The sequence below is a fragment of the Arachis ipaensis genome, chromosome B9 (genome assembly GCF_059453495.1).
Source record: "Arachis ipaensis isolate K30076 ecotype BB chromosome B9, ASM5945349v1, whole genome shotgun sequence".
Taxonomy (NCBI): Eukaryota; Viridiplantae; Streptophyta; class Magnoliopsida; order Fabales; family Fabaceae; genus Arachis; species Arachis ipaensis.
The window spans coordinates 146,978,318-147,050,406 of NC_142444.1; the positions used below are offsets into that span (position 1 = coordinate 146,978,318).

The window sequence follows — 72,089 nt, forward strand, 5'->3', positions numbered from 1 at the left end:
ACCCACATCCAAAGCCCATTACGGGCTTCCCTCCTTCTGGCCACTTAGCGCGGCTTCCAGAACACCCAGCCCCGACAACGCCTGCAACTGTTCTGTCGAGCTGCTCCCCTCCAAAGATCCACATGCCACTTGTCACCGCAACATTCAACATCAGGGAATCTCTTTAAATCTGTATAACTTTACCTCTGTACGCTATAATTTTCCTTATTGAGATTATAAGAGAATAACGAAAAGTTAGTGAAAATAGTTGGCAATGAGTTACTTATAATAATGAGATTAGCCAGCTGTCATCTTGAAAGCCACATAAGTTAAAACAGGTTAACTAACAGATTAACTAGTAAATGATGAATGTAAGCTAACTAATGTAAGCTAACTAACTGAGTTAAAGCATGTAAGTAACTAGCAGTCATATTTAACTGACTAGCTTACTTTATCATGACTCCTACTACTCAATTTCTTTTTTGGTGCTTTAAATTTGTTAAGCTCATTTATTGACTTACTGTCATGACCCTTACTGTTCTGTAGTTATGACATTTATTTGAGAAATTATATCACGGCTACTGCTGCTGTTGCTACTCTCCTCTGTTGCCTTTTCATATTGTTTTGAGATCACCTTTTTCTTTGACTCTTTTTCATTCAGCCTGATAGAGGGAGACCTGTATTGCTTCAGGTCTTCTATCATTAGTTTTTTTCTGAATTCTGAAAAAGCAGTACTTGATAATGATTTTATCAACACATCAGTCAATTGCACAGTTTTAGATACATGACTAACTTGAACAATCTTTTTAGTGACATAGTCTTGGACAAAGTGAAGATCCGTTTTAAAATACTTTGACTTTAAATGCAAGATTAGATTTACTGCCAACAACACTGCACTGAGATTGTCACAATATATTAATAGAGATGTCGAGAGTGGAACTTGCAGTTCAACCATGAGATTTTTTATCCAGGTCAATTCAACAACTAGATCTGCCGTAGCTCTATACTCAACTTCAGTGCTAGACCTTGCAACAACACCTTACTTCTTTGAGCTCCAAGACACCAGATTTTTTTTCAAGGAAAACACATAAACCCCAGTTGATTTTCTATCATCTGGATCACCTCCCTAGACAGAATCAGTGTATGCTCCAATACTTTGGATACTTGTTTGGTGTAGGTGCAAACCGAAGCTTGCTGTGCCACTCACATATCGCAGCACTCTTTTTACCAATTTTCAGTGCTCATCCAGAGGTGTATGCATGAACTGTGACACCTTGTCTACAAAATATGCCAGTTCTAGGCGAGTGACAGTAAGATACTGTAGCAATAGGATTAGTCAGTTGTCATCTTAAGAGCCACACAAACTAAAACAGATTAACTAACAGATTAATTAGTCAATGCTAAATGTAAACTAACTAATGTAAGCTAACTAACTAAGTTAAAACCTAATGTAACTAACTCACAGTAATACTTAACTGACTAACTTACTCTATCATGTGAAATATCCACTTCCCTTAAGAAAGTCATTTACAGTTAATTTGATTTATTAAATATAACTCGTAGAGTAGATCAATAGGCATAGGCGAACATTAACATGTTTATTCATCTATCATTTTTTTTAGTAAATATGTGTAATAAAATAAGTGCGAAATAAATTAAAATGTCAATATTTGTAAATTTTTATATTATTTTTTTAAATTTAAATCTATTAAAAAGTTTTTTTAAGATTTTTTTTATTGATTTTATACTGAAATTTTTTTTTTTTGAAAGTCAATGATGAAACTCTAAAGTTTTATTAGGTCATAGAAGTTTGAATGTTATACTATAATATATCATTTTTTTTTTAATTTAAGTCGATAGAAATAGATACATAAGTTATTATATTTTTAATAAAATAAAAATTTATAAAGGTAATTTTAAAAAAATTAGACCGTTATTAGCTTCTTTATGTACAATATATGTTTTATTTGTATACTGTTATCGAGTAGATTGTCCAATGCAATGAGCTTTTCACCAAAACCTAATAAATAAGCAAGCACAGGGAAAGAACAATTAAGTTCTAGATCCCCACGCTTTACCCCTCTAATCTTTACTGAAGTTAAGCCTCTCCTCAACGTTTTCTCACTCAATAATTGGATATCACTAATGTCAAGGTTGAGACTTATTATTAATTTGGCTTAGCTTTAAATAAGTTGTTGGTTTTTATAAAGTCTTTTTTGGTCTTTGTAATATATTTTTTGGTGACTCGGTCTTTGTAATATATATATATATATATATATATTGGATTTTAGTATGATAAATTTAACAATGATTTGTTTTTATCATTAGTTTATTCTATTAAATAGCGACATGACGTGAAAAAGCAATTAGAAAAGTTTAAATTTTAATGAACTAAAATCAATTTCTTTCGATAACAATCAAAATAAAAAGAAAAAATAATATTATAGAGAAAAAGCCTTGTTAAAACCTCTAATTAAACTTATTTACTTGTAATATAGAAGTATATGCATTAGTAATTATCTTATTCACAAGTATCAACACAATTTTAATTAAAAATATGTTTTTTAATAATATTTTTTTAATATGATATCAAAATTATAGTATTTTTTTTTTCGCTCCTCAAAACTCTTTTATATATGAGAGTATTATTTATATTTTTGTTCTAATTTTCTTATTTGTACTTAAGTTTTTGTAATTCTGTTTGTAATATATTTTGTTGGTGTTCCATTCTGATAATTTTGTCTATATTTTATTTTAGTAATTTTGTCTGCGCTTTATTTTAATTTTCGATAAATTTATCTGTCTCATTCCAACAGTTTTATCTGTATTCTATTTCAGTAGTTTACTCTATTTTTGTCTGTATTTCGTTTTAGTATGTAGTTTGCTCTATTTCAATAATTCTATTTGTGTTTTATTTTGACAATTTCTTCAAATACATTTTTTTTAACTTAATTAAGCTTATTAAATAAATTACTTTTATTTTTATTTATCAAATATAGTGATTATAAGTAAAAAAAAGTGTCGTTAAAAAACCAACTTTAATAAAGTATTTTTAAAAGTTAAAATTTTACCAAATAATCTAGCCAAAAGATCGAAAGCCCACTACTCTTTGGCTTATTATATGGCCTATCGTCTATATACGTACATGTTTCACAAAGAAATGGTGCTGGGAAAAATATAATAGAGACCAAGGGGATATTCCAAATTTATGTATTGATTTGGCGACACCAAGAAGCAAAAGGTACCAAGGCCAATCCAACGCACTCTAAATTTGTTTGTCAAGCTATCCTTTTCATATCATATTATGAAATCACTTATTTAAAAAATTTAAATTAGATCGATAAAGACATTATATATCCAACAATATTAACCCTGTTTGTTACCGTGATAAATGGTGTATGTCAGTTTATGTGTGGGGGTGAAAGTGAAACATCTGCAAAATGGATACTCTAGAAGGCGATAACAAAAGTAATAAAGTTGACGACACTTGTAATAAGAAGATAACAAACTCATACATTATTCATACAAAAGAAAGTTGGTTCTACACGCACGCCCATGGCTTTAACATTACGAAATAAAACTTAGACCGTGGACAATACTTGTCCTATTATTTCCATATCTTACATGCATGAAAGGTAGATTTGTGATATAGAGACGATTATTCTTCCATATCATATCATGAAGCGTCCAAGTTTAAGGTAGTGGGGTGAAGTGTACAACAAGGTTGAGGTGAAGGACCAAGATTGAAGCTCATGAGATTGGTATTGTTGTCCCGAAGCAGCTGAGAATCCAACCCTACCCCATTCTGGAAGATAGTCCCTCAAGTCAACGTTATAAGATACCTGATAACTTTGACCATCAGGGTAGCTAGCAGTCACTTGTAGGTTTTTAGAGTTAGCATCATAGCTTACGAGAACATTTAGGGTTTGGCCATTTCTCCTCTCCCACTTGGTGGTTGCAGCGGATTTAATAGAGTTCACATCAATTCCGATGTGTTGGTAATTGGGGTCCCAACCATTGGAGTCTTGAGCATAGAAGGTGTCAAATTCAACGGCGAGAACTTGGTTGGCCGAAGGGTTCTGGGCAGTTGAAGGGTCAAAGAGCCCTAAGGTCCCTCCGGCCGAGTTGTTTGGAATTTCGCTATCTGGTGCCGCGATGAAGAAGGCTATGCCATCGGCACCATTGTCAATAGGCGAGTTGATAACGAAGCTGAACTGTGCTTGGAAGTTTGTGAGCCGGTTCGTGCTCTTCTCCCAGAGGCGCACCTGGGTCGAGTGCAAGACTCGACCCACAGTACTCTTTGCAGGGGTTCCGTTATCGTCTACCTTGGTCAGTTGGATTCCCTTGCTTGCTGAGAACGTTGCATCACCTTGCAAGATTAGGTTTCTTTCATCGTCTTGTTCAAAGTTGTTGTAGCTGAAGGAAAGGGAATCTAGTGAATGGGCTTTGTTTAGGAGCAAAAGGAAGATGGTTGCTATGGAAAGAAGAGGGAGGATTTTCTTGGAGATAGCCATGGTGATGATTAATTAGATGAGTGTGTAGGCTCACTCCTTTGGTTTGTGTTGTGTGAAGAATGGTTTGAGGCTTATGCCTATTTATACTTTCAAAATAGGACTGTTCCATTATTTTTCAAATTATCATTCATTTTTATATATCTTGAAATTAGTATTATGATTTTAACTATATTTATTAATAAAAATATATTATTAAATAGAAGAGAAAGAGAAAGAGAAAAAGGTATCCACCACACTAAGTTCCTGTTTTGTTATATTATATTCTTTTTAATAATAACAATATTATTTAAATTAATTTTATTTTAGTTTAACTAAATGATTCCAGAAATTTATTTTTAGTTTACTCCTCAAATCAAACATATTTAGATTCTCTTTAAGTTAATATCTATTAGTGTAACTTATTCGAAAGGTTAAATAATATTAGTTAACTTTACTATCACAGTTACATTAATAATATCTTTAAAAATAATACTTAGTTCTATTTTAAAAAAAAAAGTTCTCCTTATATATATTAGAGTAATATTATATAATCAATAAAATTACTTTTTTTGCTAACAATTAGTCAATTTTAAACTACTAAATTTTAGATCTTTTTCAATTTAAATTTTAATAATATAAAAATAAAATATTCATCTAAAATATTGATAAAAATTATTTGGTTTTTTTAATATTTTTCTACGTTATCTTCTTGTCCGCTATTTTAAATTTCCAATCTATACTTTTGTCTCAACCCCAAGTGTTATCCATATATCAATAGTATCATATTATATATGGCTCTAACTTCCAAGAGAAATAATTGTTAACCGGGGAAACAACTACACATGGAACGGCCAGGCATCGATCTGTGTTTTTTTTTTCCCATGACGTACATGAATTATGATTTATGAGTTAGAAACTAGAATATCTAAAATTTAGATGTTTTAAATTTTAAATTTTTATTTTAAAAGATAAAATAAAATCTACCATACAAGTAATTTGAAAATAAATATAGGAAAATTTGCATTGTATCACATATATAGGTGTTTTTTACGGTAAAATTAATGGTCTAACACACATATAAATACGTAGGCTAGGAGTTAGGATGCAGTTATAAACGAAAATTAATATATTATTATTTTTATATTTATTTTTTATTTAAAAATTCACATTTGTTAATACAATAATTTCTCCTAAATTAAAGTACAGATTTCCTATATATACGAATTATTTTAGCTTACAAGTTGATATAAATTAGGCTAAATTTAACAAAAATAATCCTCACAATAATTGCGTGTAAACACGCGCTTACTCAATCGTTTCAATAGCGCACTTAAATTATAAAAGACACTTCTTCTTCTTCGATCAAAATTCCAATCCTAAAGATTCAAACGACGCTCGAAATCTCTCAAGAAACTGTCAAAATCGTCGCGAAACTCAAGGAAACCTATAAAAAACTTCAAAATCTCCATAAAAATACAAAAACAAAAGAAAAAAGATTATTCAAGGTATTATTTTACTAATCGTCCAATTTTTTCACTTTTCTCTTTCTCATTTCGAACGCAAAATACTAGATAGTTGTATTTCTATTTATTAAGTAGATTCATTATGTATTCTTGATTTAAAATACATACTATTATTCTCGTCATACTATTCAATCAGTGATAACTGTTTTACATACTGTTTCGTGTCTAGTTTAACATATATTTTCATGTTTTTTGTGCATATTTGGAACTGAGTTTCTATAAATAGAAACTTTCATTATATTTTAAGTAAATTCGAATGTAACTGGTGATGTTGTTCTTGAATATTGTTCTTGTGCTTCTGGTGTCATTTTATGCATGTTTTGTTGACTTGAATATCATTTTGAACTCATATTATGTCATGTAATCTACAAAATAATAAAGGTATATATGGCTGATATTTCGGTATATATCAAGCGAATTCGACTGTAACTGGTGCTATTGTCCTATCCCTAGTGTAACTAGAAACAGAATATTGTCCTTGTACTTCTAGTGTAATTTTATTTGTGTTTGATTGATTTGAATATTATTTTTAACTCATATTATGTCATGTAATCTAAAAGATACTAGAGGTGTATATGGCCGATATTTCGGTTTATATGAAACAAATTCAACTATAATTGTTGCTGTTGTCCTATCCCTGGTGTAACTAGAAACAGAATATTGTTCTAGTGCTTCTGGTGTCATTTTATCCATGTTTGGTTGACTTGAATATCATTTTGAACTCATATTATGTCATGTAATCTAAAAAATAATAGAGGTGTATATGGCTGGTATATATTTCGGTGTATATCAAGCGAATTCAACTGTAACTGGTGATGTTGTTATCTATTAACCTTATTTTTTTATTCCTTACAATAAAAGTGACAAATAAGAATCATGCTGCACCAAAATATAATGTAAGCACATATATCTTATACCAACTCAATTGTTTTTTTGTATAAATATAGTTTATTTAAATGATTCTTGTTTCGTTTGTTTACAAAAAAAAACTCGTGATTTGAGATGCTCGACAAGACTCCTGAATGAAAAGTTACAAAACATGAGCAATGAAAAGAAGGCCATCATCCAGGAATTGTGATTTGATGGTTTGATGCACATCCCTCCAATAAATGTGCCGCATAAGCTCTTGAAAGAGTTGGCATATTCTTTTGATTTGATAAGAAACACATTGGACACCTAGTACGGTGTGTTGACCATCAACCAGGAAAATATAGAAGCGGCCCTCAGCTTGAATGCATCTTGTAACACCTTCACTATCAGAATGTCACGCTTCCGGCTGCTCTACTCTGATGGCAAGAAGTATTACGACGACTTCATATACTTAATAATAAAATAAGAGCCTTTGACTCGAAATCGTATCATTGTTCTTTTTTGAAAAACGGAAAAAAATACTTTTTAAATAAAACAAAACAAACATATACATATACAAAATTAATTTATTTTTCAAAATCAAACCGCTTCCAAAATCAATTCATTTTTCATATCTCAAATTATTTCCAAAGCTGATTCATTCACATTATTAAATTAACTCCAAAACCATGAAAAAAAACCATTTTTTCATACTATTCAACTAAATACTCTACAAACCAATTTCTCGTCAATAACTGCACACCACTCAAATAATCAGTAATTCAGTCCAACAAACAACCACGTCCATAAGGAAAATAAAATGACAGAAATATATTTTTCACTTCATTATCTATTTATAACAATTCTGTAATATAAAATAAGTTTTAAGAAAACTCCTACCTCGACAAGTCGAAACACAAACCTTTTTCCTCGGCCCTAAAACAAAGACAACCGCGACCTTAGCTCCACTCGCTTCCGCTACAACATAAGCAACCTTAATCGCAACATGTGGCCCCGAAGACTAAATCCTAAAACATTAACATCGCAAGAATCTTAACAACATACAATAGAACAACGACTAAAAGAGTTCAAAACTGAAACATGGAATAGCTTACCGTACTAAAGAGGAACGACTAAACCGAGTAGCCGCAACGACAACAACACTCCCTGTAACAATGGCTCAGAGCAAAGACGGTAGCAGTGGGATGGTGGCTCCGACGGCGGCGTACAATAGGAAAACTCGCAGTGACTGTATAACCTGACGCAGACAACCTCAGTAACAACTTACGGTAGAACCAACTTAACAGAAAAGAAGATCTGAGGCAAGATTAGAGCTTACCAAGCAGACCTGGGCTTCAGTGGCGGTTTTTGGTGGCAGCGGCGGCGGCGTGGAGCTCTGGCGATGCAGCAGCAAGCATAAATGGCGGCGAGCAGATCGGTGAGGGCGGCCATCCTTCCAGCAGCGGCGGCCATCCTTCCAGCAGTGGCGGCTGGACCCAGCGACGGTAACTGAAATGGCAGTGGATCTCGACGGCCGTAGAAGCTCGGCCACCCACCTCCAGGAGTGGCGACGGAGCAAGCGACGGTGGCTGGACGCGGTGATGGTGGCAGAACCGGCTCCCTCTCTCTCTTCGTGGTTCTATTGCTCGACAGCGGCTCGTGGGCGGTTCGGCGGTGACGGCTCGGTGGTGTGGTCTCCCTCCAAGGTCCGAGGACGACGCGAAGATGGCGTTGAGGCGTGGTGCAGCGGTGGCACGACTTCTCTGCTCCCTCAACTCCGCGTTCTTTCTCTTATTCCCAAATCTCCTCTCTTCTGTGTCAGTAGCAGCGGCAACGGTGGTAGTGACGCCCACCGCGCCACCTTCCCTTCTTCCCCCTCTCCTTGCTCTCCGCGGTCCCCTTCCCTCTTCCCCTTTTCTTTCTTTTTCTTCCTTTCTTTTCTTTCTTTCTTTCTTCAGTTGCTGTGTTATGTGTTGAGTGTGTGTTGTGTGTGTGTGACCGTGAGTGAGAGAGGGTGCGGCGTGTGTGTGTGTGTGTGTTAGTGTGGGTAAGGGTAGAAAATTAGGTTTAGATAAAATTAGGGTTATGTTAGATATTTTATTAAAACTTTAGGTGTAGTAGTGTAATTTTATAAAATAAATAAAAGATAGGATAATAATTAAAAATAAAATTAAATATAAAATATTCATCTTTAAAATACCTTTCAATTACAAATTTGTAAATTAGTTTCAATTAAATGCTAATTAAATAAAAACTGGAGATAGATAAATTAATTCTCCTTTATTTATAAAATAAAGTTAAAAATATAAATATTTAAAATTAAAGCATATAAAATATTCACTATTTTTCAATTATAAGAACTCTAAATAAAAAATAAGAGTTTACTCAACTTTTATATAAAAATCTCTAAAATATAGTCTTAATAAATATAATGCATCATAAATAATTAATTAATAACTTTTAAAAATTTAGGGGTCTTACATCCTACCCCACTTATAAAAATTTTTGTCCTCGAAAATTGACTTAATATACAAATTACTAAAATAGTTTTGAATACTTTAGAAAAGCAGAGGTCTTGGCAGATATATGTATATAATTTTCCCAAATATCAAATAATTTGTAAAACTTAGGTGTAAGGAAAAAGCGTGGTTTAAAGTAAAAGTGCCAAGATGGTTCAAAACAAGAATGTCACACGGGTTACTAACCAAAACTTGAAGCACAAGAAGGTACAAGTGTTCCAGTTAGGTTTTTGCAAAAACAAAGCGGTATCTAGATAGCAAAAGTTTGAAAACAGGTTGACATAAACAAACAGGATAACGTCTGCATACAGACCTCGTACCAACTTCAAAACTTCAACCTCCCAACTCCATCAGTCACTTCACAACCTCCTAACCCGTCACAAGCCTAATCATCCGTAACTTTTTTCAAGGAACAAAACTCTCACAACTTCTCATAATGTTGCACACTTACCACTTCACCTTCCATATTCTTAAACCACTTCTTAAAGAACCAACGCATCGCATTACTATCTAAAGGTTGCACGTGACATTAAATCAATCCCCGAGTTTAATCAGAAGGGTACTAAATCTTAGTAAAAGGACAAGCGACCAGGACAATATCCACAAGAATTTGAAAGAATTGTTGGGGTCACAAGTAATCGAGGATGTACAAGGAATGAAGAGGGTCGGAAAGAAAAATCAGTTTGACAACCTCAGGAACGACCCTCGAATCAGAGAAGACCGATAGGAACAACAAAAGAAAAATCAGTGTGGTAGTTTGAAACAAAGTCAAGCTGAGTTAAAGAAGTATAAAATCATAGAAGAAGATTAACTAGAGTCAGTGATGACGCTCACAAGGTTTAAAAATTTATGATTAAGAATACCTTCTAATACATTTGAATATAAAGAATGAAAAAATTAAGGAAGATCACCTCATGCTCTAGAAGAAAAGGTATACAACCCACATTTTGCAAAAGGATGACAGAAACATATATCAAAACTGCAATATGGCTAAAAGAAAAATTAAATTGTATTTCTCCGAATAGTTTCCAAGTAAAAGGCAGAATAGGTGAGGCTTGAAAAAATGAAATTCAATTGTGTTAAGGCCAAAATAATGTCTCACCATTCTCGAAAGACATGTAGGTACTAAATCAAATAAAGTTGTGCAATGGAATCGCGGCAAGGTTGGAAAGAGTCAAATTTTGTTGGAAAGGAAAGTCTGGGGTAAAATTTTAAACTACACAAACTTTCAAAGTTCATATTCAAACTCCATTTAGAAAAGAAATTTCGAGGTAAAGTTTTCTTATAGGTTAGTAAAGGAAATAAGTGATGCGTTGTAAACAAACAGGTTTCTGCTAAATAAGGAAGCTTTTTAAAACTTCATTTAAAATAGCGCATGCCAACTTTAAAACAACTTTGTCCAATTTAAAGAATAGCTATGGATGGAATTAAGCGAGAAAAATTGATTTAAAATTTCTTAAGAAGGGACTCCAAAATTTGTTTTTAAAAAAAATTCACATCAAAACTTCAAGAATACACTTGAAATTGCCATCACCTAGGGACATTCAAGCATATTAAGGTGTACCGAAAAAGAAATCAAGTTATATGAGAAAGAATCTTAAATCAAGGGAGTTCAAACAAGATCCACAAGGCATGAAACATCAAACAAGCTTTCAATCGATCTAAAAGAATACAAAACTCGTAAGGAAAGACAACTCAATCAATAGTGAACTTTTGAGAAAGAACCACTGACTAAACAAAGACAAATAAGAGGATAAACGGTGCACTTAATGGAAACGAATTTAAGTTGACTTGGATGAGTATGAGATTCACAAGAAAAGGAAAACTAAGACTAATGGTGACGTTCACAAAAGTTAGAGAGTAATTAAAAACAGAATCAAATATGACATTCACAAAAATGAAAAGCTTAAGAAGGGAATTGGTCCGTTCATAAGAAAAAAGACACGAGTCCAACATTTTCAAAAGAACAACAATTGTATAGACAATGTGTTATACTATACTAAATTCAAATTAAAAATAAATTAGGTGAAGTTTATTAAACGAGAATCAACTGGAAAGAGACAAAAATCTTTCTTTAAAGAATATCTAAATACATAATCAAATAAATATATTTGTAAAAGCTATAATATAGTTGTTGGAAAATCAAGTTGTATTTTTAAAATAAGTATATTTTCACAAACTAATAAAAGAACTGGCGAGGTATTGGGAGTAAATAATTTTTAACTGCATAAAGAATTTTCAAAGTTTTATTCAGAGAATGTTATATCAAATCAAAAATGATTTTATAAAGGCTTTAAGAATAATGGTTGTAAATATAGTCAAGTAAGAGAAAAGTTAAATCACAACTCTTTTAAAAAGAACTCGGAATAGGGGCTTAAAGGAATACACTGCATCAAAACAAATTCAAAATTGTACCAAATAATACATGGATCAAGAAAAGAGTTCAAACAAAGAAAGATAAACACACCAAGGACGTTAAGCAGACATATGCGTCTAGGATCAAACGAGGGAGCATATGAACAGAAGAATAAGATTGAAGAAACATCAACTTACTTCCCAAAAGAAATAGCAATTGAGGACTCTAAAGTAAACTTATAAGAGAACAAGTCACATGGCATCAGTAGAAATAAGACACTTAACCGAGTAACTTTGAGAAATAGTTTCTAACGTTCTCAAAACCCACGATTCGCATTATCTGTGACTCGCATATCATCTATGATAACCCATTGGTACTTCCATATACATAATTCACTAGTGTTAAGCCAGCCAAACTTAATACTAGGAATTATGTAAGGCAAGATTAATGGCATTAATCAATAGACCGTCATGTGCATAAATCTCGAATTCTCGTTATCTGAACGAGACCTATTACATGACAAATGCTCAGAACATGCAATTAAAGCATAGTCGGTCCATTCCTCAGGCTCTACAGGAATGACCGCTCTGATACCATCATGTAACACCCTCACTATCAGAATGTCACGCTTCTGGCTGCGCTTCTCTGATGGCAAGAAGTATTACGACGACTTCATATAGTTAATAACAAAATAGGAGCCTTTGACTCGAAATCGTATCACTGTTCTTTTTTGAAAAGCGGAAAAAGAATACTTTTTAAATAAAACAAAACAAATATATACATGTACAAAACTTCTTACTCAAATAACTTATACATATTATATACATACAAATCATACAACTCCTATCCCTCTTACATAATATAATATTGATGGCAAGGGGTAAATAAATAAAAACTAAATATCATTATCGACTAAGCGAAACGCAATACAACCCTTCGTGAGCTTTTTCATCCGTCTCCTAAAAAAGATAAAGCTGTAAGGGGTGAGAATCTAACCACACGGTCTCACCACAGAGTTTCAGAATTGTCATAATAAGATATTTAAAGAGAAATCTATTTTTAAGCTCAGTGATTATTGTTCGCCCTTTGAATATTTTAAAAACTAACAACTAGTCATCTAAAAACCTTTCTCGAAAATCAATATTTAAATATCTAGAAATCTAAAACCTTTCTTTTCTTATAAGGAAATCTTAATCATAAACCAACCACGCAATCAATCAATACAATCATCAATTCAGCACCAAAGCTCATTCTCAAAAGTAGCACACCAGGACAAACACAAGCAAAACAAACAAGGAAAGCACAGGTTTAGGTAGCAGTTACAGCAAATAGTTCAGGTCGCAGGTAATAACAGTTTAACAATTAGGCAAACAAAAACAAATTCAAACCCATGCAAAGCATACAAATGCATATGATGCATGCCTATACTATGCCTAATGAGCTCATCTGTCGGTTATACAGCCAACCCGACAAGCCTGATTTGCTAAACCCTTGGACTGTCCCCCGACGTGCATCCCCATGAGTCTATGCATAGTTTTTTCTCATATATATATCAAATCGCTCAATAGGAGTACCATTCCCGGGAGTTTATAAGTGCCCGGTTACCCTTACGTCGTAGGATCAACAGAGTATTGAGTCTCAACCTGGAGTAAGTGGTGGCAAGCCACTGCGTCTATCCAGGGAAACTCGTGTCTCAGATAATTCAAATAAATAAGCCATATGAATATTTCAATCATAATTCATCAATATCCATATCATTCTCAATATTATCATCATTCATCAGTTCATATCTCATTTCCAAATTCATTCAAGAATATACTTTAAAATCAATTCTCATAATCCTTCACTCAAATTCAATCATCATCATCCATCCTCCCATTCCGTTCTTCAACAACCCCAACTCAAAATATAATTTGTTCTTTTCTAAATAAATCAAATTTAAAACTTATAATCTTTAAAACCAAATCTTTTTAAATAACTATTCCAAACGAAACTTTCAATTTTTATAAAATTTCGGCAACATTTCCTCTAAAACTCGGACATTGCCACCTTTTTTGGGTCCCATCCAAACATTCCTCAACCATCCTCAATCATTTCCAAATCTCAATCATTTTCCAAAATTCAACCAATTCTAATAATAAATCTTTTTTCAAAGTCAAACCAGCTCCAATATTAAATCATTTATAAAATCAAACCAACTCAAAATCAAACCGCTTCCGAAATCAATTCATTTTTCATATCTCAAATCATTTCCAAAGCCTATTCATTCACATTATTAAATTAACTCCAAAACAATGAAAAAAACCACTTTTTCATACGATTCAACTAAATACTCTACAAACCAATTTCTCATCAATAACCGCACACCACTCAAACAATCAGTAATTCAGTCCAACAAACAACCACATCCATAAGGCAAATAAAATCACAGAAATATATTTTTCACTTCATTATCTATTTATAACAATTCTGTAATATAAAACAAGTTTTAAGAAAACCCCTACCTCGACAAGTCGAAACACATAAACCTTTTTCCTCGGCCCGAAAACTGCAACAATGACAACTGTGACCTTAGTTCCACTCGCTTCCGCCACAACAGAAGCAACCTTAATCACAACATGTGGCCCCGAAGACTAAATCCTAAAACATTAACGTCGCAGGAATCTTAACAACATATAATAGAACAGCAACTGAAATAGTTCAAAACTGAAACAAGGAATAGCTTACCGTACTAAAGAGGAACAACTAAACTGAGTAGCCGCAACGACAACAACACTCGCTATAACAGCGGCTCAGAGCAAAGGTGGCAGCAGCGGGATGGTGGCTCCAACGGCAGTGTACAAAAGAGAAACTCGCGATGACTGTATAACCTGACGTAGACAACCTTAGCAACAACTTACGATAGAACCAACCTAACAGAAAAGAAGATCTGAGGCAAGATTAGAGCTTACCAAGTAGACCTAGGCTTTAGTGGCGGTTTCTGGTGGCAGCCGCGGCGGCGTGGAGCTCCGGCGACGCAACAGCAAGCATAAACGGCGGCGGGCAGATCGGCGAGGGCAGCCATCCTTCCAGCAATGGCGACTGGACCCGGCAATGGCAACTGAAATGGCAGTGGATCTCGACGGCAGTAGAAGCTCGGCCACCCACCTCCAGGAGCGGCGACGGAGCAAGCGACGGCGGCTAGACGCGGCGGTGGTGGCAGAACCGGCCTCCTCTCTCTCTTTGCACACTCTCTCTCTCTTCGTGGTTCTGTTGCTCGACAGCAGTTCGGTGGCGACGGCTCAATGGCGTGGTCTCCCTCCAATGTCCAACGACGATGCGACAATGGCATTGAGGCGTGGTGCAGCGGCGGCGCGACTTCTCTGCTCCCTCAACTACACGCTCTTTCTCTCCCTCCCAGATCTCCTCTTTTCTCTGTCAGCAGCAGCGGTGATGGTGGTAGTGACGCCTACCGCGCTGCCTTCCCTTCTTCCCCCTCTCCTTGCTCTCCGCGGCCCTTTCCCTCTTCCCCTTTTCTTTCTTTTTCTTCTTTTCTTTTCTTTCTTTCTTTCTTCAGCTGCTGTGTTATGTGTTGAGTGTGTGTTGTGTGTGTGTGACCGTGAGTGAGAGAGGCTGCGGCGTGTGTGTGTTAGTGTGGGTAAGGGTAGAAAATTAGGTTTAGATAAAATTAGGGTTTAGGTTAGATATTTTATTAAAATTTTAAGTGTAGTAGTGTAATTTTATAAAATAAATAAAAGATAGGAATTTTATAAAATAAATAAAAGATAGGATAATAATTAAAAATTAAATAAAATATAAAATATCCATCTTTAAAATACCTTTTAATTACAAATTTGTAAATTAGTTTCAATTAAATTCTAATTAAATAAAAATTGGAGATACATAAATTAATTCTCCTTCATTTATAAAATAAGGTTAAAAATATAAATATTTAAAATTAAGGCATATAAAATATTCACTATTTTTCAATTATAAGAACTCTAAATCAAAAATAAGAGTTTACTCAACTTTTATATAAAAATCTCTAAAATATAGTCTTAAATAAATATAATGCATCATAAATAATTAATTAGTAACTTTTAAAAATTTAGGGGTCTTACACATCTGGTAACTGATTGCATTAACTGTTATAATAGAGGTGTATATAACTGTATTTCGGTGTATTTCAAGTGAATTTGAGTGTAATTGGTGATCTTGTTTTGCTACTTTTGTAATAGGGGTGCTCTTTCCAAGCAAAGTTAATTTTAAAGAGTTTACTGAGGAGGACAAAGAAGTTTATAGAAGCTTCTAAGGCAAAACATTGAAGCAATTAACAGACTTGATGATGAAAATAGGTGTTGACCGTGATGAAGATCAACTTACGTTCAAGAGGGCATTCATCCTCCTCATTCAAATGTCGTTCTTATTGCCGATAACAATAAACAAGATTTCTCCCATCCACATGCCTCCGATTTTTTGTGTGGACACCATACGGAATTGGGGTGGCCATATCTTCGACTTCCTCATCAAGGGCATAAGTGAGCACGTCTTAAAAAGGAAAAAATCAGTTGATAGCTACCTCTATGGTATGATAATTGTATACTTTCACGAATCTAAACACAAAAACAAGACGGCATATGCAATCCCTGGATTACCCTAGGTGATGCATTGGACTAAGGAGTTACTGCTTGAGAGGATAGAAGCTGAAATTAAGGGTCATACGGTAGCTGAATAAAAACATTTCTTTAATTCCGATGTATTTCTTTTTGTATATGATGTAAACTAATGTTTTACCTTTTTTAGGGCATTGTCAAGAGGGCAAAGCTGAAAGAAAAATTGACGAGAATAAAAAAAAAGAAGGAAAAAAGGAAAAGACACAAAAGAATAAGGACATTTCATCGGAAAGTGATAGTGGTACTTCCTCTTAGTCTGATTCTGAACAAGATTCAAAGGAGCCACCAAAAGCAAGAAAACAACCAACTATAAAAGCAAAAAGGTAAGTATTATTTTTAAGTTTATTTCGTCGTTTTTACTATATTTTTTGCCTCATGACTGTTTGTTGTCCAGAATGATATACAAAAAGAGGAAGCAAATTGTTCAGGATTTATCTTCTGAAATCCAAATTGAATCTGATGATGAGTAAGATTCTCAAATTATCATTGGAATGCTATATTTTCTGTTTATATCAAAATTTTATGTATTAACAGAATGTTTCCAATTTATTGTCAGAAGTGAAGAATTGGAGCGAATAACAAAAGAAAAATCGAAGAAAAAAGTTTAGATTCCTACAAAAACGTATACATTGCTTTAGGGGGGTATTTAATCAATTTTGTTGTGTTTGTTTGATTGATAATTCTTTAATTTTCAGGATGCAATAAAAAAATCACATTATTGAGGATTCATCTTCTAAAAAAGAAATTGAATCCGATGACGAGTAAGAGACATTTTAAAGCTATCTTTTCTTTTTCATCAAAATTTTATTTGTTAACATAATTTTATTTGTACTGTCAGAACTGAACAAACACAAAAATTTTTAAGAGAAGCAAAAAAGAAGAAAACAAATGACAAACCTGCAAAAAGGTATGTTGCTTTTCGATGTATTTTGGCAATTTTACTATATTTTTGGTGGCTGATGATTGGTTGCTTTCCCAGGATGCAGGAAAAAATGACAGATATACCAGAAGGTGGGCTCTGCTCCACAGAATCTCACTATGATTGTTCCCAAATGTAAGATCCTTTATTTGATAACATTTCTTAAATCCTGATGTAACTAATTATTCTAATTTTACTGAACAATGTTTATTTTGCCTTAGAATGCTGGATGTGTACTTGGTAAGTAAAAATGATCCTGTCTTTCAAACACAAACAAATCAGAGCAATATAAATAAACCAAGTGATAACATATAATTTCTATTTCTATTGTATTTCCTTAATTCTTGTGTTACCATGTTCTACTTCTGATTCTGTATATATTTTTTTTAGAAAAAAAAAGCCCTTTAATGATTTATTCAAGAAAAAAAAAACTACAACTATGTAAGTTCTCATAAAACAGAGGTTGTGTTTCTATGCTTGAGGTGTATTCTGACATGATTTCAGTGTATTTAAGGTTGGGGGAACAAGAAGAATCGTACAATGACCCAGCTCAAGAAAAAATAATTGTTCTTCAAAAAGAGATACATTCACAATCTGAATTGCTCGATATGTGAGTTTTCCAACTTAATTTCAACCTTCTATTCTTCTATTTTAAAAAAGTTTATTAACTTTTTATTTTTCTCTTCATTAGACTTCCACTTCAAATATGTGCACCTCCATCAAAGACAACGACATCAAGCCCTCTGCAAAATCAACCAATCCCTGCAAATTCTCTCAGCGAGGAATTTAAAGAAGAAAAAAAATTAATGCGTAAGAAATAATGCTTTTAATGTATTTGGTTTGTCTTTGGGTTTATTTGTTCATGGTTTAAGGGTTTAAATATCTTTTATATAGAAGTGTATTTGGTTCTTATTTTAGTGTATTTCTTTTGAATTGAGGTGCAATTATTTTTTTAATTTAATTCTTTTTCTGTAATTCTCCAACACTCCACAATTTCATCAACCTGCTGAAAACACACCAACAGAGCCAATAGCTCCTTCTAAAATGTAAATTCTACACAATATAGCTCTCTTTCAATATTTTTGTCTATTCTTATACTATGTTATATGTTACAATGCAGTTATCCACCCCCTCAATTCACTACAGCATTAAGGGAAATTTACTAAAATAAAACATTTGGCCTCTAAATTTAACAGAATATAACTTTTGCATAATGGATACCAAAATAAAACTTTCCCATAAACCTTGTAAACCGCAACAGGAGACCCACAGTTTACAAATGAACGTAAACCGCTACAGGGATCTCGCGGTTTACGTTGGAAGAGCAAATGAACAGAATCCGCGGTAGGGGTGTCGCGGTTTCTGTGTGAATGGTGAATGGGCAGAAACCGCTACAGGGGTCCAGCGATTTATGCTTTGGCATAAATACGCGTTAGGGTGTCACGGATTATTCAGTTTGAGTCACTTTCATATCTTAGAGAGAGAAAGAGACGTTTTCTAGAGAGAGGGAGAGAGGAAAGTGTGGGTTTCTTGATTTTGTTGGGGGCGAGACTATGGCGGACGAACGCAGTCTTTACGGGCTCAACAGTGTTGTGCACGTTGCCGGCAGCAGAAACAAAGATGTTAGTTTTTTTTAGTTATTATATTTCATATAATATTTTGTGTAGTATCCGGCTGCGGTAGTTAGGATAAGAAAAAGGCCCACGACTCTGCATTCTCCCCCTCCACAAGCGCAAATGCAACGGGCAAGATATTCGAGTTTCCATCTTGCACAATAGCCAAAAGCAAAGTCCTGCCATACTTCCCATACAGATGAGTACCGTCAATGCTTACTAGTGGCTTGCAATGCCTAAATGCCTCAATGCATAGAGGGAATGTCCAGAAAAAATGGTGAAAGTACTCCGTAGACTCATTAACCTGATCACCTACACTCACTGGAGAAGTCTTCAACAATGCAACGGTTCCCTCCATCGTTGCTTGCACCCCAAGGATCCAACGAGAGGCAACTCGGCATACGACTCTTTCCAATCCCCGTAGATCTGCAACTGCCTTCTGTTTTGCCATCCACACCTTCCTATAACTAGGCCTGAATCCATAGGTTGACTCAGTAGCTTCTTACAACACCTTCATCGTAACCGCAGCATCCGCCCTAACCAATGGAAAGATCCTCACACAAATTTTGCGTGGTGATCGAGCTGTCGGTGGTCTCTTGAAATCGACGTGGCCAAGTAAGTGTGAGGTCCGTTGTACTTTCTAACTTTCCAATGACCCTTGTGCTACCGACGTGTGATGCCAATCATCCACGTGCAGCCGTTACCAAACTCCTTGCATCTCTCATGATACTTCAGATGATCTGACTCCATCACCCGATACTGAACTCCACGACGGATGCTATAATCCTTAACACTTAACACAGCTTCTTCCTTAGTCTGGAAAGATTGGCTAATCTGAAATTTTCCAGAAGGATTTCCTTCGTGTAATCCTTGGCCTTCGAAGGTGGGATCTATGTCCGGCTACTGGCCCACTGCTTCCAAGTTCAATGCGGAGAAATGTGGCGGTTGTTGGTGCGACCCAAAGCTGGATGGCCCCTGACGTGCTGGTGCCCCCTCCCCCCGGAGTATCCTCCTCACTATCCTCCAATATGTGATCGGGCTCATTGTCCGAATCATCTTCCGGCATCACCTTTTCAACATGATCTGGCTCACCATCACCAAAAAGACCAGTAATCAAACTAAGGGACCTAGCTGTCGGTGGTGGAACAGATGGAGGTGCAGCCAACAGACAACAAGGTGCAACGACAGGAATCAAAGTAGAAGTACCCCCACCGTCATCGACTGAGGATTTGGCGCTGAAGCCCCAGAACTGTCAACACCATCTTCCAACTTGGCATACAACTCGTGTATTCTCACCTCCGGAAATCTGCATGTCTTCGTCCAACCCTATCACAAATATTTCGTATTGTACACCACTTGACACAATCACAATCGGAATCTTGTAGAACACCTTCTTTACCCACTTGGCCCCACACAACCCTGCCTTTTGTAATATACTCATCTTTAGATCTGACAAAGTATTTGTCGATCGGATAAAAACGCTCAATGGTTCTTTATCCTTGAACTTAACACCATGCCTTTTACTTTTTTTTTTTATTTTACTAGAATAGTGGACTAGAACAAAAAAACTCTCCTCACTATCCATTTGTGAAGGTGTGAAAATGACTCTCTACAAATGCACCATTCCCTCTTGTGGGGTATATATATATAGGCGAATTTGCCAAAGCATAAACCACTGGACCACTGTAGCGGTTTATGCCCATTCACCATTCACACAGAAACCGTGACACCCTACCGCGAATTCTATTCATTTGCGCTTCCAACGTAAACCGCGAGATCCTTGTAGCGGTTTACGTTCAATTATAAACTGTGGGTCCCTTCTTGCGGTTTACATACTTTATGAAAAAATTGTATTTTGGTATCCATTATGTAAAAGTTGTATTCTAGTAAATTTAAAGGCAAAATATTTTATTTTGGTAAATTATCCCAGCATTAATAATGATTACTAAGATAGCATCATTTGTAAAGCATGAATTTCTTGCGTCATCGTTCAGCCTTGGTTTTCTGAATTGAGCAGGAAGATACACTGACTCAAGAGGGTCAACCACAGTTGAGACAAGAAAAAAAATAATAGTAAGTTATGTCAAATATTTTCAAGCAGATGGTTAAGTGTTGGTTTAAATTGAGTTATTTGAGCAAAAAAAAAGTATTTTTTAAAAATAAAGTATTTTTATTAAATTTTAAATATATTTAGATATATTTTAAAAAATATTTTTATTAAAAAATAAATTATTTATTTATTTTAAAAGTCAATAATATCTTATTTAAAAAAATAGCATAAGCAAAAAAATTTTTAATGTTAATTTTTTTAAAGCCAATCTAAACTGATCCTAAATTTAAATTAAGATCACTTGTCACTATCCTAATACCTAATCACATATATTCACATATTATTTAAATTAATTTATTTTATCTTAATTAAAATGATTTCAGAAATTTATTTTTAATTTACTCAAATCAAACATATTTAGATTCTCTTTAAATTTAATATCTATTAATGTAACTTATTCGAGAGGTTAAATAATATCAGTTAACTTTACTACAGTTACACTAGTAATATCTTTAAAAATAATATTTAGTTCTATTTAAAAAAAGTTCTCCTTATATATATTAGAGTAATATTATATAATCAATAAAATTACTTGTTTTTTTGCTAATAATTAATCAATTTTAAACTATAAAATTTTAAATTTTAAATTTTAATAATAAAAATTATAATAAAGTCGGGTTGTTCTAGTGGTTAGCTCACTAGTCCACTTAATCAAATGTCACGGATTAATCTTTATCGATATACTTTTAAGTGGAACTCAGATTCATAACGAATTAATTATTGGCCTGACTTCTTAAGTTAAGAGAAACCGTGAAAAATAAAATAAAATATTGATAACATTATTTGTTATTTTTTTATATTTTTCTATGTTATCTTCTTGTCGGCTATTCTAAATTTTTAATCTATACTTTTGTCTCAATTATTGTTCATAATGGCTCCAACTTTCCAGAGAAATAATTGTTAACGGAGAAACAACTATGCATGGAACTAGATGACGAATCCGAATTAGATAATGGCGAGGCAGCGATCTGTTTTTTTGGTCCCCATGACGTACATGAATTATGATTTATGAGTTAGAAACTAGAATACCTAGTGCCACGCACAAGTAGTTTGAAAATAAATATAAGAAGATTTGTATTACATATATAGATGTTTTTTACCGTAAAATTAATTGTCTAACACACATATAAATGCGTAGGCTTAGGAGTTAGGATGCAGATATAAACGAAAATTAATATATTATCATTTTTATTTTTTATTTAATAATTTACATTTTTTAATGCAATAACTTTTCTTAAATTAAAGTAATAATTAAGGAGTCACTCAAATAAAGACGTTTAAAATATTTTTTTAAAGATATTTTTAGTAATTAAAATTTAATACATATAATCGATTAAATTGTATTATTTTTGTTAAAATTAGGCCAGACAAATTAATTTGACCAAAAAAATAGTGAATCAAATCATAAACTGATCTAAATTAATATTATTTTTTTTATAAAAAATAACTACAATACCCTTATTATAAAAAATGACTAAAATACTTATTTTATATATATTAGTTTTGAGAATCTTAAATTCTAGCCATTTACTTCTCTGTCGTCATAAAGTTAGAATTTTGAATTTTTAATATATATATATATATATGATAAGAATATTTAGTCATTTTCTATAATAAGAGTATTGTAGTCATTTTTTATAAAAAATAATATTAATTTAAACCGATTTAAGATTTGATTTACCATTTTTTCGATTTAATTAATTTATTTAACCTAATTTTTAACAAAAATAATACGATTTAATCGATTATATGTGTTAAATTTTAATTATTAAAAAACATCTTAAAAAAACGTTTTAAACGTCTTTATCTAAATGAGTCCCAATAAATTACGTCAAATATTTTACAATCAAAGCAGAAGATTAAATTCAAATCAGCGTTACTTGTGAGTATATATCCTAATACCTAATCACATATTCATCTTTACAAATATTATTTATATATTAAAATCAATCACTAAAATTAATCATTAATATATTTATATATAAATATTAATTATTTTTAATATATATTTATATTTTAACATATATTAGTATATATTAATAATTAATTTTAATATTAATTTTAATATACACATAATATAATTATTTATCTTGGTCACCAAAAAGTGTAACCATCGTATATGGTACCCAAAAAAAAAACGGTTTCTTTTGATATATATTTTTAAATATTTCCAAAATTACTCGGACTACTAATCTATTTGTAATAATTATATGGCGTGTGCTATGATGACTATTATGTTGATTATAATAGCTATACAATTTTGACAATATTTAAGATGATTTTTTTCTATTTCAAAATATTTTTTAATGTAACGAAACAAAAGTAAAAGGTAAATATTTTTATGCGTTACTAAATTTTTATCGGAAACTTTTAATGATCTATTGTAGTATTACTAAAGTTGTATCTAATCCAAAATGCCATCCAGATACCTTCACAATCGTCCATTTTATCTTAGCTTTCCGGACCGGTTCCCACCTTACAGGTAATGCCATGTGAATTGATCGACACTGTCGTACAACGACCATATTAAATTAGTACTGCTATACATAATAAATGATGAGAAAACAACATTGATTGTTTTTTTTTTCTTTTTTTTCGACAAAAGAAGAATTAAATCTAAGATTTAACTAATTTTGTGCCTTAAAGTACATTTTAAAAATATAATAATAGAATAATTTTAATGTTTTCCCGACAAAAGAAGGATTAAATCTAATAGTAATAGATAAGAAAGTTACACTTACAAAGATGAAACAATTAATGGGCATCCTCAAGTGAGGGCTCATTAAAACTACCTCCAGAAAATCCAATTATTGATGATATTATTAGAGGTTTACACGAGTTAAATTAATTCGGGTTTAAGAGAGAATGAAAACTAACATGATAAAATTTGATCGGTTTGAATAAAAGTTTTTGTGAGTAAATCTGAATCAGTCTAGTTCAATTAAATTAAATTAGATCGATTCAATAATTAGATATTCGATTAAAAATTTAAAAATAAAAAAATTAAAAAGAGCATATCTTTTTAAAAAAATATAAATATTAAATAAACAAGTTATTTTTAACTAAGTTTTATTAATTATCTCTAGCCATATTTTTTAATTGACATTATTTATTTGTTTAATTTTAATTTCAGCATCTTCTCTACCTTTTTTTAACTTAATTAATTTAGCTGTCAAAAATACTTGTATATATAATATTATTATTGTTATACAGATTTTTAGCAAAATATGAGTTGGTTCAATTTTTAATGAATTTAGGAGCGAAACCTACTTATTTTTAAGGATTTCAGTTTTTAATTGTGCATCAAACATTTTTGTTGGACTAATGATAAAAACAAAAGAATGTAGAAACTAAAGATAAAAGCTACAAAGTTTGGAATAAAAAAGATACAAGAGAAACAAAGTAAATAGCAAAGTTGAAAGAAAGTAATAAATCGCCTTTGGCATGATCAAAGGACTTTAAAATTCAAATACATGGAAATCAAAGAAAGAAAGAAAAAGACGTTGAAGAGAAAATAAATTGCTGGAAAGAAAATTTGCAAAAGGAATTGAAATGAAAGTGAAGACTATGGAAGGAACTCTACAGAAAAATGAACTCTAAGCAAGATCAGAAAGTTTCTGGAGATGTGATATTGCAATAGCTTTTTCTGAAAATGAATTATAACCTCTATTCCTTCTAAGCTGTGTCTATTTATAGCCATTTTCAACCAATCAAAATTCTTTCACGTGCTCCACATACAAGAAAACCAAACATAACTGTTTCTACCATAACGATAGTGTGATAACCGTCTTCAACTGCCTTAATTAGTAGCCTCCCCATTGCTTCAATCACAGATCCTCATTTTCGATATGCATCTTTGATCAACCTAATTTGCTCATCGATGATTTTCCTTCGATCACCTTGAGCACCTTCTCGACATAGTCCAGACAAATGTCTTCGATTTGTTCATTATTATTTTTAGCCAATAAATTACCCCCTTGAATCAACGATTCCTTTCTTAAAACAAAGAATGTGTCGATTCAATAGAACTTTCCTTCTCTTTTATTTAAAACATAAAGAGAATAAAATTTAAACACAAAATGTTTAGGATCCCCAATTGATACCAAATTTTGGAAACCACTTCATTTCGTCACACCCATTAAATGCGTGTCCCATCATGCACACTTTTTCATTAATTTCGGACGTTGATCCTTTTCAATTCCAAATTATAAATACCACTCCACTAGCTTTTAACACTTTTTCAGAAAATTCCCCGTTGCGTATCTTCTCCTTCCTAGTGCCATATCCTTTCATCTTTCTTGTTCAACATCCGAAAAAAAAAACACTTTCTCTATAAAGTTCCTTACTACTCGTGATATTCAAACCCATCTACTCTCTTTCCTCAAGGTATTTTCATATACTTACCATTAACGTTTGAGCTATCAATTACATATATTTATTTCTATAAAGGAGTATTTTTCATTTCACTTATCTCGCCGCTGCTTATTTTCTAGAATCACTATAGCTACAAGTAGCAATCTTTCTCCTTCCACAAAAGGGAAAAAAACCATGGAGGAAAACCCATGCAATTGAAGATTCTGTTGATGCCGTCAATGCACAAAAAATTCTTTTCTCTTTTGGTGTTAAGGACTAAATGCATTGGTTCGTGAGCCCTTTACTTCCCCCTCTGAGATTGATCAAGTCCTTTCTTTTTTTTCCTTCTCTCCTTAGCCAAGAACTGTTAATAAAAAAGGACATTTATATGGCTCCCTTTGATGATCATACAAAACCATTTCGAAATAACTCCAAAATTTCTTCGAAAAATATTAACTATATGGCCTGGTTCAAAAGGATTGAACTAGAAAATAATGATTTTTGGACCTGATGTGACATATATGACCTCCTTCGCCTGTCTTAGTACCAACTCACTACTTATCATTGGATGATCGGAGCTACGTTATACTTTTGGAGTCAGTCGACTAATAACCTTCATTTGCCATGCGGTATGGTTTGCTCTACCCTTTTCGATGTAGCCATTATCACAGGGCTAACTCCTTCGGAGATCGATATTTCCCCTAACATGGAACCAACAAAGAAGTACAAAATCAACTGGTAAAGCTCTTCTTACGTGAAATTTATAAAAAATAACATGGGTCAAGGTAAAGACCCCATTTATGATTATGAGCACGTAGTCTTTTTATGTTTTTGGTTGAATAATGTTGTAGTTTTTTGTTCTCGAAGTGTCACCATGTAAGGATTCTATCAATCTTTTGCTGAACTGATCCACAAGAGTTGATCGACCTTATGTCTTTCTAAACTACTCTTAGGTAACCTGTATGATGAGCTTGGTCACATGGTAACAAGACTCGAAAATCGATCTCCTCTCAATGCAGGGGGGACCACTCTGGCTCCTTCAATTGTGGGTGAATGCAGTTTTTGAGAAGTTTATGGAAGTTGATGGCGTCCTTATTTCAGCTAAACAAATCATTAAAGGCATCCACCTTACATCTTTGAAACCAACTTTTCCTGGTCCCAAAATTAGAGATCTTTTTTGGGGAGTCTTTACCAGATTTTACCATGCAAAAATCTTTCAGAACGGGAAGCTTAACTTTGCATCTTTTTCCGATAAAAAATGTGGTCCTACTTAATTTCGAGCACCAAGAATTTCAAAGGACAATAATGAGAAGGTGTAATGTTCAAATGACAGAAACTGGAGCAATTATATTGCCATCCAAGTTTCCATTACTGGCATTCCTATGTACAAAAAGGACCAATATTGAGTCACTTTACATGCTCTTCATTTTGTGGCTCGACAAATAAAATTTTCTTAAGCCTTTCCAGCTCCATTCGGTTCAAAATTATCAAGTCAACTGGGCCAAAAAATCTACAGCTCCATGTCACTTATAACTCGAGAACTAAAGCACAACAAAGGTCATCGATCTGAGTACGAAGCAATTGAATTTGTCCCGAGTCGATATGTGACCAAATCTTTTCTTGTTTGGTGGAAAAAATATTATTCTCAATACAATCGCAGCCTTGAAGAGATTCTTGAAGGTATGTTGATTTGCTCAAGCATGGGTGAAAAGTCTGCCATCATTGCTGTCTCGAAGAGGAAAGCAAAATCCTCGAAAGCTCCAAGAAAAAAATTGAAAGCTTCGAAAACTTCTTATGCAGCATCAAATTTGGTAGAGGTATCAAAACAAACTATTTCTATTACTTTCTTACTTATATTTGCAATTAAGGTTATCTAAAAAACTTTTCATTTTCTTAGGCTAAATAACAACACATCAGCAAGTCTGTCGAAACCCCTTTAGAAAATTCAAATACCAAAACTTCTCCATCGAACACTAGAGGTTTCGAAGCTGACTCTGAAGATATCTCTTCCAGTTCTCACAACATTGCAGATTTTGAAGCTACCAAGATATTTGCGCTTTCTTTTTTCATATATGTATAAAAAGAAAAAACTACAACCTCTTTATCGAAAAGTTTGTATGCAGGAAATGACTCCTTCTCCCAGGAGAACTAGTACCAGCGTCCCACCATTCATCAATTATCTTTTACATCTTCCAGAACTAACTCGATCCCACCAATCAATACTGAGCCAAAGAAGACAAAAGATGTTTAGACAGATTTGTTACAAACTGGAGTTGTCATCGAAGCTCCATCGACCACACATGATGTCATCGTGGATACTCCTTCTGACAGGGTCAAACTCATACCCTTTGCACAAGACCCAATTCCCCACATGCTTCAAACTGGAGGTGCAGAAGTCAATAATCAAAGGGAAGAAACTATCAATCTCAGTCAGGGTGATGACGTGTTGAGTGAGCTTTTTGGAGTCATCTCGAAGATCTCCAAAGACAAAGAAACCAAGCTATCGAGTTCTGAGAACAAATTAGTTCATTTAGATTAGAATCTACAAGTTCCTAACCCTCTTGAAGGCACACATGATCCAAATGTGACAAAAAATTCCATTGATCCTAATATTCTTGATCTCCTTCAAAAACTAAAACTTTTGCTTGCCAATCCTGTTGATGCATGGTTCTCACAAGATGGTCTTGATGCTGCACTTAACTAGATTTTGAGTCCAATATTTTCCTTCAAGATCCTTCTGATCATATCAAATCACTTGCATTTTTTATCAATCACATAAAAAAACTTTTCTCGTGTCAGAACGAGCTTGAGTTCCATCAAAAGGAAATGAAAGAGGTTAAAGATCGAAGTGACAAGGTTGAGATTTCCTTAGCTGATAGACAAAAGAAAGTCTTAGATTATGAAACCCATCTAACCGAGACTTTTACCGAATTGAACCAATGATTAATAGGGCAAATGAATTCGAAAAGAAACTTGCTAAAATCAGGCAGAATAATACCCTTCTCTAAAAATTTCTCAAGAAGCCCCAAAGTATAAAATAATTGCTGGACAAAAAAAGTCCTTTCTCCAAAATATAAGATTGATCGTATCTATTTATAAGTCCCATAAATTTTGGCCTTTAAAATTACATAACTTTTTAAATCAAAGTCTTATATTCTTACTTATAAATAATAATTATCATGATTATTAGATTGTGTTCTAACTCTAAGTTTAATATATATAAAATAAAAAATTATTTGAATTTTTTATTTACATGAATTCTTTATCTTTTTTTAAAAAAACTTTTTTATAGGTACGATCTTATTAAAAATATAACATAACACTTTAGAAATTAAAGTATTGGTTGTTTACTTGTTTACAAATGAAATGTGCACTTACATTTTTTTATAAATAGTATTGAAATATTTACTTATTGTATTATACTTTTTTTTTTAAATTTAATTACCTTGTGAATTTCTTTATTTTATATCAATATTGAATATTCATATAAATACCAAAAAAATATACAAACTTGTGTTATGTAAATTAAATATATTCATAAAAAATATTTAAAAGCATTTTAGACATAAATATTTAAAAATAGTCCTTTCTTTTTTCATTACACGGGTACATAACCCTAAGAATAATAAATAATAATTAATTATGCTACAATCCAAATCTTTTTAACAACCAAATTTAATCAAGTTAGTTCAAATCCAACAAAAATTAGTTTCATTAGTGAGAGCGTATAAATACGCTCCAACTCTCAGTAACGGCATCACGCGTTTCTTTTTCTTCTTTGGATTCTTTCTTCTTCTTTGCGCTCTTCCTCCTTTTTCTTCGCATTCTGCATGCAATTGCTGCATTTTTTTCTTTTCCTCTTTCTCTTCCTAGTAATTTTGTAATATTATATATTTATTTTTTTCTTTATTTGATTTTTTTTCCTTATGATGATGATGAGGAGGAGGAGGAGGAGGAGAAGGATGATGATGATGCTACATAAAGATACCAAACTCAAGCCTATAACAAGAATTACATTGAATCTAAATAAAAATAATACCGAAATTTTAAAATGGTGACCCAAAAAAAAAACTGAACTCAAAACAAGTACAAAAACATGAATCACATTGAATCTAACTCATGATAACACCAAAATTTGAAAACGATGACACCAGAAAACTCATCAACATGGTTTAAATCATATAAGAAATACTACAACTACATAGATATTCCAAATCCAAGCCTATGACAAAAATCACACTAAATTTAGATCAAAATAATATCGAAATTTTAAAATGGTGACACTAGAAAAAACTAAAGCCAAAACATGCATAGAAACATGAATCATAATAAATCTAACTCATAATAACACTGAAACTTGAAAATGATGGTACCAGAAAACTCATTAACATAGCTTAAATTACATAAGAAACACTACAATTACATAGAGATTTCAAATTCAAGTCTATGACAAGAATCACAATGATGATGATGATGATGATGGAGGAGGAGAAAAAGAAAAGAAGAGAAAAATATCAAATGAAAAGGAGGGAAGAGGGAGAGGTGGAGATGGCGATGGCGGCAGTGGTGGTAGCACTACAAGAAAAACGTTGAGTACTGTCAAATTCATTGAATATATTTGACGGTAATTATTTTACTGTCGGATTTACCGTCGAAAAATATCAGCTGGTATAAACCTTTTCGGTAAATATTTACCGTCAGATTTTTGTGTCCGACAAAATTTACTGTCGAATTTTCCAATGGAATATATTAACAATAAAAACGGATCATGGTCGATGGTACTGTCAGAATAATCTTATGGTAACATTTGGCACCACTTCGTTTTGCTTTTCCTGCCATATCACCGGTAGATTCATCCTATGCTATTTTCGACAGAAAAGTTATTTGAATTTTTTCTTTAAAAAATATTACTGTCGGAATAGTCCAACGGTAATTCCAACGGTAGAGTTCTTCTTTATTTAAATTATATTTTTGCATCCATTTCTAGTGTACCTTGATAATTAATAATTGAAATACTGCTTCAAATTTGACGTGAATTACGAAAAATTTAAAATACAAATACCGAATAATGGTAATTGAAATATCTAAAAGAATGCTAACTATATTACATTCAGAGAACTATGTTTACATTCACTGAAACATATATTATAAATATGCAAAGTTTCATAAAGAAATACATATCACAAAACTATATTTACGTTAACCCTAATCAGATTCAGCATCTTCTACCTCTGATTCACCATTCTCCTCTTCCGATGTAGTTTCCTGATTATCATCGAACTCATCTTCCTCTTTTTCGCCGCCATCGACCCCATCTTCACTACAAAAAAAAGGGGTTAAAATGACGGTTTTTTAAGGTAATTACGGCGGTTACAACCGCCATTATTGCCGAAAATGTCACCTCCAAGAAACGCCGAAATTCTGGGCGCCATTCTGGTTATTACGGCGGTTTTTTGGCAGTTAAAATGGCGGTTTTTAACCGCCATTTTAACCAAATAAAACGGCGGTTTTGTTGTTGTTTAAAATGACGGTTTGTAACCGCCGTTTTTACCTGGGTTTAATGGCATCCTCCTCGTTTAAAATGGCATTTGTAACTGCCGTTTTTACCTGGGTTTAATGGCATCCTTCTCGTTAAAAATGGCGTTTATAACCGCCATTTTTACCTGTATTTAATGGCATCTTTTTCGTTTAAAATGGAATTCTAAACGCCGTTTTTACCAGGGTTTAATGACATCCTTTTCATTTAAAATGGCATTTTTAACTGCCGTTTTTACCGGATAAAAATGATATTTTTTATCTTTTAAAAATGTAATTTTTACTATTATTTTTATCTTGCTAAATAAATAATTTTTTTATTAAAATTCTACAATAACAAAATCATAATCCATAGACAAAATATTATATAACTCAAAGTATTAAACATAATATATGATTTTTTAGTATTACAAATAAAAAATAATAATTCCTATACAAAGTATCAAACTATTATATAACTCATAAACAAAGTATTAAACATAATATATAACTTTTTCGTATTGGAAATAAAAAATAATAATTCATATACAAAGTATCAACTATCTAACAGGCCTATAAGCAGTAGTTATCCACAAGTTCTGATTTAATTCAATAAATAGTCCATGGTATTATGATTATCACTGGCTACTTCTTCTGATTATTCCAATTGCCACTTCTACCTTCTGGGATTCTTTGGACGCTAAACATGTACTCATTTGCAGTTGTAACCTGATAAAAAATTGCCACTTCTACCTTCTGGGATTCTTTGGACGCTAAACATGTACTCATCTGCAGTTGTAACCTGATAAAAAAGAAAAAAAAGAAAATACAATCAAATTCGTGTGTAGTTTCTTTTACATGAAATTGAATAGTTTTGAGTATATATAATGGTACTGGTTTATTTAATCTTATCATTGACACCAAGATAAACTTTCATTGGAAATCTTTTCCTAAAAATTAAAAGTAGAAAAGATGAGAAAAAATGGAAGAAACAGAGAAACTCGACCTATAATCAAGTAGAAGAAGATTGCGAGCCTTGTCCAAGAACTAATGACATGTGTCTGATAAATGATGTTTTATGAGTATCTGCATGTGCACACACACAAGTGTCATAGATGAATATAACTAAATTTAAGAATTTGACATATGAATATATTCATCAAGTGGCATAGATCACAAACAAAACTATATTCATCAAGTGGCATAACTGTCATGAACCTGGATAAAATGTCTAACCTGGACAAGCACCAATAGCAATCAGCCTCTATTAGAAATTTTCTCTGCAGATAGATCAAACATTGACCAATTATCGATACCCCTTGCAAGTGTTCTGATAGGAAAACGACTAAAAATGGTGTAACAAGATCATTTATCCCCTGTACATATCCACTGGCAGGATGCCGAATAGCCCTGGCAAAAGAACAATAAGTCATATAAGTAAATGACTAAAATAATAATACAAAAAAAATTAGCATTAAAAAATTAGTCAAAACAAAGTATGATCCGGAGTATCAACCAGGGATAAAGTTTGATATACTTAAAATCGGAAAAATAAGAGCCTAAAACAAAAAGATCTATTCTGGTTATAGGTTCTTTTTCCTATATACTTTTCCTAAGTAAGCTATTGCTCTGAACTGATAATCAAAAGTAAAGGTACTCTAGAACAGAGCAATTATTCCCAACACCTTCTGAAGTATACACTACAGATGAGCTCTAGCAATCAGCTTCAGACTGTTTGTATGATTAAATTGTTCAGATATATCCTGAAAGGACAAATGTGATCAATAAAAGGAGTTAAATTTTATATTACATTAAGCCATCTTAAATTATCAACAGTAGAGCTATAACAAAATCATAACTTCCTAGAGCAAATTAAATAAGCAAGCAACTAACCTTGCTTTCATCATGGAGACGAAATTTCAAACTATTTACTGCTTCAGTGACTCTCTCTTTATTAGCTGACATTAGGTGTGTGAATGCTGCCTACAAAACAGCTTTTACCTTCCCTTCATCATCCTGATCACTGGTTCGTAAGACCAGGTCTGTATTTTTAGCCCCAATCAATCGTGCAACTTCCGGAACAGTATGAAGCAAAGCCTTAAGCTCCGAAAATAAAACACAACACACCGCTGAGTTAGCCCATACTGCATAATTTTTCAATGATGCATTAGAATAATCCTGCCAGCCAAATATGGATAAGAAAACTTCTATTAGATACACATAAAAACAGATTAAATAATCAATTAACAACAATCCAGTATGATGATGTACATACCGAAACTTTGTTCCCACTCTTGACCTGTATTCGAATACTAAATTACAATGAAATAGAATGACAAAAAGGTCGACCATCTGAATATGCTATAAACATCAGAGTTATAGGCTGATTACATGTACATACTTTTCAGAATAATGAAGGAGGTACAAGTACATGAGCTTCTTCACTTTCAATGATTGAGAAGCAACATTTTTAACAACCTACAATTTCTCGTTCAATGAGTAAATGGAGGGAGAACAGAACATGAGAAAGAGTAAATGAGCAGCATATCATTTTCTAAAGCTACACATCATATATATGCATACTCTAATTATTTCCCAAGCAATCAAGGTACTCTTTGGGTTAACTGTAAGGTAAAATCCTGCTATATTAAAAAAAGAATAACAAATTCACAACAAAACTAGTTCATTATGTAGTTTCAACTCAGCTAAACAAAAAGAAAGCCATTTAAGGTATGTTTGGTTGAGGTGCAAAAAAGGCCTGGAAGTTTTTGCGGATGACTTTAGGTGAAGTTAAAAAGGGAGCTCATCCATGGACCCTAAACCTTCAACCAAACATATCTGTATTGTCAAAATTTCAACAATACCTAGAGCAGCATCATACCCCTGCTTGGACAGCAATGGAGGGGGCTTTTCCATAGGCTCAGGATCGATCATTTCGGTCTTCACAGCCTTTCTTACAGCTATAGCTGTAAAACCAGAAACAGAAAGTATAGCCAGCCATCCTCCAACTGCACAGCATTAACAACTCTCACCATTACATAGTAAACAAAAACATCAATTACACAAACAAACATGAAACCAGGAATTTTGGCTTTGGTCCAAACTGTGTTCTTTTCAATTCTTATTTCACCCTACAACCATCCTTAATCCAATTAAAACCCCACACTTTCTCCCCAGATATAAGTTTATTCTAACCATAACAAGAGTTTAACCAGTTAACCGAACGATACAAATGAAATATTTCAATTGGAGCATATTTTCTCATTTTCAGATTTTAAATAAATTTCTCTTTATCAATCGAGGTACAAAAATAAAATGAAATTTGCTATGGTTCAAGATCAAAATCAAGATGTAACTGAGTGCAAAATGAAACGAGAGAATAAATGAAAAGCGCAACAAGCTACTGAGAAACTATTCATAAATAACCGATGGAGAAATCAACGCTTACAAGTGAACAAAAAATGAATAATGGAAATTACATTCTTGTGCTTATTTTCCTTCCCCTACCAAAACAAGAAGATTATAGTGCCACTTTAAAAGCCTCAAACTTCATCTAATTGGCTTGGCTAAAAGAGATTAGAACAGAACCAATAGGAACATATGTGACATGTAACAATGAATCAAAGAAAAATTCTCCCTATAATTTATATTTACATTGCATTTGGAGAGGCATAGCTTTCTAGTGATAAGGATTAATCCCCTCACCAAAGACTAATAAAAGCCTTTCTAATTTTATACCTGAATAAAAGATCAATTTTATACCTGATTGACATAAATCACCACAGGAAAAGGATAATTATCTTACTCTCCTTCTTGGTTTCTTTTGAAAGTTGTTAACAGAGAAGAGCTTCTTCAAGACCTTCACATTCACCACCATGCTAGGCCTATTGATATTCTTAGTTGCTAGAACTAGTGCATCATCATTATTGTTATTATTGGCAAATCTTGATGAAGCTGGAGTAGCACATCTGAAATCAACACATATTCTATTATCACAAAACTTAATAATACTTTATCAAAAGCCTAGAAACCAAGGAAATTAGATTCTTAATTCGATAGTGAGCAAAAACAAACAACCATTGATAGAAAATTAGGAATTTAAAAACCCTAAATTTCAGTAAAAAAGTGAAAAGAAGAAAGAAAGACCTATGTGGCGCTGGCGAATGAGGACCATGGCGTGGTGGATTGACTTGGCCACGCCGAACTTGAAGACGAAAGTCTGGAGGCGGTGCTCAAGGAAGTTCTCGACGGTGAGAGCGAGGACGTAATCGCGGAAGTTACAGAGAAGGCGGCACCAAATCACAGAAGCTCGCTAATGGCAGTAACAATGCTGCCTGCGGCGGCGAGGTGATAAACAGAGCAGCAAGGAGATGATAGGCGATGGCTAACCTTCAGATCGAAGCCAGAACAAGATCGTAGAAGCTCATTGAAGGCAGCGGCACGATGTTGATAGGTGTCGCGAGGGGATGAGCAGCGGCAGGGAGATGAACGATGGCGGTGAATTAAGCGGCAGCAACAAATATTCAGATCGAAGCCAGATCGAGAACCAGATAGAAGCTCGATGAAGGAAGCAACAATAGCGTTTCTTGCAGCGGCGAGGAGATGAGAAGCGATGAGAGGATAAATGATAGCGAGGAAATAATTGGCAGCGACGTGAGGTGAAGGACAATGGCGTGAGATGAACGGTGGAAAAAGATTAGGGTTCGTCATTTACATTACCCACAAACTTCTCATATATGCAGCAACACATCATCCAAATTAAAAAAGAAACTGAAAATGATAGGGGCGGTTTTAAACCGCCAGAATCAACTAAAACCGCCACAAAAATATGAAAATTCTGGCAGAGACTAAAAACGCCGAAATTGGCAAACAAAACGGCAATTTTGTGTAACCGCCATAAAACTATTGCCATTTTAATCTACTTTTTTTGTAGTGCTTCTTCTTGAAGATCGTCGTCCTCTGGTGGAAGTACATCGGCATCTAGTCCAAGGTCAATGATGTCATCATCCATAACAGTAGATTGAAGGGAGATTGGCTCACCGGTATCAACCACCATTTTTGGAGGAGTTGGGTTATCAATTTGATAAGGTTTCTGATGTAACACCCTAACTTTTAGCACCTCATGATCACACTAAAAGTCTGAGTGCTAATTACCTCTATTCCTTTAATTATATACTATGTTTATTTAATATTGAGTCTTTGTGAATACGAACTGAATCTTTAGTTAAGAAAACGGAAAGTTTTTACTTTAATCACTTAATCACAAAGATATATATATATATATATATATATATATATATATATATATATATATATATTCACATAGCATTATTTACATAGACTTATTTCAAGATACTCAAATACAAGTCTTATCCCCTCTAAAAGCTAAAAACAATAAACGACGAAGGGAAAATAAAATTTAAGAACTTAACTCGTAAACTCAATCTTCTATGCTCCTGTAGTTCCGCACTAAACCTTCGCACCTGTAGCTGAAAGGGGTGAAAATAGGGGGTAAGAATTGGGAAGTTCTTTGTAGGATCGGTGTTAGAAGTTAAGTTCGTTTCATTATGTTTCCAGTCAATAACAACATCCAACAAAGTATAATCCAAATGAACAATTACAGAACATAGAAACCCGATCACAAACACACACAATCATAGAAAACACAATCACAAACAAATATATGCAAACAAGTATGATGCATGTCTAGTCCTACGTAGGCCATGAGCTCATGTGTCGGTTGCCTACCCGCTCCCAACATTACCTGGGCCCAAGTCCCAAATATGATTTTTCAGATGCATACAGTGTGCATATAAGTCTTACAGCCAGACCGCATACAGTGTGACTTTTAAGGGTATTTCAATATTCTTACATATGAAAAATAGTTCTCAGTGTGTGGGCGTCCCCACTATACATTCGATACTAAGGCCCAAACAAGGTCGCATCTGCTCTCCTGTGGCAGACAGTCTTTTAAAGTCTTTTTATCTGTGTCCTCTGCTCTGTTGTGGCAGATATCCCTTTAGTTAATACATTTTTTTCTTTTCTGTGCTATGCTCTTCTATGGCAGAGGTTTGTTAGATTCTTTTAATCTTTGCTCTCTACTCTCCTGTGGTAGAGATCCCTTTAGTTAATACATTCTTTTATTCCTGCTTTTTGTTCTCCTGTGTCAGAGGTTCTTTAGATTATTTTAATATTTGCTCTCTTCTCTCCTGTGGCAGAGGTTCTTTAATATTTTTCTTTCCTTTTCTTTTCTTTCTCCTTCTTTGCTTTCCTATCATTCCATAATATAATTTATCTTCGCATTATTCCCTTGCCTTTCCCTAAGTGTCTTATGAAAAAGAATTATAAAGTACTTTAATTAAGTCTGCGTTCTCTAAAATTTTTAAGATTACTCTGCTTACTTGCTTTCTCATTAATATTACACATTATAATATTCTTACAAAGTAATATATTTGATAAATACTAATTATAATAATGATTTATTTTAATATAAATGAGTAATTTTAAAAAATTATTTAAAATAATATTTATAATCTTCTTTTAAAACATAGTTTATAAAATCTTATTTTTAAATTTTTATTAATTACTTTCTGAATTACGAATTTTTTAATATTCTATTTTTAACCTTAATATTTTATAAAATTATATTTGGAACCCTAACTTATTTTTATATTTATAAAAAATAACCTGAACTTTTATAAAATACCCATTTTTACTCTCGTGCTTTATTTATTATCCAAAATACTCGAAAAATTATATAATTTACAAATTGTACCTCGATTTTTATATACACATACAATGTTACCCTTCAAAAATAAAGTTTAAATACTAATCTTCCTCTATACCAAAACCGAAACCCTTAGCCCTTTCCTTTCAAAATGTTACTTGTGTGTTTAATCTGTTTTCGAGTTTTTCGATTGCTGATTTTTCTCAGCTTTTGATTTAATTTTTCAACTACTAAATCTCATCAATTTCTTCAAAATACTATATCACAACAGTTCCAAAATCATTAAAACAACCACAGCTGAGCTGTTTCTCATAGCCAAACCAACAAATTACAAGCAACAACAATAATTCAACATAAACTCATTCAAACTCAAACAATAATCAACCAAATCAACATTCACTTATCAAATTCACATTTAATTATTATAAAGTTACCAAACCCTACCTCCATACGAAATTAAAATACTCGAAACTCCAGAGAAGTTTTTCAACTGAGTTGCTGAAGAAGAAAACGTTAAAAGTTGTCTGTGCCTCTTAAAACTCTAATTGGCCGAACTCAAGGAGAAGAAGAGCGTAGCTATGTCACCATCAATTTCTACTAATCAAAAATAACATCAACATGTAAAGAAAGAGAATATAAATACTTTTATTAAATTATATTTTTTTATTAGAGTTGCAGATCTTAAGAAATCGAACTTGAAAGGAGATTGGCCATGGATTCACGTTCTCTCGCACGGTCTTTCTCTTTCTTTTTCTTGTGATTTTCGGTGATCAAGACGAAGAAAGGAATTAAAATTATGTATGATGGTGATGATGCATTTGATTAAAAGGGGCAGGTGTTTTATAAATATAAAAGAAACGTGGCATTGACTTTTTATATATATATAAATAAAAGTTTCATTTTTTTTCTTCTATTCTTTTAGAGGCTAAATTTAATTTTTGTTTATTAAAATAATTTTTAATAAATAATTTAAACTAATAGAATAAGTCATAATTAAATTAAACTTCAATAATTATAAAATTTTATTTAATAATTTTTGGTAAAATATTTTTTAAAAAAAATAAAATCTCAACAAATATAATGACTCATAAATAATTAATTATTTAATTTTTAAAAATTTGGGGTGTTACATCTGATCTTCTGTAGCTTCATCAGATTCGATGCGGTCTCTTGGCTTAATCTTAACTACAACCACCCAACTAGATTTGCATAAATCTGGATAAGACAAATGGTATACATGTCGTGCATTTTGAGGTAGTATAAAAGGATCGTAGTGCTTATATTTCCTGGTCACATTAACTTCAGTGATATCGTAGTCCTTATACTTTTGTGTTCCTTATCGCGAATTTGGATCATACCATTCACATTTGAATACGCATACCTTGTATGTAGTGCGACAGAAATACTGTAATTCAATGACCACCGCATGAATTCCCGTGAACCCAAACTCCAATGTTATCTGTTTTCTTTCTAATCGACCATTGTAAGGTATAGAACCGATATCCATTGACATTATAAATTGGATAGCTAGTAGTCTCATTCATTGGGCCCCAACTAAGTGCAACTAGTTCCGAATCTGTTGTGTCAGTTAGCTGCACACAGATGTATTCTCGGAACTAACATGAAAAATTATTCAATGAGATTTCAAGATTTGTCTCTTGGAATAACCTATATGATAGAATAGGATAACAAAATTTTAATTAGATTAAGGCCCAGTTTGGGTAAACAGCTTAATTAAGCTCATTTTGAAAAAATAGGTTAAACAATAAATGACTATATTAAAAGCATTTTATAAATAAGTTATGTTGTGTTTGGGTTTTTAGTTCTAAAAGTGCTTATTTTATAGAAATGTGATAAAAAGTAGTAGTATTATGAGAGACGTCATTTTTTTAACTTCTCTATAAGCTCCTAAATAGCTTCTTAGAAAGCTGCAATTTGGTTTTAAAAACTGCATCAGACATTAATACTACTACTTTTCATAAGTCAAAAGCTCAAAAAAGTTACTTTTGAAACTTCTCAAACGGGCTCTAAGAAGCTAGTATGTTACTAATTGTAATATTTACGAAGACTTAAAAAACTCACATGAGGTAGGGTTAAATTTGGTCACAGTTAAACAACACATGCAAATGTCCAGTGTCGATTTCTTTCTGCTCTAATAACCAATAGTCACTGTTCGCACCCATTGCAACTCCTTCAGACAAAAGATTGGATATATTGTTCCATTTGACGAGGATTCTCTCATCTCACTATTCTTTGCAAGTCTCGTTCTATGTGACTCAACATGAGACTGAAAATAGAATAATCAAATTACGGAAGTTTTCTTAGTTAGGAATGCTTCACAAATGCTGTCCTCGATCCGAGCTCTGTTCTTGACGGTGTGCTTGAATGAACCAATCATCCTCTCAAATGCGTATATCCACTGAAATTGGACTGACCCACATAGTATTGCTTCGTACGATAGGTGGACTACTAAATATTTCATAACATCAAAAACAAATGGAGGGAATATCCTCTTCAGCTTACAAAGTATGATGAGAATGTTCTTGTCCATGACTGTGAGATCATTAATACTAAGTTTCATAGAACATAACACCTTAAAGAACTCACTTAGTTCTGTGAGCGGTTTCTAGATGTTGGTTAGAAGTTCTCAGAATGTAACCAAAAGCAAAGACTCCTTGAATACATGATAATTATGACTCTTCAACCCAGCAAACCTACCTTGTGACACGTTTTCACATCTGCTTATGTTAGAGGCGTAACCATCAGGAAACCTCAATCCTCTAATCCACTTACAAATATTTTGCCCCTACTCCCTCGTTAGAACGAAGGACGTCTTTGGTTTAGTCCATCGCTCATTATCAAGTCTCTTTAAGTGCAAATTTGGCCATCTGCAAATGTCCATCAAGTCTAACGTAGCCTTATCATTGTCCTTTGTTCGCACATCATCCATTACTGTGTGCGTGATGTTATCAAACACATTTCTTTCAATATGTATTACATCAAGACAATGTCGAACCAAGTTGTCTTTCCAATAAGGCAACTCCCAAAATATACTCTATTTAATCCAATTATGTCCCCTACCATATCCCAGAGGTCTCAGACCTACCGCATTATTGATGATTTGTGGGATTCTTCTGACACGCTGCCAAACTTACGTACCAACCAACTGATCAAGTGCCGCTTCTTCTTCAATTTTATTTTTTTAAACGAGTCCTTGTTGCACCGAAAAGGAGAATCCATGTCGAGAAATCTTCTATAGAAATCAAACCACAAATTCTTACCCCACATTCGTCAACCAAAATCCTTTTGTATCCTCCATAAAACTGGGACATGCCATTTTGCCTTGAGTCAACCAACCTGACAACATGCCGTATGCAGGAAATTCATTAATGGTCCATATTAACATAGTCTATAGTTGAAAGTTTGTCTTCGTTGAAATATCATACCTTTGTATAATATTCATCCACAACTTCTTTAACTCATCCACCAAGGACTGCAAGAAAACATCTATTTTGGCCTTTGGATTGATGGGACCAGGTATGATGCAAGTTAGGGAACATTTATAGGTCTTTATGCACATATCGGCACTCAGGTTATATGGTGTCACCACTACGGCCCAACAAGAGTACGCGTACCAAAATTGGAATTCAGTGCGAACCTGTCATAGCACAAAGTTAGTCTAACGTTTCTGGGCTCGCTCGCAAATGTAAAATGGATCCGATCAAACTGCTTCCAGGTTTCTCTGTTTAACGGGTGCGTCATGATTCCATTATCTGTCTTGTTGTTACTATGCCAAGTCATGTGAGGGGCCGAACTTATCGATGCATACAATCGTTTTAGCCTAGGGATCAAGGGCAAGTAGTATATTCGTTTTATTGGAACTCTCTTTAACCAGCGTTTACAAATCTGTTCTCTTTCGAATTGAAACCTTAGTGAATTACAGAATCTGCACTAAGTTAAGTCTGCATCTGTCTTGTAATACACCATACAACCATTCAAATAACAGTCAATTTTCAATGAATTTAGACCCTATTTTGAAACTAGCTTCTTTACTTCGTAGTGATTTCGGGGGATGCCAGTGGTCTCAGCAGCCACCAGTTCGTTGCATAGAGTGGCCTACTTATCAAAAGACTCTTGGATATGATTTGACTCCAACTTAATAGTCATCGTTCTAACACATGTAGACAACTCCGAATGAAGGCAACCCTCGAACAACGGTCTCGTAGCAGACAACTCCGAGTTAGGCTCTTATTTATCCTCTTCCAATTCCGTAACATCTGTTGCATCAAACACCATCTTGTTATATCTCTCTTGGTTATCCTCCCAAGTCATTTCTTCCATGTTTATGTCTCTCTCCACCCGAACCCTAGTTTATCGATAGTCGGACCTATTCAAATTTGAGGCAGAACTTTAACTCCTTATTCGTTCACTTTCCTGTGCTCTGTCCACATCCAATACCCATTCTTAAACCCATTACGGTATAGGTGGTGGTTATATCCGACGTTCTAATCACTTAGATAATAATGCACACAAACCTTTTATCCAATGATTGCTTCCTCTCACCAACAAGCTATAACTCAAATGGCATAGTCTTCCCATCTTTACCTAGAGGTCTCGAATTCGAGTCTCACTCCTAACTTAAAAAAAAATGATTGCTTCCTCTCACTAGAACGAAAAAGAAAATATCCTAAAAATCGGGGGGATAATTTATCTAAATCACTTGATGCCTGATCGTACTCGTTGCTAGATCTGAGCAAGAACCTCAGCTGAGCACCCAACACAGAATGTTAAGAAAAACATCACAATTTTCCGTCACTACAAGATTTATATATATTTGTGGGTATTTTTTAGAGGAGATTTTTAAAAATCTCTGCAATTTATTTTATATGTGGCATTTTAATAAACTCCCACCAAATACCTAACAATAAAATCCTACTATTATCAATTACCACAATTAAAATTTCTTCAAAATCCAAGAAACACTAGAAGAGAAAGAAGAGAAGGAAGAGAAGAATGAGAGCTCACCGAAGCCCTAAGCTCACGATAGACATCTCCACCGCCGTCTCCATCGCCGCCATCGCCGCCGCTAAAGTTAATCTCCTTTCTGCTTCTGCCATAAAGCTACTGAGATCAAGCCAAGGCGCTGCCTTCATCAACGCATTTTCAGATCTAATTGCAACGCCCAAGCCTATGAGATCGAGAGAAACCGCTTCTTCGGTTAACTCTCCTTGGGCAATAACGCTCGTGTTCTCCATCGATATTCTATCCTTTCTGTACGCTTTTCTTTTTACTCATTCTTAATTTCTGGTTCTCCTTCTCCTTTTCCTTTTTATTCGTTTTCTTTGTTTTTAATTCTCAGATTTTGAATGATTTGTTATGTGATATAACATTCGATGAGTTCTATTATCTATTGATTGATAACATTATTTCAAATTCTCAAGCACTCCAAGTGTTCGATGAATTGTTTATTCTCTTAATTGAAATCCTGATAAATTGATTTGCTAATTTTTGAATTTTGATTTCGCGACACTCTTTTTCTTTGATACTAATCTATATATTTGAAATCCTGATAAATTGATTTTATTTAGAAACAGCTATGTTGCTTGAACATTAGAATACAGTGAAAATCCATGTGAGCATGAATAACTTTACCTTAAATCCTCTTGTATTTGTCATGAAAAATAGGTACAACCGAGTAACTGAAACTTGTGATTTATCTGCAGGTTTTTTATAACTAGTATGATACTAAATTGCTTGAAATAATCAATTTAAAGTGTGTTCATGAATAGATTCAGTAATAATATTGTAAGAACTAATGAGAAGGTTCTTATTTATAACAATCATTCTTTTTCACCATTTTACATGTGACATTGCACTTATGTCATTTTTCAGGAGAGGAATGAGAGGCTATTTTATAAGCTTCTGATTGATAACATGGAGGAACTACTTCTTGTTGTTTACACTCACCTCCTCCTCTAGCCACGCCTCCTCACTCAGCTCCTATGCATATGGATTCCACCGATTCTTCGGCAGTTCAAGTAATCACTCCAAGCATCACTCTCTTCACTCTGCTGTTACTTAATTTTGCTTTTTTATTTCCACGTTAGTTAGGTGTTTTTAACTTTGAAAATTTGCATCGTTGGATTCTTTATTCTTTTTTTGTTGGTTTGATTTTGAAGGCAAAAGATAAAGAGAAAGAGCAGCTCACAGAGAATATGAACAAATTGCATATTGAAGGATCATCATCATTTGGGAATGGATCACCTAACTTCAGAAGAAAACCGGTCATTATCATAGTTGTAGGAATGACAGGTAAATATTTAATAGTTCTTGCTTAGTTTCTCTCTTGTGCTAAAGTAACAGAAAATGGTGTTAGAAGAACTGAACAATGATTGAGAATTAAAACTAAATTTGTGCTTAGATACTGGGAAAACAACATTTCTTCATACGTTGGTTTGCCACACACAAATGTCGAATATTCGGGGTTATGTGGTCAATCTTGACCCAGCTATCATGACCCTGCCGTTTGCTGCAAACATTGATATTAGAGATACTGTTGTTGATACACCCCGTTCAGAAAATCCCACCACTTTCATGAGCAACATGCTTTATGCTTGTAGTATCCTCTACAAGACCAGGTTACCTCTTATCTTGGCTTTCAACAAGGTTGATGTAGCTCAGCATGAATTTGCCTTGGAGGTATTCTTTATTCTTGAAGAATCTTATTATTGTTTTGTTTACTGATTTGCATCTAAAGTATAAAGATGGAGACATAATGACATTGAGCTGTATCTATAACGATGTTGTGGATACCACTAGAACATATTCAAAAATCACAAAAGATTGGATGTTAACACTTATCAATTTTGGATGTTCATATATATATATATATAGGGGAAGCATTGATTGAATTTCTGAGGGCCCTCAATGATTCCAATAATCAAATTAAAGATTGGAATAGTTTTTTTGTGAGCCCCTGCTATAGTTGGTCTAATGTTGATTGTAGCAACAAACATGTTATATCTCTGTAGGTTCACAATCTGTATATATATTCTTTTTGATTTTGTGTTCCCTTTCTTTTTCTTATTTGGTTTTGAGTTTTGACAATGCATTAGTTGCTTCTTGCAGGAACTTGGCATCAAAAGGATTTTCTGGAACACTTTTTCCCTGAATTGCCAAATTGAAATACTTGGTTAGCTTGTATGTTGTTACTGTCATAGATTCACATTTTTTATGAGATTTGATAATTCTGATATTGTACGAATCTAAGAATCAGATTACCATAGCTTATCTCAAGTACATTTTCCTGTATGCTATAAATGTTATTGTTCATATATAAAGTGTTCACCAAGTGTTTGATCAAATGTTAGTGACTTATTGGTACATAAAAGTAACCTGGTGGGATACTCTTTCTACATGTAGGGAGTTGCAGGACAACAAATTTTGCAGGCCCTTTACCTGACTACATCGCCAACTTAATGCGCCTCGAATATCTTAATCTTGCTGACAATAATTTCAGTGGTTCTGTCCCGGCTACTTGGGACCGACTTTCAAGTCTAAAGCATCTGTACTTTTCCAAAGGCCTTTTCCTCCTTAATGTCTAAAAAGGATGCTCCTTCCAATTCACAATAACATCAATACAATCTGTATCAAGATACATAAATTTATGAATGTACTAAACAACAGTTAAAATGAAAGTTATTGTAACCGGAGGTAGTATTAGAATGAGTTTCCCACGTGATGATCTCATTTGTGATCCAGGTTGTTGAAAGGGAATGACTTATCTGGACATATTCCAGATACAATTGCAAACCTTACTGGATTGGCAGAATTGTAAGAACACTATTCTTGATTACATGAAACTTATCCTTATATTGTATACACTATGGCGCTTCTATATATTTTATAAATGTTTTTTATTTCACAGGGATCTTTCATCTAATGGTCTTACTGGAACTATCCCAATGCCACTCTTTTCAATTCCAATATTTAAGTAAATCTCATTACAACTTCATATACAACTTGTTGAGTATTTTCGGACTTTCAATTAATGTCCCTCTAATCTTCATTTTTATTGTATTTTAATTTTCAGTTTTTCGAACACACTTCTTCATTGCTGCTCTAGCTTGGATCAGCCTTGTGCTTCTAAACCTTCACTTCCTGGTTTGTTTGCATAAACTGCTATGTTTTGTCCACATAGCTTTAACTAATGTTTAAGAAAGAAGAAGAGGTGCTTATATTTTTTCCTCTTATATTGCAGGTTCAACCAACAAACCAAAACTTGTAAAGATTGTTGGTTTTGCAAGTTTTGGTTTATTTGCACTGATAATTCTTGGGGCTATCTTTATATATAGATACAATCACATGCACAGACATAAAACTAATGTCTTTTTTTATGTTTCAGGTAAGGAAAAAAAAAAGCATTCCCTTCAATGCAAGTTTCTTTTCTCATAGCACACATTAATAACAAGTAAACCACAAATTTATCTACTAATAAAGTTTGAAATGCTGATAATTTCGTCCTGAAAGAATGAAACAAGCACATGATACTTGAAAGGCACTTCTTTGTAAAATTTCACATATCCACGTTATTAGAAATGAAATTTTCACATAGTAAAATTTTGTTAACGAAATTGTCAGCCTATAATATGTCTCTGTTAATTATTAATTAATTAAAATGCAAGAAAACATTTGTACACATATATGTATATAAATGATTTTAGATACCTTCAAAGCATCATAATTCATAAATGTGATGGCATCTAGAAAAGTTATAACAGAAGTTAAGTACCTTATGAAATTTGCAGGTGAAGATGAGAGCCAAATTTCCTTTTGGCAACTGAGAAGATTTTCATGGCGTGAACTGCAACATGTGACTAATAATTTATAAAATACTCTTTAAAGGTTTTCTGGGATTGTATTTATATTTTTATTTTGAGATTTTTATGTAATTAGATGATATTGAAATATTGAAGTTGTTGTTTTATTTTACTTTTTAAAGAAAAACAATAATAGCTATGTAGAAGAATACCATGTGGAATTATGTTTGGAACTATTGACATTGTGAATTTTTTTTTATATATAGAGTTATGCTTTATACTGAGGAATTATGTTATAAAAGATTTAGTTTTTAAATTTTGATATTAAAAAATAATAATTATAAAAGATGAGATTAACGAATGATTTGAAATTAAAAATAAATAAATACTTATAGGGTTTGTGGAGATTTAAAAATCTCACAAAATAGTTTATTTTTATTAAATTAAAAAATTATTTTGTGGGGATTTTAAACCATCACAAAAGTGATTTAAAACTATCATAAAAATCTAATATAAAACCCCCACTAAACACACACAAAACTCTCCACTGAATGAATTGTGAAGGTTTTTAAAAATCTCCACAAAAGACCTCGTGGCACCTCAAATTTTAGGGGTTTTAGAAACCTCCACAAATTATTTGGTGGAGGTTATAAACTTCCACAAATAGGAGAAAAAACCTCCACAAATAAACAAAAATCTTGTAGTGCGTGTAATATTACTTGACCAACTAAAGGGAACAATATGAGTGTTTCAAAACAATACCAGTTCCCCAGCAAGCTCATACAGAGATTCATCAAGTGTTGCCTGTGTATGATAACACTTACAGACACATACATTACCATTCACTCTTTTTACGTTTAATAAAAAAATAATTTTAATACAATGAGGAGAAGGCTAATAGAAGATGGAGGATAAGAGTTCCTCTATACAAAAGCAAAAGAAACAAAAAGATTATCTATAAAGCATGGCTTTCCTACCTCTCAACATGTCCGAGAAAGAAAGCCCTATATAATGATCATGATCTTTACACCAAATAGATGCCAGACATCTAATAACATAAAACTTTCTTGTTAAAATATTTATCATTTAAGGTGTCAGCATTACGCTCCATTCTCCAACGAAATAATTCAAATGGTGGCGTATACTGCACAGTGCCACAAAAACTTTGCCTCTTTCCTGATTCCAAACCCAACAAACATAGCCAATAAGAACTGATTTAAAGTTGCACAACATGCACAACATTCATCAAAAATACTAATCAAATTGTTCCATGAAAACACAGCCATAAGACAATGCAAAAACATGTGAATTTGATTCTGAATTTGTCCCACACATAACACGCACACACATATATAAATTATGAATGCCACAAAGTGCAATATGAGAGGATTAACAAAAGCATAGAGAGAATAAAAAAATATAAAAAAATAAAAATAAAAAAACAGCATCTGCCCTGTTTACTATTTATTTGTTGCAGATAACAAACCAAAAACCAATTCAATAAGAGAGCAAGGAGCTTGATACTATTTAAGAATTGAACGAAACAATTTTTATACAGTGGACTGCAATGATTGAAGAAATAGACAAACTACACATATCAGAAAGCGAAAAATGTCAGGAATGTAACGATTCTACATATGAGCAAATCTATTCAGAAAGGCAAGTGAATCTTACCAATATATAGTAAGCTGCAGTGCGATGCCATCTACGTTCAAAGCATTCCTCAAACAATCTATAATAAACCAAAAAAACTTAAAACATTTACACTACTAGAATACAAAATGGAAAAGCATTGTAACTTCCAGCACTGGACAAATAGTAAGGAGTTTAAACTGGTCATAATATATAAATAGATATCAGATGAATGCAGTAAAATTGTTAAATATTCTTTAAAACATATATATATATATATATATATATATATAAAAGGTGAAGTCGTGGCCAGAATATTAATGGCTAAAGATGGCCAAGAATTGACCTTCAAATAAAATAATGACACCTGGTAGATTTGGTTTCACAACTTTTCAATAGTTCAAAAGGTGATTAAGAGTGTGCAATAATTACTAGAAAGTTATCATGTGGATAGAATTGTCATTTAAAATTACTTTATGTGTTGTTGGATCTTGAACAAAAATATTATTGGGCTATTATACAAAATAAAATCAAAACTGCACAAGCATGAGCTCCAATAATTTTTTTGGCACAATTGTAAAATAAAGTTTATTTCTTCAATAATTTATTCCTTAGTTTGTTTGTATTTTCTAAAAAAATAACCGTAAAAAATATTATAATACCCTAAAAATTTTATTAAGGGAACAAAATTTATATTTTTTTGCCACATATATTTGTAAGATTTATTTTTTATATTTGTTTAAAAAATTGTTGGATTGTGAGAGTGTTTGGTTTTTTTTTAATAATTATATAAAAAAATAATAATGAATTAATATAAATATATTAACATTTGTAAAATACATGTTATAAACATTAAAGTCAGCTATCAGTATAAAATATATGTTAGAATATAAATACATATTTATTATCTATTATATACTACTGATTTTACAACTAAAATATGCCACATGTTACTTTTTCATTGTAATTAAAATCAAATTTTTCTCTCGAAAATTAAAGAATTCTCTCCTCCTCTCTCTCTCTTTCTCTATCTCTCTCATTCCTTCACTCACTCTATCTCTCTTATATATCATTATCAATTACTAATTATAAATTTGACAATTAAAATATACAACATAGAATTCTCTAATTACATTCAAACAAAATTAAAATTTTGAAATTGAATATAGCTATATTATATATTATATTTATATATTACTAACTAATTTAATAACTAAAATGTGTCACATGACACTCTCTTATTAAAATTTAAAGAAAATATTTTCTTCCAAAATTACTAAATCTCCTTCTTACATTCTCTTATCTACCTCTTTTTTTTTTTCTATTTCTCTCTATCCTTCACACTTTATATATAATTTATATTTTATATTAAAAATTTGACAAATCAAAATGTGCCACCAAATATTCTTTTATTGTAATTAAAATAAAAAAATTTTTTAACTTCCAAAATTAGCAAACTCCTACTTCCATTCTTCTTTTTTATCTTTCTCTTTCTTTTCTCTCGTTGTCTATTTTTCTCTACCATTTTATTCTACAAAAATAAAATTAACAACATAATATAATTTAAATAAAAAATTTTATTATATACATATTTTTTATTTAGCTTTAAATTTTTTCTACTTATCTTTCTAATTTATGTTTTCACTTTTTTTTTCAAATATTTATTGTATATAATTTAAAAAAAATACTAATATTGTGATTAAAAGTTAGAATTGATATACATTTTTTTATGCTAATAATATCTAATTATATTTTTATATATATAGAGTAACAAATATTATTTTTAAATAACAAGCATAAAAATTAATTATTTTTAAATGTACAACAAACTTAACACCTAATTAAATATAAGAGTATACAAGTTATAAATTCTTTCAAATTTTAGATAACGAATGTTAAAATTAATTATTATTAAAAAGTTAAACTCTTTCATATGAAATACTAAAAAACTTATTGTTAATTTTGGAAGCTAAAGAAAAATTTTATTTGATTACAATAAAAGAATTGGCGGCATATTTTGATTTGTCAAATTACTAATATAAAATATAAATTATATATAGAGTGCGAATGATAGAGATAAACAAAAAAAAAAAAGAGAAGTAGATAAGAGAATGTAAGAAGGAGGTTTAGTAATTTTGGAAGAAAATATTTTCTCTAAATTTTAATAAGAGAGTGTCATATGACACATTTTAGTTATTAAATTAGTTAGTAATATATAAATATAATATATAATATAACTATATTCAATTTTAAAATTTTAATTTTATTTGAATGTAATTAGAGAATGTCATGTTGTATATTTTGATTGTTAAATTTATAATTAATAATTAATAATGATATATAAGAGAGATAGAGTGAGTGAAAGAATGAGAGAGATAGAGAAAGTGTGAGAGATGAGGGAAGAATTCTTTAATTTTGGAAAGAAAAATTTTATTTTAATTGCAATAAAAAATTGACATGTGACACATTTTGGTTGTAAAATTAGTAGTATATAATAGATATAATACATATGTATTTATATTTTAATATATGTTTTATATTGGTGGCTGACTTTAGTGAATAATTTTAGTGTACATATAACATAACCTTTTATTTAGTGAACCCTTTATTTAGTGAAGTTTTAGTCATGCATGAAATGGTTAATTTCATTAAAAAAACTTTTACTGTAAATTTTACACATAATCAATTCTGCAATTAAATAACAAAAATTTATTGAATAATTAATTTACAAACAGAAAGAGATTTCATTATTTGAACTTAATTTAAAAAAAAAATTGTGATGATTTAGTTTAAATTTTAGTCTTTTTTAAATTTATGTTTTTTTATCTCTCTTACACAATTATATATTGACATGTACTTTTTTTTATATTATACAAAAGATAACTAATAAAATATAATGGCACAAAATATTTACGAAGACACTATTATTAAACATATTATAAAAAATATTGTCAACATATTAAAATAGCAAGAAGATACTTTTTAATTATTAAATTTTATGATATGTTAATTAAGTTATTAAAATTTTATTAATATACTTAATTTTACAAATGTTAATATATTTATATTAATTCATTATTATTTTTTTGTATCATTATTAAAAAAAACGAACACTCCCCAATCCAACAATTTTTTAAACAAATATAAAAAATAAAGCTTACAAATATATCTCGTAAAAAAATACTAATTTTGTTCTCTTAATAAAATTTTTAGGGTATGATAATATTTTCTACGGTTATTTTTTGTAGAGAAATACAAACAAATTAAGAAACAAATTATTAAAGAAATAAACTTTATTTTACAATCTAGCCAAAAAAATTATTGGATCTTATACTTGAGTAGTTTTGATTTTATTTTGTATAATGGCCTAATAATATTTTTGTCTAAAACCCAACAACACATGAGGTAACCTCAAATGACAATTCTATCCATAAGGTAACTTTCTAGTAATTATTGTACACTCACTTAACTTTTTAGAATATTGAAAAGTTGTAAAACCAAACCCACCAAATGTCACTAGGTCAACTCTTAGCCATCTTTAGCCATTAGTATTTTAGCCACCAAAGACTTCACCTATATATAAACCATAAAATATAAAAACAACACTTCTTTTACCAATTCTATTCACTTTTTGTAAGTGTAGCATTGGTCAATCCAAAGTTCACTTTTAACCATAAACAAGTGTAATAGCCCGTGCCATGTACGTGATAAGATTGAAATTATAATTTTAAATTTTTTTGTTAAGATTAATTTAAATTATAATAATTTGATTAATAAAAATGTAATATATTATGTATTGTTTGTTTTTTCTTAATTTAATATTAAATGTATTAACTCTAAAATAGTTATTAATTAGTTTTAGTAATTTACTTTTTTTAATAAATCAAACATATATACTCAATGTGACCATAAATAACCTAGTAATACTTAGATCCACCAACAAATTTTTATATGTTGTTTTACTGTCAAGTAAAAACATATCAAAATTAGCTCAAAATAAATAATAAATTATTAGAGAATTCTAATGCACAAAATTCTCTAATAAACAATAAATAATTTAAACCCACTAAAAAATAACTCAACACTTTTCTTTGATACCTGCAAAACATATACCTGAAATAATATTATATCAATGTTAGTATATAGTTTTACAATTATCGACTGTATTTACTATACGTGACTCCTTCTTAAAAGTTATTCTACATACGTGTGCAGTCGAAAAATAAATTACTGGACTTTATTTTATTTTTCTAAATTACTATAATTATGCATTATTCATTAAATGCTACTTATAATATAATTGTAATATTGTAATATAATTATAATAAATATATTTTTCTAAAATAAATTTAGAAGAGAGAATAGTGCTTTTATTTTGTAAGTGTAGCATTGGTCAATCCAAAGCTCACTTTTAACCATAAATTTGGACTATTGAGTAGTACATCAATGTCCAAAATTAAAAAATGGAATCAGGTGACTTTTAAACTTCTAATATTAGCCATCTATGCATATAAAATACAAATTTGCTCATCTCACTTTCATAATAAATCACTCCTCATCACTAGTCATCACCCCATGTGTGTGTAGAGAGAGAGAGAGAAGAGAGAGGAGGAGGAGCGGCAAGGATGCATCAAGTCGGAATGAAATTGTTGTGAACAGTGAAGAAAATGAGCAAAAATCATAAAGGAGCGGATATATAATTTGGGAAAAATTTGAAGTATACAAAAAATATCGGTATTTTAGTTGTTTTAACCATAGTTGTCAGAACCGAACTAGTAATCGAACCGGTCAGATTATTGGGTCATTGGTTCAACCGGTGGATCACTGGTTGAACCGATTGACCCAGTCCTATGTAAATAAAAAATAAAATATAATCATAAATTTAAAATTAAAATTTAAAATACATATTTTCACTAACATTTTAAAAATATCTAGCTATTCTAAAACAATATGAAACGGAAACCGTAAGTATTTTGTTAATTTTACTCTATTATAAATATTTTTATTTTGTTTTTATATTAAAATAACTATTATTTTCGAATTTTAATAATTTATTAATTAGTTTATATCTATTATACTATTATATACTATAAGTATTTATTGAAAAATAATATTAATAGATATTATATAATTATAAAAAAATAAGTGAGTTTATAATTATTGTTAAATAAAAATATAATTAATTTAAGAATGAATGCGTTTATAACTAAAATTAAAATAAATTAAATAGAAGTAAATTATTTGCTGAAAGATATATATATATATATATTAATTTGCATATAAATTGATAACAAGCTTAACAGCTTGGTGGTTGTGAGTATCATGCTTTTTTTGGATGAGGGGGGTTCGAACCCCAACTTCAACATTTTAGAAAAATTTTGAAATTCAAACGATTCGATTGAACCGGTCAAACTCGGTAAGACCGGTTCGCACCGGTTCATTTCCTTATTCGGTCAAATCATCGGACCGGACCAGTTTAGGATTTGGTTCATCGATTTTTCGGTCAAATCGATCGGTTCGGTTCGGTTTTGTTAACTATGGTTTTAATCGTTTAATCGTTGATTTTAATTAATATATATTATATATATTTTTTATAATTTAAATCAACGATTAAAATAATTGGAACACCAATATTTTTAATACACTTAAAATTTTTCCTATAATTTAACGTCACGTGGTACTCTCAAAGTGTACATGACAATCTCATTCTTACATGATACATATCAAACATTTCCATCCCTGTCTATTTATGCTGCCAAATGAGCTCCATAAATAAATTAACATGCAGAAGCGGTTAGGAAATTAGTTTAATTTTTTAATTTGTTTGTGCGCGCACATATATATATATATATTAATTATAATTATAAATTATGTTATTTTAAATTAAATGATTTATATAATGGTGGTCTCATTTATCGTTATAAATGTTAAATTGGATAATTCATAATTATTTTTTATTTAAAATTAAATGAAAAAATATCAGATATTATATTTTGTTCTTTAGATATATTATCTTTTGGACTTTAGATACTATTTTATTTGGACTTTAGAGTTTAGTAGGTGCCATGCTTAAATATAAATAGTGCCTTCAGGGTTTCGGTCCCTAATATACCAAAAGCCGTCTCAGCAACTCTTTCCCCATAAGTGAAGTTGCAATTCAGTCGCCTAGGAATACAGAAGGCTTTGGTTGAGGAAGATCGAAAGTACCACAAGATCCAAACTCTTCCAATCGTGATTCATGTTTATGAATTAAAGTACGCTTCCGTACTCAAGTATTTTATTTCTTAATGATTTAACATGGATAATCTTTGGGCTAAGGAATTCGGAGGAAATTCCAACAAGTGGTATCAGAGCCATCTATGATTAAATCATTAAAAAATTATAAATTTATTTTATTTCAATTTAAATCTTAATTTAAATCTATGAAATTAAATTTAAATATGTGTTATTTTTGGATTGTGTAGCACATGTTAATAAAATTAAAAGAATTTAATTACCATAAAGTTTTTTTTGTATGCACTGTAATTTAATATGTGAATATGAATCCAGATTTAAAAAAAAAAAATTCTTCGTTTGTTTATCTTTTTTATACCATTCTATATGGATTCATTCCTTTAGTAAATTCATTATTTTTTTTTTGTTTTACGTGAATTGAATCATAATAATTGATTCTAATCTTAATTGATCAAAATTTTGTTTGACATATCAATTTGTTGAATAGTTATAATTATGTCTTTTTTTAAGGTCTGAAAAGACACCATTAAGATTTAATTCCTTTTGCGATTTAAATATTTTTTTAATTGTTACATAAGAAAACTAGTAACAATTTAGATTATTATACCCACCTATTTTATAAAGATTTAGTTTTGGAATAAATTGATTGAATATTATGCTACCAAAGTAGCCTTTTTGTGAAAATTGATTTATTTAAAACATTAGGAATATGGTGATATGTAATTCATACGAATATTGGTCAGTCCAAAGGAATGTCTATATTTGGCCGAATTACATACACATATTGATGGTAAATACATATTTGGGTAGCTAATTAAGAATAAAGTAATGCTTATTATTTATGCGCACAATAATCGGCCCAAAGGAAGTTTAGTGTTTGGCCAAATAATAAGCATTGTACACTTTTGTTTATTTTCTATTAATTATGTGATTAATAATTAGCCCAAAGGAAGGTTATTGTTTGGCCAATTAATAGAAAATATATGCGGTAATAAATAGGTTGCAAAGTTTAAGTTTCCATATGCGCATTCAGTCGGTCCAAAGAAAGGCTTAATGTGTGACAAAAATTTTGACAACATTTGATTATTGCAACGAGAGTATCACGTACAGTTAATTTTTCTATCCAAAGATTGAACATTAATGTTGTTCTAGATATCTCAATATGAATTTTTTTTCCATTATTTAACTAATGTTTACTGCATGTTTTGTGTTCTAATAAAGAAACTATGGCTTCAGCTACCAATGTTTCTTTATAAATTAGCAGTATTCCTATGCTCAATGGTTTAAACTTTAAGGTTTGGAAGGATACCGTGGAAATTGTCCTCGATTGTATGGATCTGGATATAGTTCTTTGAGAGGAGAAATCCACTTCCATTCCAGAAAATCTCAATGAGGTTAAAATAGAGAAGTGAGAGATATCTAATTGAATGAACATTATGATCATGAAGCGCTCAATTTCTGAGACATTTCGGTGCTCAATTACTGAGGATAAAGATACAAAACAGTTCTTGAAAGATGTTGAAAAATTATTTGCTAAGAATAAAAAGGTGGATGCAAGTAGCCTTTTGAGCAAACTTGTCTCCATGAGGTATAAAGGTAAAGAAAATTTCTATCGAACAAATTTGAAATGAAAGATCTTGGTGATGCCTCTTTTGTATTATTGGATTATCACAAAAAATTATATCGAAAAGATTTTAAGTAGATATGGTATGAAAAGATGTAGACCAATGGACACACCCGTAACTAAAGGAGACAAGTTCAGTCTCAAGCAATGCCCTAAAATTGATCTTGAGAGGACAGCAATGCATGATAAACTTTATGCATCAGCACTAGGGAGCTTAATGTATGCTCAAATCTGCGCACGTCTCGATATATCATTTATAGTACTAGTGGGAGTATTGGGTAGATACTTGAGCAATCTAGGCATAGATCATTGGATAGCTGTTAAAAGCGTAATGCGTTATCTAAAGAGAACAAAGGATTACATGCTTACTTATCGGAGATCAGAAAAATTTGGAGATCATTGGGTACTCTGATTCCAATTTCATGGCATATGGTTGCGAAACTTTGTCACTGGGCTTCGTATAGTAGATGACATTGAAAGGTCATTAAAAATATTTTGTGACAATAAGTCAACAGTACTATCTTCCAACAACAATAAGAGCTTAACAAAATCGAAGCATACAGACATCAAGTTCTTAGTTGTCAAGGAGAAAGTTTAAGAAAAATAAAGTTTCATAGAACATATAGGAACAAAGTATATGATAGCAGACCCATTAACCAAGGGATTGATCTCTAAAGTCTTTCATGAGCACACTGCTCGGATGGGTGTCAATATTTGTGATGCCTTGGTTTAGTGAGAGTTTATTTTATGCTATATGTCCTATCATAGATAATTGAATTATTTTCTGCAGAATTAAGTTGATGGTTTATTTCATGTTATGTGAAATGTTCATTTTGCAACATTTGTTTTGTGTTTGATCTCAATAAAGTTTTAAAGTTGGACCAACTGGAAATAGACATGCATGAGATCACTTGGCATGTAATTTTCATATTACTCATCCAAATTTGATCTATGTCGTCAAGTATATTAGCTTGGTGACAGAGACGGATTCAGGGGGGCAAGTAGTGGCCTTGGCCCCCAACAAATTTTAAAAGCTCATATACTATTATAATAGATATCTTGTATAGAATAAAATTTAATAATGTAGTGATAGTAAAAAGAGTTATTATTCTTGTTAATAAGCTATAGTTTAAATGGCATAATCTCTCCATACTCAATTAAGAGGTCGTAGATTCGAGTCTCTCTATTTTTGATAAAAAAAAGAGTTATTATTCTTTATGTATTAGGGTTTAAATTTTTCTACATATATTTATATTATTTATATTTTTTATTTAATTCGAATTTTTTTTACATTTTTTTAAAGATTAATTTTAACATTTATAATCATATAAAAATACTTTAATATTATTTATAATAATATTTTTTTTTCTAATTTTATTTAGTTGTTTTCTTAATTCTTTTTTAATTAATTTTTATCCTATTATTATCTAAAAATACTTTAATATATTTTAAATTCACGTAACAAAATTGTTAGTGCAATTAACTTATATTATTTTATGTCATATTTTTTAATGATATAAAACATAAAAATATAACTTACCGTCACATAAATACTTAATAAAGTAAATTAATTAACAAAATATTTAAAAATATATAATTTTATATTTTATTAGATATAAAACCATAAAAAAATTATAAAAAAATTATAAAAATTGAGATAATTCTTTTATTTGACAAATATTTATTAAATTTTTAAATTAAAAAATTAATTATAGTTATATCTATTATTAAATATATAGCATTATATTTGATTATACAATATTTTAATTTTCGGCCCCTCCACTCTTAGATTTCTAGATTCGTCCCTGCATGGTGATTGTCATGGTTCAATCACGACATTAATGTGATAAAAGTTGCGATAGTTCCATATCTAATGTATGAGATGGACCAGATTGTTAAAGTAATAACGGAAATAGCATTCAGATGCACACATAAAGTTTATAAGATGTGATTATGTCAAGAAAGAATATATGTATAGCCCAAGTGGGAGATTGTTAGAAAATTATTTTAATTTCCTAATTTGTTTGTGGGCAATACATATATTAATTATAATCACAAATTATGATATTTCAAATTAAATGACTTATATAATGGTGGTAGAATAAAACTATATATTATCTTTTGTTCTTTAGATATATTATCTTTTGAATTTTAGATACTATTTTATTTGGGCTTTAGGGTTTAATGAGTGCCATGCTCAAATATAAATAGTGCCTTTATGATTTCGGTCTCCAATATACCAAAAAAGCCACCTCAACAACTCTTTCTCCATCAGAAAAGTTGCAATTCAACCGCCTAAGAATACAGAAGATTTTGGTTGAGGAAGATCAAAAGAACCACAAAATCTAAACTCTTCCAATCGTGATTCATGTTTATGAATTAAGATACGCTTTCGTACTCAAGTATTTTATTTCTTAATGATTTAACTTGGATAATCTTTGGGTTAAAAAATTTTGAGAAAATTCCAACAGAAGCATGTACAAATGAAGCATTTAATTGTGTACAATACCAGTTCTGCTTCTTTTTTTTTTTTTTTCCCCTTCACATGCCAAACAGAAATGCATCCAGCATGAAAAAGGATATAGTATAAACTATAAAGTTTTCTCAGTAGGATTTATCCAAGTCAATAATTGTCCAATAGTATACAATTTCAACATAAGAACACATACAGCACAAGTGAGTAGTCGATGCATTTCTCTAAGTTAAATTGTAAACCGACATAGCACCAAACTCAGAAGAGACACATGTCGCCATGTAATACAAGCATTTTGAGTATAATTCTGACATAACAATTTATCATTTAATTAAGTAATTTAGTAGCAGATTAATTAAGTACCAAGCAGCAGCAAAGCAGAAGCAAAATATAATATCATTGCAGAAAATTATAATTAAAAATATCTCAAATTATTATTGAAAATAAAACAAAATTATAATGAAACAAGCAACTTTATCATCATCAAATAACACTACAAGAAAAAATAATATTTGTAATAAAAAAATTGTTACAAAAAATTAAAATTTTGAAACAAAAGGATTTTGTAACAAAAAAAGGGGCCATTGTAGTATGTTCCGTTACAAAAAGTTTTTGTAACAAAAAACAGAACTGTTACAATTTAAAATGATATTTTGTAACAAATTTTTCTGATACAAAAAATCAGAAGTCGTTACAAAAGTGATAACAAATTTTGATCTTCAAAGTATTTTTGGTGACAATCTATTTTTTTCTATCATAAAATTTTGTTACAAAATGTAACTTAATTTTGTAACATTTTTTTTCTTTAGTTACAAAAGCAAAATAATTATTTTGTAACAATTTTTTTTAATACAAATTGCATACATAATTTACTAAATTATTTTTTTAATTAACTAATATATTAACTATTTTACTAAGCAAGTCTATATTTATATAATATGTAAAAACATACATAATTCAAACATGTCTCATTTAGCTAAAATTGCTTTAAAACAAAATAACATTAGTGAGTACATTGATTAGTTCTACAAGTTATATGTCTTGCACTAGTTCAACCAAAAGTTAAAAGTTCTAACATAGATTAGTGTCTCTATAAATCAAAATATTCTTGAATCCTTTAAGTAGCATGTTGTCACTATTTTTGCACTCCTGTAAATGAGAAAAATCAAAATAAAAATTAGAAACAAGATATAACACTAATTACAATTTTTTTCATTCACTTTTATTCAAAAATAATAGTAAACCTAATTTGGCAAAACAGACTTTCACCAATTTGAATCAACAACCAAGAATATTATGACAACAAGCTACAAAGTAATTACTTAACCAACTATGTCTTTAAAATGTCTCCTCATAACATACCTCCAATACTTCATCAAATTCAACTAGGCTCTTTCTTATGCTGAAGAACTTTTTCTGCATTGATTTGCAACCCCAAGAGTTGTACATATGTGACAATTCCCCTGTGTATCATGAAAGAAGAATTGTAATTATATGAGAAGATGAGTAAAAAAGCACAGGTTCAGACATCTTCCCTCTTTCCAAAATCAAATATATCCTAATGATAATGTTAATAAGTAGATTATAACCTGCTTCACAATGGCATCACCCTTAATTAGGATATCCTCTCATTTGTAATCTTTGATATAAGTTTGATAGCCCATTATTCCGTATCAAAATTGAACTTTTGAAACATCTCGTCGTGTAAGTTGTAACAAGGATAATGTGAAAATTGTTGACATCTTTTAATTAGTAAAGTAGACTCATCTCCACCACAAGAAACCTAGATGTAAACAAACAAAATAAGCAGCAGAAAACATTTAAAAATTTAGACATAAGATTCAGTCCTTATCTTTTGCAGACAAAAGGGATACAAATTCAAACCTATACCTCATTGAAACATTCTATTCATAAAAACAATATTTGTATTTGTTTCCATAAAGAGATCAGGCACCCAAAGTGCGTAAAATAGATCTCTCGCACGATGCTCTTCCTATAAACGTAACATTATTAACACAGTTAGAAATGGAAGTTATAGAACATGGATAAAGTATTACCTTTCCTCTTGCCTCCCCTTTGATCAATACCATTGGATGTCCCATTTGTTCTATGTATGTAGCTGCCAGTGGCACAGATATTGTGAATAGAAACGCCAATTCTCCCTGCTGATTTGCTAATGACAGCACACTCCTTCAAAGTATCATATATTCCCTCTATACTATCATCTTTCATATATATGAGGAAGCAACTACTCAACTGTCAAGCATATAAAGATAGCCAATTAAATCAGGTCTCCAATGATCAGTTCACCAACAGTGGGAAAAAATAAAAAACAGGCTCACAAAAAGACAGGGAAAACCTTACTTGGCGTTGGCTCCTTTTTGCATGGGTAAGTGAGGCACAGATTTTTCTTAAGCTGGGTGTACTTCCACCAATTCTTTGTTTGCTTCCAACAATGGATGCTATGCTCTAACTATTTCTAACACTATGAAAAAGCTGCTATAGGAAAAACATAAGACGAATTAAAACAAGAAAAAAGAACAGTTGTAGAGGAAGAACAACCGAGATGAACCAGAAACCAGCAACCAAACGATGCACAGCAACTAGGGAACGACAACGCCGAGAACTACCGGGGAGGAAGAACGGCCGAAATGAACTAGACCAGTAGAGGCAGAGGACCAGGGACCAGAGGAGCAGAACAAGCAGAAACAAAACAAGACAAAACAGAAGCAGTTTCAGTAATTCAACAGAACAACCAGCAAGGCAGCAACAATGAAATAAACAAGTCAACAACCAACAGCAATCCATCAAATAGCTTACCATACTAAAGTTCGAAACTGAATCAAGGAATAGCTTACCATACTAAAGAGGTGCGACTAAATCGAGCAGCCACAATAACAACACTTGTTGCAACAATGGAACGGCTCAGAGCAAGGGGGCAGCAGCGGAATGATGGCTCCGACGGTGGCGTACGACGGAGCAACTCACGATAAACAATCCTTGGCACAAACAATCTCAGCAACAACTCTTATGGTAACCAGGATTTTGACCGACAATGAGAAACAACCAGAAAAGGGCTAAAGCTTACCAAAGAGATGGCGGCTCCAACGGTGGCAAAACAGCGATGGAGCACAGCTCCTTGAATGGCAGCAGAAGAGGCTCACAGCGGCGGTGACAAGTCGCGATGAGGGTGACGATGGCAGGCTCGCAGCAGTCGCGACGCCTCTTCCTCTTTCCAGTTGGTTCTCCCTCGGCGTGGCACTCATCCTTTCGATGGCGATGCACACCTGCGACTCCATGGATGGCGACGGAGCTTCGACAGCACAACCCTCAACTCGTGATAGTGGCGGCGACGGTTGGACAGAACTCCCCTTCCTCGCGCAGCTCTCTCTCTCTCTCGACGTCACCTCCCTCTCGCGCGAACTCTCCTCTCGGTGGAACTGACGGCGATGACGACCCAATAGTGACGGTGACGGATCGGTGGCCCCAGTGGCGACGACGAGGCTCGGCGGCGGTGACGTGTGATGGCGGTGCGGACATCTCCTCTCCCGACGCTCTCTTCCTCTCTCTCGAATCCCCCTCTGCTCTCATCCCTTTCCTTATTTCTATTTCTTTCTTTCTATTTCAGAGTGTGTATTGTGCTGCTGAAGGGGAAAGGTGAAGGTAGTGTTGAGGTTTGGGGGAAGGTTGCAAGGCGGTTAGGGTTAGGTTAAAGGGGTTAGGATTTGTTTGTTTAAAAATGATTTAGAAATTTAGGGTAAAATCAAATTGGGAATTAAGGTTAGGATTTTTGATTTGGGGATAGAATATTTATTTGAAACCTAAATAAATTTTAAAAATTGCTTTTAAGAATATTATTACTTATTAATTTACTAGTTGACTCTTAATTAAGTATTCTAATTTAAAATATCAATAATTTTAAATTTAAATAAAATTTTTAGTTTAATTATCAAAATTTAGTTTAGTTACTTTTAATAAAATAGTTTATAAAAATAAAATTTTTAATGAATAAATAAATTAAAATTAATTTATAATAATATCTTTAATAATAATTATGTAAAAATATTATTTAATTATAAATTTTGAAATTACTTTTAAATAAATATTCTGATTTTAAGAATTAGAGATAATTAAATTAATTATTTTTAAAATATCATTTTATTATTAATTTATAAATTATTTTTAAATAAACACTAATTAAAATAAAATTGGAGATACTTAAATTAATTTTTTTTCATAAAATTTAAAGTATTGAATTTAAAAATCTCAAATATTTAAATCAAATAATATAAATTTTTTATATTTTTTTAACTACTAAAACTTTAAATTATAACTAAAAAAAATTCTGTTTAAATGACTTATTATTTAATTTTTAAAATAATTTTAAACTTAAAATATCATTAATTTGACTTAAATATTTTTAGTAAAATAAATTTTTGAATATAAAATCTTAAATAAATATAATAAATCATAAATAACTCATTATGTTAATTTTCAAAAATTTAAAGTCTTACATTTAATATGTTAAAATAAATTTTTTTTTTAGTTGCAAAGAAATCTTTGAATTTTGTGACAAATAAATAACTTGTTACAAAATATTTAGACCTTTTGAAACAAATAGATATTTTGTTACAAAATATTTTGAATTTTTGCAACAAAAATAACAATTCGATACGAAAGCCAACATAATTTGTAACAAAAGAAATCACATTGTTATAAAATATTGAAATATTTTGTAACAAATTTTCTTGTTGTTACAAAATATTCTTATTTTGTAACAATAACTAATTATTGTTACCAAAAAATAATAATTTATAATAATTTTAAATTTGATACAAATTTTTTTGTTACAAATACTCTATTTTCTTGTAGTGCAAGCACATATCTCATGATGATCATCATAAAACAAGGGCAGCAACATATCAAACATTTATATTATAATCAAATAACAAAGGCGGCAACACATCAACAAATTTTTTTATGCTTAAGACATCCATGATCTGTCAACAGAAGCCATTTTAACAATGTATAATGAATTATTATCAGATCCAGCAAAATGTATAATAAATTGACTAGACAATAAACTAATGGAATGATAGGAATGTTAGTCCAAATCTGTGATACTAAAAATGCAAGCGACTAAAGTTCTTTCAAATGAACAATATTTAACTTTTTTCTTGGTCTAAACTAAGATTTGAACTATTGAAATTACAATTTTACTTAATATAAAATTGACAAGAGTGAACCGAAAATAGATCTCAAATATGTAAGCAGACATAATAGTGATATAGTAGCTAAATACATGCATTAAAGATAAGAAATAGGGTTTACCAGCTCTCAAAACCAGCTTGGCCCTACACGAGGAAGGGTTTTTTTCGAGCGACAGAAAGGAGTGGCCTTGAACAACAAACCTTCTCCAATGCTCCGACTGAAGGGAGCGGTGGCAGAAGGGGTTAGAGGTTTGCAGCGACGAAAGGGAACAAAGATGGAGGGGGCATCGACGAAAGGTCTTGCGAGGGACAATGAGCGCCGAGTAAGTCACCACCAGAGAGAGTCACCGCCAAAGGAGGGTTAGGGGTTTATGGTAGGAGCAGCGATGGTGGGAGTGTTAGAAGAGGGAGCGCCAATGGAGGCACTGCGAGCGTTGGCAATGTTCTTTGGAGTGTTAGGGTTTTGATATTTATTTTTCAATGAAGCACAAAAGGGTCGAAGAAGGCGAAAGAGTTTCGAAGCAATATAACTCATCATATTTGAACGAAAGCTTTTTTTTTTTGGAACCTTTTGGCCACACTTTTGAAGCGTGCTAAAAGAATTACCGGAAACTGCCACACTTTTAAAAGTTCACTATAACGAAACTATGTCGCCACGCATCAAAAGCGTGACTGTTTCTTTCTATGGCCACGCTTTTGAAGCGTGACAAAAAAACATGATGAAATCTCTAATCATTTGTCACCCTCGTAAAAGTGTGGCCATTGACTCCTTTTGCCACGCTTTTGAAGCATGACAAGAAAAAACATGGCCAAATCTCTAATCAATTGCCATCCTTATGAAAGCGTGACCATTGATCCTTTTTAGCCACGCTTTTAAAACTTGGCAAGAAAAAAGTGTGGCCACAGAACTTTTTTCTTAGCTTACCATTCCAGTCGCTGCCATATTTTCTAATTCTACTAATATCTTCGACTGTCGCTGTTGCTGCTACTGCTACCATGCTAAACGTCTGTCCTTCAGTTTCGCAATGATCTCTCCTTCTCCTCTCCTTCCCTTGGATTTCTAGCTTGTCCCTCTGAAGCTTCGAATGCACAACTCCGAGTTTCTGCGTCAACTCCAACTCTTAGGTTAGTTGATTCTAAAACCTAGATTCTTCTTCTTATTTATTCTGTTGCCTGAACCGTGATTACCTTTTTGAAAGTTCTATTGTTAGATTACAATAGATATGTTTGCTGCTTCACCTCGTTTCAAATTGGAATTCTTTAGACTCCATTAAAATCAAGGAGAGGATATGGAGCTTGAGAGGAGGTGTACGTAGCAACAATAACAAGAACATGTTTTGCAATTAGGATTTTGGAGAGAAGGCCTATTTTTGTTTTTTTTTTGTTTTTATTCGGTAACAGTTACCAACAAAGCTCTGCTACAACGGACACTAACCTCCGGGTATATAACAACGTTACAAAAATATTAGTCAATTTGATAGTAGGATAACATTGATATATATAAATTAAAAATGTTAAAAATATAAATAAAATTTTTAAATATTAGAGACAATTTTAAAATTTATTTAAATTTTGAGGACAAAAATAATATTTACTCTAAAAAAAATAACACGTTCAGTTTGGTATTGTGTTTTGGATTATGGGTGTATGTGGAATTTTCAATTGACTCTCATTCAATTCATCCTTTCACCAAATATGCTTAAATTCAATAAGCAAATCTGAATATTAATTTAAGACAATTATTAGTAAAAATTTTAATTTTAATTATTTTTGTGTATTTTTTTTATTTGTTTTATGTTGATATCTTTTTTAGAGTTCATCAAATATCGAATTCTATATTTTTTTGATATAAAAATTTTGTATATCATAAAATTATTTTTTTCAAAAATTTATACTAAAAAACTATATAAATAATTATATTTTTAATATTATTAAATATGTTAAGTATATACTAATATTAGTAACTAATATAAAATATATATTAAAATTAAATTAAATATCATATATAATTATATAAATATATTAATAATTGATTTTAGTTTAATATATATTATAAGTTAATTGGTAATGTAACTTTTTTTTTATTTTATATTATAGTTTTTATTAATTTTTTCATTATAAAACAAATTTAAATAAAAAAAATGAAAGTAATTAAAAAAACACATATAAAAAGAAGTAGCATTATTAGAAAGAGATTTTTTGTTGTTGAAAAGTCTATATTGTGCAATATGTATAAATTATACTAATCCAGCATATAATTTTTATATGCGTATTTATTATAACAGGGCTTCTTTTTAATCAAAGGGCAATTGTATTAAAAAATTTAAATTGATTGAAAAAACCACATAAATAATTATATTTTTAATATTTGTTTTTATCTAAGAATTTTTTTAAAATAACGATAATTAAATTTTAAATTTTTAAATTTTAAATATTTTAATACTATATATCATATAAAAAATATTAAATAATTTAATGTATTTAACTAAATTATTTAATGTAATATATATCTAGATATTAACTATTACTTTTGTATAAAAATACATCGTATAAATTATCAATTTGTTACTATTTTACATACAGAAAAATAGTAATGGACTAGACTTGAACGTAATGTCCTTATTATTATAAGGTCAAATATGGCAACGTAAGAAAGTCCATCCTCTGCCAAGTGCACGCAACGTAGACTTGAACGTAATGTCCTTATTATTATTGTTGCGGGTCAAATATTGAATCATGGAAAAAAGGATCCCAGCTATTACACAACTAAGGTTGAATTGAAACTCCAAGAATTAACGTGGTTCACTTCTGCATATTTTCCGGTTGAACCAGAGAAACCTGCATAAACCTGTTCAGAAAGAACACTTCCAAAATCAATTCGATAGGCTAAATCAACGTGATTGTTTCCGTTAGTGTAAGAAGCAACAACCCTTAGCCTTTTAAGTGAAGGATCATAGGTTATTGTTACATTCAATGGTTCTCCACTTCGAAAATTCCACCGAGAAGTAGCGGAGGATTTGATGGAATTAACGTTAATTCCAATGTGTCTATAGTTTGGATCCCCAATATCAAGATTAGGGTATGTATCAAATTCGACTGCGACAATTGAAGTGGTTGATGAAGAATTGGTTTGATTGCTGAAGAGTCCGAGAAACCCCCCGCCGGAGCGTGGTGGTAGGTCGGAGATGGGAGCGATGAAGAAGGTGATGCCATCGGCGGGAGTAGCGGTGGAGTTAGGTTGAGAGATATTCAAGACAAATGAAGTGGAAATGGTTGCCACCCTTCCGGACATGTGTAAAACTATCGGGAAGGTGGAGAACGTACGACCGACGCTGCCGGATTGGGGGATGCCGTTTCGCTCTTTGGTGAGTTCCAAGGCGAAGTTGGGGGAAAAGACGGCATTGCCTTGCATGAGGAGGTCGGTGTCGGAGTCGAACCGATCGTATGTGAAGGTGGTGGAGTAGGTTACAGAGGTCACTACATTGAGACAGTAGAATGTTATGAAGGTGAGAACAAGTGGAAGAGTAGATGAGTGGTGTTTCTTTGGGATAGCCATAATTATGTAAATAGAATAATAATGATGATGGGTTTTCTTTGTTAAATACCCAAGGAAGCTAGTTGGTTCTTAAATAGATGATGACCGATCTCTCTTTTATTTGCACGTAACGTTTTATGTATTATTCTTGACATTAATTTTTGAATATGATTGGTAGCTTATATCTGGATATAAGATTAAAATTAGAGAGGTGAGGCTGATGATACGTCATGTCGGCTGAAGGGAGTCGCCGTTTCATATGTATTGAGGGTTCAGGTTGATGATACGTATGGAGAAGGACTTCTTGTAGGATCTTGATTATTCTTATGGTCCAGCACGGTGGCGTTTGATGCTAATAAAAATAGTGATATACAAAAAAGTAATCGGATGGATCGGATAAAATATTGATTCGAAAAAAGGTGGAAATTGACATAATTTTGATGCGTTAGTAATTTTTAGTTGGTGCTGTTTTGACAATAATTGATATTAATATAAGTGAGAATATTGTTTTTCTTTAGAAAAGAACTCTTATAATAAATTTGTTCTGTATAAAAAAGTTATTAATAATGATACAATAAAATATATATGTGAAAATATTTTTTATATACGTTGATGTGAATAAGTGAATTGAAGGAAAGATCGCAGAGATATTTATTTTATAATCAGATAAAGTTAAACTGGTCACTTTTCTATTTTATCATTTTATTTTATGCATATTATTTGAATAGAGTCAAATGCTTTAATTTAGACAGATGAGTTGAGATTTTGTTTTTCATAGTGATCCTACCACTCCACGAATTCCTGACCCAAATAAGCAGCTCCTTTGAAGAATTCGAGAAACTAATATTTTTACTCCTCAATACCTAGAATATCGATAAGTTTATTTTTTAAAAAATTAACTTTAAATTTATAAAAGATAAATTTTTTCTGATAAAATTATCAAAATTTTAAAAAATTATTTTAAATTTTTAAATTGTTCTTTTACCTATTTTAATCCATCTCTAATCTCTTTTGCTACCAATTTTTAAATTCTCAATCTTTTATCACTATCATTTAAATCCATTACCATCCAAATCTCATTCCTAATTATTACCATTATGATCACTGTCGTCGTCATCATCACCATTGTCGTCGCCATAACTATACTTCCACCACCACTATAACTCGTACTTGGACAGTTCCAAAATCTCTAAACCAAGATTTCTCTTTTTTTTATAGTCTATCATCACTATTATCAGAAATTTAACTTCTCAAAATCTTCCATGGTTGCATTATCTCTAGATTTTTAAACTCAAAAATTTTCTAAAACCCCACTTGAAAAACCAAAACAGAAAGAAAAGAAAAAAAAAAGCAGCAACATTTAAATGGTGATAGCTCATCTCACACCCGACAATAGCTCCTCCCTTCTGTGTTTCCTCCTTTTCACTGCGTAGCATCTTCTCTCTCTCTCTCTCTCTCTCTCTCTCTGCGTGTGTATGTGTGAGAGACAGTATTGATTCCCTCCGTCGTCTTCATACTTACTCCTCACCATCGCGCCTTTTTTCTTTTTCTTCCCTTTTTTCGATTTGGTCTTTCTCACTTTTGGATCTTTCAATAGCGGCAATGACAGCTATGGTTCCCGCAACTGTTGCCTCCTCTCTTTCCTTTACCTCAATCTATCTTTCATGGAGTTTTTGGAAAAAAAGGTTTGCAATTCGCTCTCACATGAAGCAAAGAAGATTTGTGATCTATATGAGAAAGAGGATGGGTTCGTTTGTTGGTAGTGATTGGAGGGAAATAAAATAGTATAATAGTGGTAGTAAAGAGAATGAGGTGGCAATGGCAGCAATGATTGTGGTAGTTGGGGATGAGTGGTGGTGAGAAAGAATTTGGGTGATGGTGGGGTTTGGAATTAGTGTGGTGGTATTGTGGAGTAAAATTTGAATTTAAGGTTAGGTTAGATTAGAGGGTAGTTTAGGAATTTTAAATAATTTTTTAAGGTTCGGTAGTTTTGTCCGCAAAATTTCATCTTTCATGCACTACAAGAAAAACGTTAAATACCGTCAGATTTAGAATTGGATGTTAGCAATAAATTCGTCGGATAAAAAGATTATCGTTGGATTCGATTTTTCGACAGTAAATTTTCCGGCAATAATTGGAGGAAAAAAATAAAAAAATGGCGCGATCATTATCGTCGAATTATTCGAATTAGTGCAATGCTGCATTTTGGTCATTCGCAAAGCATTACTGCGGTTTTATCCGCCGGTAAATCATCCAATGGTAATTTTGCCCTAAATTCAAACAGCGAACCTTCTCCCCTCTCATTTTTGAACTACTCTTTCTCTCTCTCTCTCTCTAACCTTCTCCTCTCTCTCTCTCTCTCTCTCTCTCACAAACCACCTCTGGTAGCCCCTCTACCAGCGTCGGCCACTACCAACAACGTTCAAAGACTGTGTGGACATCTTGCGTTGCTTTGGTCATTCTATCGCTACCGTTTTTGTCACTCCTGTCACTGTTGCCGCCACCACTGTCAAACTGCTGTCGCCACTGCTCCCTGTGTTGTTGGAGCTGCCTCCTACCTCCTTTTCAGGTATGTTGTCCTCCTCCTTCTTCCTATTTTTTTTTTAATTTATTTTTAAAAAATCCTAATAATGCAACCCTGCTGGTTGGTCACTGCCGCCACCACTTTGTTGTCTATGCTGCCACCACTTCATCGGAGCTGCCTCCTTCCTCCCTCCAGTTATACTGTTCTCCTCATTCTTCTTATTATTTTTTTTTCAGATTTAGTTCATGTATTAGTTTAGATTTAGGATTTTTTTTATTCTGTTTTGATTTAAGAATTTTAACCATGTTTGATATCATGTTATTAATATGCCTTTTGCTTTGGAGTACATGTATATGCTGGAATTCCTGTGTTATTTGAAACTAACATGAAACTATGTTAACTAAACTCAATAAATTCAATAATTTTAAACTTTAGGCATAAATGAAACTATTATTCTATGGAATTTGGGTGTGGTGATTGTAATGAAAACATGTCTTGATCCACCAGAATTTTTGTCCTTAGTTATTGTTCCTGAAATGTAATTTTGGCATTCATTATTTATATTTTTTTATTTTTTATTGTGTTGTAGTTGCTATACATCAGAATCAAGCTTAGAGATTGTGGAGGTTGGGTTAGAACGATGAAGCAAGTCGTAGGAATGGTGGTTTCCAATAAGATGCAGAAGTCCGTGGTGGTGGCAATGGACATCCTATTCCACCACAAAGTGTACACTTGTTACATCAAACAAACTCCTAAATTTATGCCACACGACGAGCACAATCAACGTAACATTGGTGATCGAGTTAGTAACAACTTTCAACTTACCCATCTAATTTGCAGTCCTTCTTTATTTCTTAAAATATTGAACTTAATTATTAGTATTGTCTTTGTAACTTTATATTTTAGTATTTTTACTTTAGACATGGTTTATGATAGGATATTATGATGGCATTTGATCTATATAGCTTATTTCTCTTAGTGGAATAAGCTAAGGTTTGGTAGTTGTATTATTCTTATTACATGATGCTTAAATGTTAATATACCCTCTAGATTTTTCAAGAAAACTTAGTAAGCGATCTCTTTTGCTGTTGTTCTTTTAGGTTTGACTGGATCCTTTAGGCCTTTGAGCAAGCACAAACATTGAATTGTTGCTGAAATTCTCAAGAAAGCACGCATATATACTCTTCCCATTGCACCAATATCCGAGAATGTGCCCTCCAGCACTGAAGCACCTGCTCCCTAAATTAGTGTAAGGTGTTGAAAGAATCTTAGTTGTTAAATCTACAGCAATTTTACTGTTGACGTAAATGGAACTAGAAATAAAGTAGAGTAGAGTCAGCTAGTTGTTTGATATTTTATTCAAGTATAGTAGAAATGGTTTATATGCATACTTTTTACAGCTTGAATTTGATTATGTTGTTTTGTTATTGTTAGTAAGAAAGCTTGAAATGTAACCTTTGCTTCTATCATTGGTGCACAGAATTGTGATCATCAACAATGGCGCCAAAGGACTTAGAGCTCTTAAACGTGAATCACACTTTGTCACAATTCCGCACAACTAACCAGCAAGTGCACTGGGTCGTCCAAGTAATAAACCTTACGTGAGTAAGGGTCGATCCCACGGAGATTGTCAGCTTGAAGCAAGCTATGGTCATCCTGTAAATCTCAGTCAGGCAGATTCAAATGATGATGGAGGATTGATAATTAAAAGATGAATAAAACATAAAATAAAGATAGAGATACTTATGTAATTCATTGGTGAATTTCAGATAAGCGTATGAAGATGCTTTGTTCCCCTTGAACCTCTGCTTTCCTATTGCCTTCTTCCAATCATTCATACTCCTTTCTATGGCAAGCTTTATGTTGGGCATCACTGTTGTCAATGGCTACATCCCGTCCTCTCAGTGAAAATGGTCCTGATGCTCTGTCACAATATCGGCTAATCAGCTGTCGGTTCTCGATCATGTCGGAATAGGATCCATTGATCCTTTTGCGTCTGTCACACGCCCCACAATCGCGAGTTTGAAGCTCGTCACAGTCATCCCTTCCCAGATCCTACTCGGAATACCACAGACAAGGTTTAGACTTTCCGAATCTCAGGAATGGCCGCCAATAATTCTAGCCTATACCACGAAGGTTCCAATTTTAGATTAGAAACCCAAGAGATACGCATTCAAGCCATTGCTAGTAGAACAGAGGTGGTTGTCAGTCACATGTTCATAGGTGAGAATGATGATGAGTGTCACGGATCATCACATTCATCAAGTTGAAGAACGAATGAATATCTTGGAGAAGAAATAGACTTGAGTTGAAGAGAAAAACAATAGTACTTCGTATTAATTCATGAAGAACAGCAGAGCTCCACCCCTTAATCTATGGTGTGTAGAAACTCCACCGTTGAAAATACATAAGAACAAGGTTCAGGCATGGC

At 31.9% G+C, this 72,089-nt stretch overlaps 3 protein-coding genes across 3 annotated transcripts; all 3 read right to left on the reverse strand.

Moving 5' to 3' along the window:
• Positions 1-3,448: 3,448 nt before the first annotated feature.
• Positions 3,449-4,547, reverse strand: LOC107617447 (alpha-methyl-mannoside-specific lectin). The gene has a single exon (XM_016319204.3). It carries the CDS (start codon positions 4,491-4,493, stop codon positions 3,651-3,653), a length of 843 nt encoding a protein of 280 aa, XP_016174690.1. The 5' UTR covers positions 4,494-4,547; the 3' UTR covers positions 3,449-3,650.
• A 14,426-nt stretch (positions 4,548-18,973) lies between these two features.
• Positions 18,974-20,344, reverse strand: LOC107616425 (uncharacterized). The gene is made up of 4 exons (XM_016318385.1): positions 20,200-20,344; positions 19,808-20,124; positions 19,571-19,719; positions 18,974-19,376 (listed from the first exon to the last, which is right to left on the reverse strand). The coding sequence occupies exons 1-4, from the start codon at positions 20,342-20,344 to the stop codon at positions 18,974-18,976; spliced, it is 1,014 nt and encodes a 337-aa protein (XP_016173871.1).
• A 45,783-nt stretch (positions 20,345-66,127) lies between these two features.
• LOC107619708 (lectin) lies at positions 66,128-67,507 on the reverse strand. The gene has a single exon (XM_016322004.3). It carries the CDS (start codon positions 67,153-67,155, stop codon positions 66,358-66,360), a length of 798 nt encoding a protein of 265 aa, XP_016177490.1. The 5' UTR covers positions 67,156-67,507; the 3' UTR covers positions 66,128-66,357.
• Between the last annotated feature and the right edge of the window lie 4,582 nt (positions 67,508-72,089).

Coding starts and splice junctions, on each gene's coding strand:
- LOC107619708 (XM_016322004.3), bottom strand. CDS start 67,155: ATGGCTATCCCAAAGAAACACCACTCATCTACTCTTCCACTTGTTCTC.
- LOC107616425 (XM_016318385.1), bottom strand. CDS start 20,344: ATGAGTATATTACAAAAGGCAGGGTTGTGTGGGGCCAAGTGGGTAAAG. Junction 20,125..20,199: donor AGACATGCAGATTTCCGGAG/GTGAGAATACAC, acceptor CCAAATCCTCAG/TCGATGACGGTGGGGGTACT. Junction 19,377..19,570: donor ATGATTGGCATCACACGTCG/GTAGCACAAGGG, acceptor CTATGGATTCAG/GCCTAGTTATAGGAAGGTGT.
- LOC107617447 (XM_016319204.3), bottom strand. CDS start 4,493: ATGGCTATCTCCAAGAAAATCCTCCCTCTTCTTTCCATAGCAACCATC.